The 69,239-nt window shown below is 43.6% G+C and overlaps 5 protein-coding genes across 5 annotated transcripts; all 5 read left to right on the top strand.

The window, feature by feature from the left end:
• The first annotated feature begins 608 nt into the window (after nucleotides 1-608).
• On the top strand, nucleotides 609-2,243 carry LOC307135819 (zona pellucida sperm-binding protein 3-like). Its single transcript, XM_079832496.1, has 4 exons — nucleotides 609-1,124; nucleotides 1,198-1,301; nucleotides 1,374-1,918; nucleotides 1,990-2,243. The coding sequence occupies exons 1-3, from the start codon at nucleotides 1,006-1,008 to the stop codon at nucleotides 1,553-1,555; spliced, it is 405 nt and encodes a 134-aa protein (XP_079688622.1). The 5' UTR covers nucleotides 609-1,005; the 3' UTR covers nucleotides 1,556-1,918; nucleotides 1,990-2,243.
• A 6,572-nt stretch (nucleotides 2,244-8,815) lies between these two features.
• Nucleotides 8,816-10,450, top strand: LOC307135845 (zona pellucida sperm-binding protein 3-like). The gene is made up of 4 exons (XM_079832532.1): nucleotides 8,816-9,331; nucleotides 9,405-9,508; nucleotides 9,581-10,125; nucleotides 10,197-10,450. Exons 1-3 carry the CDS (start codon nucleotides 9,213-9,215, stop codon nucleotides 9,760-9,762), a joined length of 405 nt encoding a protein of 134 aa, XP_079688658.1. The 5' UTR covers nucleotides 8,816-9,212; the 3' UTR covers nucleotides 9,763-10,125; nucleotides 10,197-10,450.
• Nucleotides 10,451-25,230: 14,780 nt separating this feature from the next.
• LOC307135882 (zona pellucida sperm-binding protein 3-like) lies at nucleotides 25,231-26,865 on the top strand. Its single transcript, XM_079832592.1, has 4 exons — nucleotides 25,231-25,746; nucleotides 25,820-25,923; nucleotides 25,996-26,540; nucleotides 26,612-26,865. Exons 1-3 carry the CDS (start codon nucleotides 25,628-25,630, stop codon nucleotides 26,175-26,177), a joined length of 405 nt encoding a protein of 134 aa, XP_079688718.1. The 5' UTR covers nucleotides 25,231-25,627; the 3' UTR covers nucleotides 26,178-26,540; nucleotides 26,612-26,865.
• Nucleotides 26,866-33,437: 6,572 nt separating this feature from the next.
• Nucleotides 33,438-35,072, top strand: LOC307135915 (zona pellucida sperm-binding protein 3-like). The gene is made up of 4 exons (XM_079832636.1): nucleotides 33,438-33,953; nucleotides 34,027-34,130; nucleotides 34,203-34,747; nucleotides 34,819-35,072. Exons 1-3 carry the CDS (start codon nucleotides 33,835-33,837, stop codon nucleotides 34,382-34,384), a joined length of 405 nt encoding a protein of 134 aa, XP_079688762.1. The 5' UTR covers nucleotides 33,438-33,834; the 3' UTR covers nucleotides 34,385-34,747; nucleotides 34,819-35,072.
• A 23,266-nt stretch (nucleotides 35,073-58,338) lies between these two features.
• Nucleotides 58,339-59,973, top strand: LOC307135952 (zona pellucida sperm-binding protein 3-like). Its single transcript, XM_079832682.1, has 4 exons — nucleotides 58,339-58,854; nucleotides 58,928-59,031; nucleotides 59,104-59,648; nucleotides 59,720-59,973. The coding sequence occupies exons 1-3, from the start codon at nucleotides 58,736-58,738 to the stop codon at nucleotides 59,283-59,285; spliced, it is 405 nt and encodes a 134-aa protein (XP_079688808.1). The 5' UTR covers nucleotides 58,339-58,735; the 3' UTR covers nucleotides 59,286-59,648; nucleotides 59,720-59,973.
• The last annotated feature ends 9,266 nt before the right edge of the window (nucleotides 59,974-69,239 follow it).

The following is a 69,239-nucleotide window of genomic DNA, read 5'->3' as shown; positions in this document are numbered from 1 at the left end:
CAGATCCCTGTGGGTCCCAGAGATGCATATAAACTCTACAGGTCCAGAGGAGAATCAAAGGCAATCAATTCAACTAAAAGGGGATGAGCCACCTTCATTCAAAGCTGTACAAAATGGCAAAGCCAAGCACTGGTGTGTGTTGTGGCATTTGTGTCCAAGTTTGCTAGGATGGGGCTTCTGAGAGGTGTGTTAGTGGTGGTTGTGATGGTTGTGTTTGATCTGCCTGATGCATGGGGAAGTTTGATGCACAGTCAAAGTCCAAGAAGCACGGGGCAAAAATCAGATCCAGATTTCAGAAGTCCTGCCTTTTCTGCTCCAGAGCTCTGGAATCCTTTGCAAGTGGCTTCTCCATTTCAGAGTCCTTTGGGTCCTGCCTCCAGAGGCCTTGCACAGGAGCCTTTTGGCCTTCAGGAGAAGCAGCTGTTGCAGGGTCCAGTGAAGCCTTTGGATTGGAGGTATCCCGTCGTTCCCGAGGTGCAGAGCGAGTTGGCGGTGGACTTCCAGTTGAGGCAACCCGTGACTCCCAGCAGCGTAGCGGTTCAATGCGGAGAGAACCGGGTTCTTGTAGAAGTCCAGCAGGACTTGTTTAGCAATGGTCAGTTGATCCAGCCAACTGGTCTGTCTTTAGGTGGATGTCCTGTTGCTGGTCAGGACTCTGAGTCTAGGGTGCTCCTCTTTGAGTATGAATTACAGGACTGCAACAGCGTGCAGATGGTAAGAACTCCTAAATCTTAATCGGTTGTTTGTTCAAATTGAGGATATCCAAAGTCCTCTTCAAGGACCGTCAGTTCACACTGCTGTTGTATGTTGTATTTGCAATGCCAGGGCAGCTGGCATATGCATTGGTATGAACGGGCCTTAAGAAATGTTTGTTTTAAGCTCTGCAGTTGTTTTCTCCTGCTTGAAGTGTTTGTCCACTGTATTGCACAATGCACTTTCTCTCATTCATAATAATGATTACACCTTCATGAGGAACTGTCTTGTTTTAACTACAATCTCTTACAGATGAATGAGGATGAGCTTGTCTACACCTTCTCTCTTACCTACACCCCTGAGGCTCTTGCAGGTACTCCGATTACCCGGGCCGATGGTGCAATTGTTGGCGTTCAATGCCACTATCAAAGGTAAGTGGCCTCTGTGACTTTCACTGCTTGTGCAACTGGGAGACCATTTAATGGGTACTTTCATGAACCACAGGCTACACAATGTAAGCAGTGATGCCTTGAGGCCAACATGGGTCCCTTATGCCTCAACCAAGGTTGGTGAAGAAGTCTTGATGTTCTCCCTGAAGCTCATGCTGGGTAAGTGCACTTTCTTTGGACCTTCGACCTTGCAAATGTGGCTCTTCCTAGGGTGTTCCTTCTCTTTTGTAGACGATTGGTCCTACCAGAGGCCTTCATACTCCTATTTCCTGGGTGGCGTTATTAACATCGAGGCATCTGTGAAGCAGTACAATCATGTGCCTCTGCGTGTGTTTGTGGACAGCTGTGTGGCCACTCAAGTGCCTGACGTGAACTCCCTTCCGAGATATTCCTTCATTGAGAATCATGGGTAAGGTCATGGCTCTTGATGCTATAGGACTGTTTTGTTTGCTCTTTTTAAACCTTCATGAGTTGCTCTTTGTGGTGACTTTGTCGTCAGGTGCTTTGTGGATGCCAAGGCTACAGCTTCCAGCTCCCGCTTCATGCCTCGGTCCCAGGTTGACAAGATCCAGTTCCAGCTGGAGGCATTCATGTTCCAGGAGAGCACCAGTCCTTCTGTATGTACCACAAGAGTTAATTCGACTTCTCTTCCCATCTGCTTTGGTTTTCTGACTTGTCTGTCATCCCTTGTAGATCTACATAACATGTGTTCTGAAGGCAACTATTGCTTCTGCACCCAGTGACGCTCAGCGCAAATCCTGTTCCTTTGCCAATGGGTACGTTGCACTTATTCTTTTTTTTAAAAAGCTGACTTTGCTCATGTTGAAAGTGCTTTGTCTTGTTGCAGGTGGTTTGCTGCTGATGGAAATGACCAAGTTTGTGGTTGCTGTGACTCAACATGTGGTCCTGATGGTGGAATTGCTGCTTCTCCCTATGGAGGTCGGTAGCTCTTGCTTTAAGGTTGCTTTTGATGTTTTAAGTGCTCCTAACTTTGCTCTTTTTCTTCTCTCTAGGTGTTCAGTGGGAAGGCAAGGCCACACTTGGTCCTGTAATTGTTCAAGGGCAAAAGAAAGTTTCTCAATAAAACTGACATCAATCCTTGCTTGTATCTGACTTGTCACTTTGCTTTTGACCTGGAAAGAGTGCCTTATTCTGCAAATGTGGTGGAACTGACTGTACCTTCGCAAGTCCCATTTAGTCTGAAACCCTATGGCTGCATGCTATGTGACTTGCAGAGGTACAGAAGTTATTCTTTTTCTCCGTCTGGAATTTAAACGCGGGGCTAGTTGTAACAGGTTAACTTTCCACACATGCCGGGATGATGAAACCTAATGTATTTACTAGTTGCCATATCAACATTATTTAGAGAAACTGCACCAATTAATAATTCTTTGGACGCTCTCACTGAACATTTAACATAACAGACGTACATTTCTTAAGTTTATTGAAAATAAGACCAAGTTGAGAGTTCTTTTAATGCTGCTCTAACCAGCAGAAGACACTAGACGGGTTTAAATCCCAGTTGCACAGGTGGGGCATGTTGTAACTGTTACAATGTGCCCCTATTAGAACTATGCTATTCTATTGAGGAAAGAATGACAGTCAATGTTCAGAAGAAATTAGTATATTTTATTTGAAAGTTAATTTGTATTTTGTCTTGTTGTTTTATTTGATTGTATCTGATAACATCAAGCTGTCATGTTAATGTGCCCCACCTATGGGGCAGGTTGTCATATTTCACTTTCTTTCGGGGTAAATCGAAAGCATACACCGTATTCATGATTAGCAATCAAGGTTTACTGAGTTTTACACGATTCTTTTGTAGTGTGGTTTTTGGTGAAGTTTATTCAAATAAATATGGTCACCTGTGTAGCTACATTCTTCTCTCACTGCTGTTTCCTGATGGTTTATAGAACAATTTCTCCGAGTCGCCCTCTGTCGTTTCACAGAATAGTACAACGGCGAGTGCGTCAAGTATAAACGCCTCGTCCGTTTGGGGATTGACAAAGTGTGTGTGCGTGTTGGTTGAAAACCTTTGCTAGGGGAAAGAATTGTGTTTTGGTAGTTTTAGTGCATTTTGAATGTGAAATGATCTGCTGTGCCGAGCTGAAAGTTTGTTAGGAGAACTGTGTGAAGAGTTTTGAAAAAGTGACCTAAGTATTGAGAAATGGGTCCTAGCAATTGGATATAAAAAAAACACTGTAAATGGCAAGAGGCATCCTGCACAGGCAAAGCAACAAATTCATATTATTCAACATATCCTAGCTTTTTACAGAAAATATTCAGATGTAACCCCCTTTGTAATAATGAACATTTTCATAAGTAACTGATTACGGTTACATTTATTTTGTAATTAAAGTATATATGAGTAGACTGGTCCCCTCTGTCTAAGGAGTCGAAGGTCTGTCCACATAAACCTCTCTTGTCCACTTGTGGAACACTTCAAACTGGCGACAGGGATTGCCCCGAGGGGAAGTGCTTAGGGAGGTTTGTGAGTGTGTTGCTAAATTTGGAACTACAGACTACTCTTACTATTTCTGCCATATAAAGATATTGTAAAAGTAGTAATGCTAGTTAGCATTTCTGCATGTCTACAAGCAAAGCGGAATGCACCAAACATCTACCCAAAGTACTTTGGGCAAGCTCCAGTAGCAAACCTGAGCATGAACCTTTTTATTTGTCTTCAATATGACAAATCTGACTAATTGGAGTCAATATAGGCCTACATCACATGCGTATCATTTTGATGAGAATTTTCTGGTAGCATAAGCTCCCATTTGGGCAAGTCTGGAGAATCATGACTGTTCATGAAGAGGGAGGGATTATCGTTAATTAGCCAAAATCTGTAGAATACAAAAAGACCAAAGGGCATCATCTCAACAGTGTGACTAGCTGTTGAACAATGGCAGGAAGCTGGTGTGCTGTTCAATCGCTGGCACTTTGTGTGTGGTTTTGTGCTTTTTGTCATGCTGTTCCACAGTGGAGTAATCTGCCCCAGTTTCCTCTGAAGGTTCAACAGCTAGCTAGTCAACAGTTTCCTCTGAAGGTTCAACAACAAGCTAGTCAACAGTTTCCTCAGAAGGTTCAACAACATGCTAGTCAACAGTTTCCTCAGAAGGTTCAACAACATGCTAGTCAACAGTTTCCTCAGAAGGTTCAACAACAAGCTAGTCAACAGTTTCCTCTGAAGGTTCAACAACAAGCTAGTCAACAGTTTCCTCAGAAGGTTCAACAACAAGCTAGTCAACAGTTTCCTCTGAAGGTTCAACAACAAGCTAGTCAACAGTTTCCTCAGAAGGTTCAACAACATGCTAGTCAACAGTTTCCTCAGAAGGTTCAACAACATGCTAGTCAACAGTTTCCTCAGAAGGTTCAACAACAAGCTAGTCAACAGTATCCTCAGCAGGTTCAACAACAAGCTAGTCAACAGTTCCCTCAGCAGGTTCAACAACAAGCTAGTCAACAGTTCCCTCAGCAGGTTCAACAACAAGCTAGTCAACAGTTTCCTCAGCAGGTTCAACAACAAGCTAGTCAACAGTTTCCTCAGCAGGTTCGACAACAAGCTAGTCAACAGTTTCCTCAGCAGGTTCAACAACAAGCTAGTCAACAGTTTCATCAGCAGGTTCAGTCTAAGCAGCCAGTGGCGCAGGCAGAGCCCCTTGACAAATGTGCTGTAGCTGATTATGAGCAGATCCAATGTGGCCCACCTGGTATCAGTGGTGCTGAGTGTGACGCTATCAACTGCTGCTTTAACGGACAGCAGTGTTTCTATGGGAAGGCAGGTAAGAGTGAGTCAATGCAAAGGTGTTCATGTTAAACCACTCCTCAGTAATAACCTGCTCTTGTACCTTGTTCCAGTGACTGTCCAGTGTATAAGAGATGGTCAGTTTGTGGTAGTGGTGGCAAGAGATGTTACACTACCTCGCTTGAGCCTGGATTCAGTCCGTCTCCTGGGTGGAAACGACCCACCTTGCAGTCCTGTGGGATCCACACCTTCCTTTGCTATATACCAGTTCCCTGTCACTGCATGTGGCACAAGCATGATGGTGAGTAGCTGCTTGTGGTTCTGTTCTGCATGGCTTAGAATGGCCTGGATGCCAACAGTTACTATTTGCAGGAGGACGGTGGATATGTGGTGTATGAAAACCGAATGACCTCCTCGTATGAAGTGGGTGTCGGACCACTTGGTTCCATCACAAGGGACAGCCATTTTGAGTAGGGATTTTATTTTATTTAGAAAAAAAAATATGAATCCTTGACAAAGGCTACAAGCTCACTATTTGTTGTCTAGGCTTCTCTTCCAGTGTAGGTACTCTGCTACTTCTGTGGAAGCTCTGGTTGTGGAGGTCAACACTGTTCCTGCACCTCCACCAGTAGCGGCTTCTGGACCCCTCAGGGTGGAGCTTAGACTGGCAAATGGTCAATGTGTCACCAAAGGCTGTGCAGAAGGTAAGTGTCTGTCCAAGTATGCATAAGTATTTTCTAAAACTCCAGGTTGCAGCAGTTTCTGGTTAAACGCTGGTTTTCTTCCTCAGGGGATGAGGCATACACGTCCTACTACGGTGATGCTGATTATCCCGTCACAAAAGTCCTGCGGGAGCCTGTGTATGTTGAGGTGCGCATTTTGGAGAGGACCGACCCCAACATTGTCCTAATGCTGGGACGTTGCTGGGCGACATCAACCCCCAGTCCACTCAGTCTACCCCAGTGGGACCTTCTGGTCGATGGGTGAGTAAGGCCAGTCTTTATCCATCTAGTGTGCTGTAAGGCACTTCTGACTGCCTCTTTACCTTTCAGATGCCCTTACCAGGATGACCGTTACCTGACCTCATTGGTTCCGGTGGCTGGATCTTCTGGTCTTCAGTTCCCAACCCACTACAAGCGCTTTGTTGTGAAGATGTTCACATTTGTGGATCCAGCATCACTGGCTCCTCTACAGGAAACCGTATGCTCTGCAGCCTTGCCTGAATCCTTAATATTAGGTGTTTTTCTTTCTGTGGCTTATCCCTTTCCCCCCTCTGTTAGATCTTCATCCACTGTAGTACAGCAGTGTGCCATCCCTCTTCTGGCTCCTGTGAGCAAAGCTGCACTAGGAAAAGTGAGTGCTTGTTGTAAACTGACTTCAGGAACCATGAGAATTTGGTTTTTAAATGCCTCACGATTCTACCATTTCTTTTCCAGGAAGAGATGCTAACGTCAAGACCATCTCTAGTGGGCAAACTGTGGTGTCTAGTGGAGAAGTTAACCTGGTCATGTGACTTTAGTAGTTTTAATAAACTTCTCAACTCAACTGTCTCTTTGGTATTGATCTTTCATGACTGTTCTCAGTTTGATTTATTGGGCTACACTACTAAACCAGAGTTCCCTTTTTTGCTTCAAGGTTATGCTTGACTTGAACTAAACAAGCCAAGTTCCAGTTGCTAACCTGGGTCCCTGTTCTTAATGGAATCTGTTTTGGTCTCTACTTGTGGCTTTATGGCTGGACTAACATAACTGCTTGTACTGATATTCAAGCATGCCAAGTCCCTCTGTTTTTTGCTAATGCTATTTGAAAGCCCCCCGAAGTCATGCAAGTACAGCATTGCATCTGCAATGAAATCAGTATCAACCTGCATTGTCCTTTTTAATCCCAAACTGTGACCAGCCTTTTTTCTTTAGGCTAGCCCCAATGTTTATTGAAAAGTAGACTGGTGCTTTAATAAAAGCTGGTTTAGTCCCTTAACTGGTGTATCACACCTGAGTTGCTGTCTGAGGGCCTGTTTACACCTGGTACTAAAGCGTTTATCAGTCCAATCACAAGTGGACTATGCTAAATACAGGTGTAAATGCGGTCTAAAATGTTTTAAACTTTTTTGACTTTTAACCTTCACTCATGAAAGGGGTCTTTATAAACCGTTTCCAGAGTGTGACATTAACTGGTCTAAACCATGTCGCTTCTGTAGATTTGGACAATAAGCTACTTTGTTTAACTGTCTGTGCTTGTTGTTGCACCATTAAAAACAGAACGTGGAAGGCAATTTGACTAGTATCCATGCTGTCAAGGAAATGCATCCCATTTGAATTCTATTTAACTGGTTTGAAGAGCTAACTGTTGGTGTATTAGGTTTGTGAAATACACATTTCAAAATGGGGTCTACTATTATATTTGTCCATTTTAGTGTCCCATCATTAACTTAAGTCTTAGTCCTGTTAACTCTTCTTGCTCTTTGTGTCACACATTTTTCCTAGAGACATTTTGGCGGAAAATTTGAGAAAACGTAGGTCTGTGGCCAGTTGCATAAACTGCTGATGTTAAAGAATAAGAAGCTGAGGGCAAGTGGACAAAAATGAATGACTGTGTTTCAATTCACTTTTTCATGCCCTTCCCTCACTATCTTCCCTCTGTGTCGTTGATTTTGTACCAGGAGATTTTTTGTAGGTATTGGGCTGTGTACCGAATTTCATACCTGTACGTGAAACGTAGCGGGAGGGGCACTTCGTTGAAATGTTGTAGGTGGCGCTATCGAGCCATTTTGCCATGCCTAATTCTGAAACTCATATGTAGATGTCTTCAGGCCAGGACTCTTATCAAACATCTGAAGTTTGGGGCAGATCGGACATTGTATGCCCGACTTACAACAGCTTCCTGTGTCATGGCGAACCATCGAACTTTGTGAGGCCGCCACTGACACGACCTTCAGGGAAAACATCACCAAGGCCTTTAGATTAGACTGTGCAAATATGACGTTGATCTGATTAAATCTCTAGGAGAATCTCTGCAGAGAATCCAGTAGATGGCGATGACACTTTGCAAAGAAACACTACGTGCCTATAGACTAAACACGCAATATGCATGCGCATGATGTCACAGTTTTCACAAATTCATGTTTTTGTAGTTTACATGGAGACAATAATGGTCTCATTTTCAAAAACTTTGAAACCCTGTTTTTAAAAGTTTGCATTTTTAAGGCCCACAAAGCACTGTTGTTGTGTAAATGAACACAATGCATTTAAAGTTTCATTTGAAAATGGTGTCATGTAAATGTCCCCCTCGATTTGTCAGATAAGAGAGACATACAAATTGTGCAGATCCCTGTGGGTCCCAGAGATGCATATAAACTCTACAGGTCCAGAGGAGAATCAAAGGCAATCAATTCAACTAAAAGGGGATGAGCCACCTTCATTCAAAGCTGTACAAAATGGCAAAGCCAAGCACTGGTGTGTGTTGTGGCATTTGTGTCCAAGTTTGCTAGGATGGGGCTTCTGAGAGGTGTGTTAGTGGTGGTTGTGATGGTTGTGTTTGATCTGCCTGATGCATGGGGAAGTTTGATGCACAGTCAAAGTCCAAGAAGCACGGGGCAAAAATCAGATCCAGATTTCAGAAGTCCTGCCTTTTCTGCTCCAGAGCTCTGGAATCCTTTGCAAGTGGCTTCTCCATTTCAGAGTCCTTTGGGTCCTGCCTCCAGAGGCCTTGCACAGGAGCCTTTTGGCCTTCAGGAGAAGCAGCTGTTGCAGGGTCCAGTGAAGCCTTTGGATTGGAGGTATCCCGTCGTTCCCGAGGTGCAGAGCGAGTTGGCGGTGGACTTCCAGTTGAGGCAACCCGTGACTCCCAGCAGCGTAGCGGTTCAATGCGGAGAGAACCGGGTTCTTGTAGAAGTCCAGCAGGACTTGTTTAGCAATGGTCAGTTGATCCAGCCAACTGGTCTGTCTTTAGGTGGATGTCCTGTTGCTGGTCAGGACTCTGAGTCTAGGGTGCTCCTCTTTGAGTATGAATTACAGGACTGCAACAGCGTGCAGATGGTAAGAACTCCTAAATCTTAATCGGTTGTTTGTTCAAATTGAGGATATCCAAAGTCCTCTTCAAGGACCGTCAGTTCACACTGCTGTTGTATGTTGTATTTGCAATGCCAGGGCAGCTGGCATATGCATTGGTATGAACGGGCCTTAAGAAATGTTTGTTTTAAGCTCTGCAGTTGTTTTCTCCTGCTTGAAGTGTTTGTCCACTGTATTGCACAATGCACTTTCTCTCATTCATAATAATGATTACACCTTCATGAGGAACTGTCTTGTTTTAACTACAATCTCTTACAGATGAATGAGGATGAGCTTGTCTACACCTTCTCTCTTACCTACACCCCTGAGGCTCTTGCAGGTACTCCGATTACCCGGGCCGATGGTGCAATTGTTGGCGTTCAATGCCACTATCAAAGGTAAGTGGCCTCTGTGACTTTCACTGCTTGTGCAACTGGGAGACCATTTAATGGGTACTTTCATGAACCACAGGCTACACAATGTAAGCAGTGATGCCTTGAGGCCAACATGGGTCCCTTATGCCTCAACCAAGGTTGGTGAAGAAGTCTTGATGTTCTCCCTGAAGCTCATGCTGGGTAAGTGCACTTTCTTTGGACCTTCGACCTTGCAAATGTGGCTCTTCCTAGGGTGTTCCTTCTCTTTTGTAGACGATTGGTCCTACCAGAGGCCTTCATACTCCTATTTCCTGGGTGGCGTTATTAACATCGAGGCATCTGTGAAGCAGTACAATCATGTGCCTCTGCGTGTGTTTGTGGACAGCTGTGTGGCCACTCAAGTGCCTGACGTGAACTCCCTTCCGAGATATTCCTTCATTGAGAATCATGGGTAAGGTCATGGCTCTTGATGCTATAGGACTGTTTTGTTTGCTCTTTTTAAACCTTCATGAGTTGCTCTTTGTGGTGACTTTGTCGTCAGGTGCTTTGTGGATGCCAAGGCTACAGCTTCCAGCTCCCGCTTCATGCCTCGGTCCCAGGTTGACAAGATCCAGTTCCAGCTGGAGGCATTCATGTTCCAGGAGAGCACCAGTCCTTCTGTATGTACCACAAGAGTTAATTCGACTTCTCTTCCCATCTGCTTTGGTTTTCTGACTTGTCTGTCATCCCTTGTAGATCTACATAACATGTGTTCTGAAGGCAACTATTGCTTCTGCACCCAGTGACGCTCAGCGCAAATCCTGTTCCTTTGCCAATGGGTACGTTGCACTTATTCTTTTTTTTAAAAAGCTGACTTTGCTCATGTTGAAAGTGCTTTGTCTTGTTGCAGGTGGTTTGCTGCTGATGGAAATGACCAAGTTTGTGGTTGCTGTGACTCAACATGTGGTCCTGATGGTGGAATTGCTGCTTCTCCCTATGGAGGTCGGTAGCTCTTGCTTTAAGGTTGCTTTTGATGTTTTAAGTGCTCCTAACTTTGCTCTTTTTCTTCTCTCTAGGTGTTCAGTGGGAAGGCAAGGCCACACTTGGTCCTGTAATTGTTCAAGGGCAAAAGAAAGTTTCTCAATAAAACTGACATCAATCCTTGCTTGTATCTGACTTGTCACTTTGCTTTTGACCTGGAAAGAGTGCCTTATTCTGCAAATGTGGTGGAACTGACTGTACCTTCGCAAGTCCCATTTAGTCTGAAACCCTATGGCTGCATGCTATGTGACTTGCAGAGGTACAGAAGTTATTCTTTTTCTCCGTCTGGAATTTAAACGCGGGGCTAGTTGTAACAGGTTAACTTTCCACACATGCCGGGATGATGAAACCTAATGTATTTACTAGTTGCCATATCAACATTATTTAGAGAAACTGCACCAATTAATAATTCTTTGGACGCTCTCACTGAACATTTAACATAACAGACGTACATTTCTTAAGTTTATTGAAAATAAGACCAAGTTGAGAGTTCTTTTAATGCTGCTCTAACCAGCAGAAGACACTAGACGGGTTTAAATCCCAGTTGCACAGGTGGGGCATGTTGTAACTGTTACAATGTGCCCCTATTAGAACTATGCTATTCTATTGAGGAAAGAATGACAGTCAATGTTCAGAAGAAATTAGTATATTTTATTTGAAAGTTAATTTGTATTTTGTCTTGTTGTTTTATTTGATTGTATCTGATAACATCAAGCTGTCATGTTAATGTGCCCCACCTATGGGGCAGGTTGTCATATTTCACTTTCTTTCGGGGTAAATCGAAAGCATACACCGTATTCATGATTAGCAATCAAGGTTTACTGAGTTTTACACGATTCTTTTGTAGTGTGGTTTTTGGTGAAGTTTATTCAAATAAATATGGTCACCTGTGTAGCTACATTCTTCTCTCACTGCTGTTTCCTGATGGTTTATAGAACAATTTCTCCGAGTCGCCCTCTGTCGTTTCACAGAATAGTACAACGGCGAGTGCGTCAAGTATAAACGCCTCGTCCGTTTGGGGATTGACAAAGTGTGTGTGCGTGTTGGTTGAAAACCTTTGCTAGGGGAAAGAATTGTGTTTTGGTAGTTTTAGTGCATTTTGAATGTGAAATGATCTGCTGTGCCGAGCTGAAAGTTTGTTAGGAGAACTGTGTGAAGAGTTTTGAAAAAGTGACCTAAGTATTGAGAAATGGGTCCTAGCAATTGGATATAAAAAAAACACTGTAAATGGCAAGAGGCATCCTGCACAGGCAAAGCAACAAATTCATATTATTCAACATATCCTAGCTTTTTACAGAAAATATTCAGATGTAACCCCCTTTGTAATAATGAACATTTTCATAAGTAACTGATTACGGTTACATTTATTTTGTAATTAAAGTATATATGAGTAGACTGGTCCCCTCTGTCTAAGGAGTCGAAGGTCTGTCCACATAAACCTCTCTTGTCCACTTGTGGAACACTTCAAACTGGCGACAGGGATTGCCCCGAGGGGAAGTGCTTAGGGAGGTTTGTGAGTGTGTTGCTAAATTTGGAACTACAGACTACTCTTACTATTTCTGCCATATAAAGATATTGTAAAAGTAGTAATGCTAGTTAGCATTTCTGCATGTCTACAAGCAAAGCGGAATGCACCAAACATCTACCCAAAGTACTTTGGGCAAGCTCCAGTAGCAAACCTGAGCATGAACCTTTTTATTTGTCTTCAATATGACAAATCTGACTAATTGGAGTCAATATAGGCCTACATCACATGCGTATCATTTTGATGAGAATTTTCTGGTAGCATAAGCTCCCATTTGGGCAAGTCTGGAGAATCATGACTGTTCATGAAGAGGGAGGGATTATCGTTAATTAGCCAAAATCTGTAGAATACAAAAAGACCAAAGGGCATCATCTCAACAGTGTGACTAGCTGTTGAACAATGGCAGGAAGCTGGTGTGCTGTTCAATCGCTGGCACTTTGTGTGTGGTTTTGTGCTTTTTGTCATGCTGTTCCACAGTGGAGTAATCTGCCCCAGTTTCCTCTGAAGGTTCAACAGCTAGCTAGTCAACAGTTTCCTCTGAAGGTTCAACAACAAGCTAGTCAACAGTTTCCTCAGAAGGTTCAACGACATGCTAGTCAACAGTTTCCTCAGAAGGTTCAACAACAAGCTAGTCAACAGTTTCCTCTGAAGGTTCAACAGCTAGCTAGTCAACAGTTTCCTCTGAAGGTTCAACAACAAGCTAGTCAACAGTTTCCTCAGAAGGTTCAACAACATGCTAGTCAACAGTTTCCTCAGAAGGTTCAACAACAAGCTAGTCAACAGTTTCCTCTGAAGGTTCAACAACAAGCTAGTCAACAGTTTCCTCAGAAGGTTCAACAACAAGCTAGTCAACAGTTTCCTCTGAAGGTTCAACAACAAGCTAGTCAACAGTTTCCTCAGAAGGTTCAACAACATGCTAGTCAACAGTTTCCTCAGAAGGTTCAACAACATGCTAGTCAACAGTTTCCTCAGAAGGTTCAACAACAAGCTAGTCAACAGTTTCCTCTGAAGGTTCAACAACAAGCTAGTCAACAGTTTCCTCAGCAGGTTCGACAACAAGCTAGTCAACAGTTTCCTCAGCAGGTTCAACAACAAGCTAGTCAACAGTTTCATCAGCAGGTTCAGTCTAAGCAGCCAGTGGCGCAGGCAGAGCCCCTTGACAAATGTGCTGTAGCTGATTATGAGCAGATCCAATGTGGCCCACCTGGTATCAGTGGTGCTGAGTGTGACGCTATCAACTGCTGCTTTAACGGACAGCAGTGTTTCTATGGGAAGGCAGGTAAGAGTGAGTCAATGCAAAGGTGTTCATGTTAAACCACTCCTCAGTAATAACCTGCTCTTGTACCTTGTTCCAGTGACTGTCCAGTGTATAAGAGATGGTCAGTTTGTGGTAGTGGTGGCAAGAGATGTTACACTACCTCGCTTGAGCCTGGATTCAGTCCGTCTCCTGGGTGGAAACGACCCACCTTGCAGTCCTGTGGGATCCACACCTTCCTTTGCTATATACCAGTTCCCTGTCACTGCATGTGGCACAAGCATGATGGTGAGTAGCTGCTTGTGGTTCTGTTCTGCATGGCTTAGAATGGCCTGGATGCCAACAGTTACTATTTGCAGGAGGACGGTGGATATGTGGTGTATGAAAACCGAATGACCTCCTCGTATGAAGTGGGTGTCGGACCACTTGGTTCCATCACAAGGGACAGCCATTTTGAGTAGGCATTTTATTTTATTTAGAAAAAAAAATATGAATCCTTGACAAAGGCTACAAGCTCACTATTTGTTGTCTAGGCTTCTCTTCCAGTGTAGGTACTCTGCTACTTCTGTGGAAGCTCTGGTTGTGGAGGTCAACACTGTTCCTGCACCTCCACCAGTAGCGGCTTCTGGACCCCTCAGGGTGGAGCTTAGACTGGCAAATGGTCAATGTGTCACCAAAGGCTGTGCAGAAGGTAAGTGTCTGTCCAAGTATGCATAAGTATTTTCTAAAACTCCAGGTTGCAGCAGTTTCTGGTTAAACGCTGGTTTTCTTCCTCAGGGGATGAGGCATACACGTCCTACTACGGTGATGCTGATTATCCCGTCACAAAAGTCCTGCGGGAGCCTGTGTATGTTGAGGTGCGCATTTTGGAGAGGACCGACCCCAACATTGTCCTAATGCTGGGACGTTGCTGGGCGACATCAACCCCCAGTCCACTCAGTCTACCCCAGTGGGACCTTCTGGTCGATGGGTGAGTAAGGCCAGTCTTTATCCATCTAGTGTGCTGTAAGGCACTTCTGACTGCCTCTTTACCTTTCAGATGCCCTTACCAGGATGACCGTTACCTGACCTCATTGGTTCCGGTGGCTGGATCTTCTGGTCTTCAGTTCCCAACCCACTACAAGCGCTTTGTTGTGAAGATGTTCACATTTGTGGATCCAGCATCACTGGCTCCTCTACAGGAAACCGTATGCTCTGCAGCCTTGCCTGAATCCTTAATATTAGGTGTTTTTCTTTCTGTGGCTTATCCCTTTCCCCCCTCTGTTAGATCTTCATCCACTGTAGTACAGCAGTGTGCCATCCCTCTTCTGGCTCCTGTGAGCAAAGCTGCACTAGGAAAAGTGAGTGCTTGTTGTAAACTGACTTCAGGAACCATGAGAATTTGGTTTTTAAATGCCTCACGATTCTACCATTTCTTTTCCAGGAAGAGATGCTAACGTCAAGACCATCTCTAGTGGGCAAACTGTGGTGTCTAGTGGAGAAGTTAACCTGGTCATGTGACTTTAGTAGTTTTAATAAACTTCTCAACTCAACTGTCTCTTTGGTATTGATCTTTCATGACTGTTCTCAGTTTGATTTATTGGGCTACACTACTAAACCAGAGTTCCCTTTTTTGCTTCAAGGTTATGCTTGACTTGAACTAAACAAGCCAAGTTCCAGTTGCTAACCTGGGTCCCTGTTCTTAATGGAATCTGTTTTGGTCTCTACTTGTGGCTTTATGGCTGGACTAACATAACTGCTTGTACTGATATTCAAGCATGCCAAGTCCCTCTGTTTTTTGCTAATGCTATTTGAAAGCCCCCCGAAGTCATGCAAGTACAGCATTGCATCTGCAATGAAATCAGTATCAACCTGCATTGTCCTTTTTAATCCCAAACTGTGACCAGCCTTTTTTCTTTAGGCTAGCCCCAATGTTTATTGAAAAGTAGACTGGTGCTTTAATAAAAGCTGGTTTAGTCCCTTAACTGGTGTATCACACCTGAGTTGCTGTCTGAGGGCCTGTTTACACCTGGTACTAAAGCGTTTATCAGTCCAATCACAAGTGGACTATGCTAAATACAGGTGTAAATGCGGTCTAAAATGTTTTAAACTTTTTTGACTTTTAACCTTCACTCATGAAAGGGGTCTTTATAAACCGTTTCCAGAGTGTGACATTAACTGGTCTAAACCATGTCGCTTCTGTAGATTTGGACAATAAGCTACTTTGTTTAACTGTCTGTGCTTGTTGTTGCACCATTAAAAACAGAACGTGGAAGGCAATTTGACTAGTATCCATGCTGTCAAGGAAATGCATCCCATTTGAATTCTATTTAACTGGTTTGAAGAGCTAACTGTTGGTGTATTAGGTTTGTGAAATACACATTTCAAAATGGGGTCTACTATTATATTTGTCCATTTTAGTGTCCCATCATTAACTTAAGTCTTAGTCCTGTTAACTCTTCTTGCTCTTTGTGTCACACATTTTTCCTAGAGACATTTTGGCGGAAAATTTGAGAAAACGTAGGTCTGTGGCCAGTTGCATAAACTGCTGATGTTAAAGAATAAGAAGCTGAGGGCAAGTGGACAAAAATGAATGACTGTGTTTCAATTCACTTTTTCATGCCCTTCCCTCACTATCTTCCCTCTGTGTCGTTGATTTTGTACCAGGAGATTTTTTGTAGGTATTGGGCTGTGTACCGAATTTCATACCTGTACGTGAAACGTAGCGGGAGGGGCACTTCGTTGAAATGTTGTAGGTGGCGCTATCGAGCCATTTTGCCATGCCTAATTCTGAAACTCATATGTAGATGTCTTCAGGCCAGGACTCTTATCAAACATCTGAAGTTTGGGGCAGATCGGACATTGTATGCCCGACTTACAACAGCTTCCTGTGTCATGGCGAACCATCGAACTTTGTGAGGCCGCCACTGACACGACCTTCAGGGAAAACATCACCAAGGCCTTTAGATTAGACTGTGCAAATATGACGTTGATCTGATTAAATCTCTAGGAGAATCTCTGCAGAGAATCCAGTAGATGGCGATGACACTTTGCAAAGAAACACTACGTGCCTATAGACTAAACACGCAATATGCATGCGCATGATGTCACAGTTTTCACAAATTCATGTTTTTGTAGTTTACATGGAGACAATAATGGTCTCATTTTCAAAAACTTTGAAACCCTGTTTTTAAAAGTTTGCATTTTTAAGGCCCACAAAGCACTGTTGTTGTGTAAATGAACACAATGCATTTAAAGTTTCATTTGAAAATGGTGTCATGTAAATGTCCCCCTCGATTTGTCAGATAAGAGAGACATACAAATTGTGCAGATCCCTGTGGGTCCCAGAGATGCATATAAACTCTACAGGTCCAGAGGAGAATCAAAGGCAATCAATTCAACTAAAAGGGGATGAGCCACCTTCATTCAAAGCTGTACAAAATGGCAAAGCCAAGCACTGGTGTGTGTTGTGGCATTTGTGTCCAAGTTTGCTAGGATGGGGCTTCTGAGAGGTGTGTTAGTGGTGGTTGTGATGGTTGTGTTTGATCTGCCTGATGCATGGGGAAGTTTGATGCACAGTCAAAGTCCAAGAAGCACGGGGCAAAAATCAGATCCAGATTTCAGAAGTCCTGCCTTTTCTGCTCCAGAGCTCTGGAATCCTTTGCAAGTGGCTTCTCCATTTCAGAGTCCTTTGGGTCCTGCCTCCAGAGGCCTTGCACAGGAGCCTTTTGGCCTTCAGGAGAAGCAGCTGTTGCAGGGTCCAGTGAAGCCTTTGGATTGGAGGTATCCCGTCGTTCCCGAGGTGCAGAGCGAGTTGGCGGTGGACTTCCAGTTGAGGCAACCCGTGACTCCCAGCAGCGTAGCGGTTCAATGCGGAGAGAACCGGGTTCTTGTAGAAGTCCAGCAGGACTTGTTTAGCAATGGTCAGTTGATCCAGCCAACTGGTCTGTCTTTAGGTGGATGTCCTGTTGCTGGTCAGGACTCTGAGTCTAGGGTGCTCCTCTTTGAGTATGAATTACAGGACTGCAACAGCGTGCAGATGGTAAGAACTCCTAAATCTTAATCGGTTGTTTGTTCAAATTGAGGATATCCAAAGTCCTCTTCAAGGACCGTCAGTTCACACTGCTGTTGTATGTTGTATTTGCAATGCCAGGGCAGCTGGCATATGCATTGGTATGAACGGGCCTTAAGAAATGTTTGTTTTAAGCTCTGCAGTTGTTTTCTCCTGCTTGAAGTGTTTGTCCACTGTATTGCACAATGCACTTTCTCTCATTCATAATAATGATTACACATTTCATGAGGAACTGTCTTGTTTTAACTACAATCTCTTACAGATGAATGAGGATGAGCTTGTCTACACCTTCTCTCTTACCTACACCCCTGAGGCTCTTGCAGGTACTCCGATTACCCGGGCCGATGGTGCAATTGTTGGCGTTCAATGCCACTATCAAAGGTAAGTGGCCTCTGTGACTTTCACTGCTTGTGCAACTGGGAGACCATTTAATGGGTACTTTCATGAACCACAGGCTACACAATGTAAGCAGTGATGCCTTGAGGCCAACATGGGTCCCTTATGCCTCAACCAAGGTTGGTGAAGAAGTCTTGATGTTCTCCCTGAAGCTCATGCTGGGTAAGTGCACTTTCTTTGGACCTTCGACCTTGCAAATGTGGCTCTTCCTAGGGTGTTCCTTCTCTTTTGTAGACGATTGGTCCTACCAGAGGCCTTCATACTCCTATTTCCTGGGTGGCGTTATTAACATCGAGGCATCTGTGAAGCAGTACAATCATGTGCCTCTGCGTGTGTTTGTGGACAGCTGTGTGGCCACTCAAGTGCCTGACGTGAACTCCCTTCCGAGATATTCCTTCATTGAGAATCATGGGTAAGGTCATGGCTCTTGATGCTATAGGACTGTTTTGTTTGCTCTTTTTAAACCTTCATGAGTTGCTCTTTGTGGTGACTTTGTCGTCAGGTGCTTTGTGGATGCCAAGGCTACAGCTTCCAGCTCCCGCTTCATGCCTCGGTCCCAGGTTGACAAGATCCAGTTCCAGCTGGAGGCATTCATGTTCCAGGAGAGCACCAGTCCTTCTGTATGTACCACAAGAGTTAATTCGACTTCTCTTCCCATCTGCTTTGGTTTTCTGACTTGTCTGTCATCCCTTGTAGATCTACATAACATGTGTTCTGAAGGCAACTATTGCTTCTGCACCCAGTGACGCTCAGCGCAAATCCTGTTCCTTTGCCAATGGGTACGTTGCACTTATTCTTTTTTTTAAAAAGCTGACTTTGCTCATGTTGAAAGTGCTTTGTCTTGTTGCAGGTGGTTTGCTGCTGATGGAAATGACCAAGTTTGTGGTTGCTGTGACTCAACATGTGGTCCTGATGGTGGAATTGCTGCTTCTCCCTATGGAGGTCGGTAGCTCTTGCTTTAAGGTTGCTTTTGATGTTTTAAGTGCTCCTAACTTTGCTCTTTTTCTTCTCTCTAGGTGTTCAGTGGGAAGGCAAGGCCACACTTGGTCCTGTAATTGTTCAAGGGCAAAAGAAAGTTTCTCAATAAAACTGACATCAATCCTTGCTTGTATCTGACTTGTCACTTTGCTTTTGACCTGGAAAGAGTGCCTTATTCTGCAAATGTGGTGGAACTGACTGTACCTTCGCAAGTCCCATTTAGTCTGAAACCCTATGGCTGCATGCTATGTGACTTGCAGAGGTACAGAAGTTATTCTTTTTCTCCGTCTGGAATTTAAACGCGGGGCTAGTTGTAACAGGTTAACTTTCCACACATGCCGGGATGATGAAACCTAATGTATTTACTAGTTGCCATATCAACATTATTTAGAGAAACTGCACCAATTAATAATTCTTTGGACGCTCTCACTGAACATTTAACATAACAGACGTACATTTCTTAAGTTTATTGAAAATAAGACCAAGTTGAGAGTTCTTTTAATGCTGCTCTAACCAGCAGAAGACACTAGACGGGTTTAAATCCCAGTTGCACAGGTGGGGCATGTTGTAACTGTTACAATGTGCCCCTATTAGAACTATGCTATTCTATTGAGGAAAGAATGACAGTCAATGTTCAGAAGAAATTAGTATATTTTATTTGAAAGTTAATTTGTATTTTGTCTTGTTGTTTTATTTGATTGTATCTGATAACATCAAGCTGTCATGTTAATGTGCCCCACCTATGGGGCAGGTTGTCATATTTCACTTTCTTTCGGGGTAAATCGAAAGCATACACCGTATTCATGATTAGCAATCAAGGTTTACTGAGTTTTACACGATTCTTTTGTAGTGTGGTTTTTGGTGAAGTTTATTCAAATAAATATGGTCACCTGTGTAGCTACATTCTTCTCTCACTGCTGTTTCCTGATGGTTTATAGAACAATTTCTCCGAGTCGCCCTCTGTCGTTTCACAGAATAGTACAACGGCGAGTGCGTCAAGTATAAACGCCTCGTCCGTTTGGGGATTGACAAAGTGTGTGTGCGTGTTGGTTGAAAACCTTTGCTAGGGGAAAGAATTGTGTTTTGGTAGTTTTAGTGCATTTTGAATGTGAAATGATCTGCTGTGCCGAGCTGAAAGTTTGTTAGGAGAACTGTGTGAAGAGTTTTGAAAAAGTGACCTAAGTATTGAGAAATGGGTCCTAGCAATTGGATATAAAAAAAACACTGTAAATGGCAAGAGGCATCCTGCACAGGCAAAGCAACAAATTCATATTATTCAACATATCCTAGCTTTTTACAGAAAATATTCAGATGTAACCCCCTTTGTAATAATGAACATTTTCATAAGTAACTGATTACGGTTACATTTATTTTGTAATTAAAGTATATATGAGTAGACTGGTCCCCTCTGTCTAAGGAGTCGAAGGTCTGTCCACATAAACCTCTCTTGTCCACTTGTGGAACACTTCAAACTGGCGACAGGGATTGCCCCGAGGGGAAGTGCTTAGGGAGGTTTGTGAGTGTGTTGCTAAATTTGGAACTACAGACTACTCTTACTATTTCTGCCATATAAAGATATTGTAAAAGTAGTAATGCTAGTTAGCATTTCTGCATGTCTACAAGCAAAGCGGAATGCACCAAACATCTACCCAAAGTACTTTGGGCAAGCTCCAGTAGCAAACCTGAGCATGAACCTTTTTATTTGTCTTCAATATGACAAATCTGACTAATTGGAGTCAATATAGGCCTACATCACATGCGTATCATTTTGATGAGAATTTTCTGGTAGCATAAGCTCCCATTTGGGCAAGTCTGGAGAATCATGACTGTTCATGAAGAGGGAGGGATTATCGTTAATTAGCCAAAATCTGTAGAATACAAAAAGACCAAAGGGCATCATCTCAACAGTGTGACTAGCTGTTGAACAATGGCAGGAAGCTGGTGTGCTGTTCAATCGCTGGCACTTTGTGTGTGGTTTTGTGCTTTTTGTCATGCTGTTCCACAGTGGAGTAATCTGCCCCAGTTTCCTCTGAAGGTTCAACAGCTAGCTAGTCAACAGTTTCCTCTGAAGGTTCAACAACAAGCTAGTCAACAGTTTCCTCAGAAGGTTCAACAACATGCTAGTCAACAGTTTCCTCAGAAGGTTCAACAACAAGCTAGTCAACAGTTTCCTCTGAAGGTTCAACAACAAGCTAGTCAACAGTTTCCTCAGAAGGTTCAACAACAAGCTAGTCAACAGTTTCCTCTGAAGGTTCAACAACAAGCTAGTCAACAGTTTCCTCAGAAGGTTCAACAACATGCTAGTCAACAGTTTCCTCAGAAGGTTCAACAACATGCTAGTCAACAGTTTCCTCAGAAGGTTCAACAACAAGCTAGTCAACAGTTTCCTCTGAAGGTTCAACAACAAGCTAGTCAACAGTATCCTCAGCAGGTTCAACAACAAGCTAGTCAACAGTATCCTCAGCAGGTTCAACAACAAGCTAGTCAACAGTTCCCTCAGCAGGTTCAACAACAAGCTAGTCAACAGTTCCCTCAGCAGGTTCAACAACAAGCTAGTCAACAGTTTCCTCAGCAGGTTCGACAACAAGCTAGTCAACAGTTTCCTCAGCAGGTTCAACAACAAGCTAGTCAACAGTTTCATCAGCAGGTTCAGTCTAAGCAGCCAGTGGCGCAGGCAGAGCCCCTTGACAAATGTGCTGTAGCTGATTATGAGCAGATCCAATGTGGCCCACCTGGTATCAGTGGTGCTGAGTGTGACGCTATCAACTGCTGCTTTAACGGACAGCAGTGTTTCTATGGGAAGGCAGGTAAGAGTGAGTCAATGCAAAGGTGTTCATGTTAAACCACTCCTCAGTAATAACCTGCTCTTGTACCTTGTTCCAGTGACTGTCCAGTGTATAAGAGATGGTCAGTTTGTGGTAGTGGTGGCAAGAGATGTTACACTACCTCGCTTGAGCCTGGATTCAGTCCGTCTCCTGGGTGGAAACGACCCACCTTGCAGTCCTGTGGGATCCACACCTTCCTTTGCTATATACCAGTTCCCTGTCACTGCATGTGGCACAAGCATGATGGTGAGTAGCTGCTTGTGGTTCTGTTCTGCATGGCTTAGAATGGCCTGGATGCCAACAGTTACTATTTGCAGGAGGACGGTGGATATGTGGTGTATGAAAACCGAATGACCTCCTCGTATGAAGTGGGTGTCGGACCACTTGGTTCCATCACAAGGGACAGCCATTTTGAGTAGGGATTTTATTTTATTTAGAAAAAAAAATATGAATCCTTGACAAAGGCTACAAGCTCACTATTTGTTGTCTAGGCTTCTCTTCCAGTGTAGGTACTCTGCTACTTCTGTGGAAGCTCTGGTTGTGGAGGTCAACACTGTTCCTGCACCTCCACCAGTAGCGGCTTCTGGACCCCTCAGGGTGGAGCTTAGACTGGCAAATGGTCAATGTGTCACCAAAGGCTGTGCAGAAGGTAAGTGTCTGTCCAAGTATGCATAAGTATTTTCTAAAACTCCAGGTTGCAGCAGTTTCTGGTTAAACGCTGGTTTTCTTCCTCAGGGGATGAGGCATACACGTCCTACTACGGTGATGCTGATTATCCCGTCACAAAAGTCCTGCGGGAGCCTGTGTATGTTGAGGTGCGCATTTTGGAGAGGACCGACCCCAACATTGTCCTAATGCTGGGACGTTGCTGGGCGACATCAACCCCCAGTCCACTCAGTCTACCCCAGTGGGACCTTCTGGTCGATGGGTGAGTAAGGCCAGTCTTTATCCATCTAGTGTGCTGTAAGGCACTTCTGACTGCCTCTTTACCTTTCAGATGCCCTTACCAGGATGACCGTTACCTGACCTCATTGGTTCCGGTGGCTGGATCTTCTGGTCTTCAGTTCCCAACCCACTACAAGCGCTTTGTTGTGAAGATGTTCACATTTGTGGATCCAGCATCACTGGCTCCTCTACAGGAAACCGTATGCTCTGCAGCCTTGCCTGAATCCTTAATATTAGGTGTTTTTCTTTCTGTGGCTTATCCCTTTCCCCCCTCTGTTAGATCTTCATCCACTGTAGTACAGCAGTGTGCCATCCCTCTTCTGGCTCCTGTGAGCAAAGCTGCACTAGGAAAAGTGAGTGCTTGTTGTAAACTGACTTCAGGAACCATGAGAATTTGGTTTTTAAATGCCTCACGATTCTACCATTTCTTTTCCAGGAAGAGATGCTAACGTCAAGACCATCTCTAGTGGGCAAACTGTGGTGTCTAGTGGAGAAGTTAACCTGGTCATGTGACTTTAGTAGTTTTAATAAACTTCTCAACTCAACTGTCTCTTTGGTATTGATCTTTCATGACTGTTCTCAGTTTGATTTATTGGGCTACACTACTAAACCAGAGTTCCCTTTTTTGCTTCAAGGTTATGCTTGACTTGAACTAAACAAGCCAAGTTCCAGTTGCTAACCTGGGTCCCTGTTCTTAATGGAATCTGTTTTGGTCTCTACTTGTGGCTTTATGGCTGGACTAACATAACTGCTTGTACTGATATTCAAGCATGCCAAGTCCCTCTGTTTTTTGCTAATGCTATTTGAAAGCCCCCCGAAGTCATGCAAGTACAGCATTGCATCTGCAATGAAATCAGTATCAACCTGCATTGTCCTTTTTAATCCCAAACTGTGACCAGCCTTTTTTCTTTAGGCTAGCCCCAATGTTTATTGAAAAGTAGACTGGTGCTTTAATAAAAGCTGGTTTAGTCCCTTAACTGGTGTATCACACCTGAGTTGCTGTCTGAGGGCCTGTTTACACCTGGTACTAAAGCGTTTATCAGTCCAATCACAAGTGGACTATGCTAAATACAGGTGTAAATGCGGTCTAAAATGTTTTAAACTTTTTTGACTTTTAACCTTCACTCATGAAAGGGGTCTTTATAAACCGTTTCCAGAGTGTGACATTAACTGGTCTAAACCATGTCGCTTCTGTAGATTTGGACAATAAGCTACTTTGTTTAACTGTCTGTGCTTGTTGTTGCACCATTAAAAACAGAACGTGGAAGGCAATTTGACTAGTATCCATGCTGTCAAGGAAATGCATCCCATTTGAATTCTATTTAACTGGTTTGAAGAGCTAACTGTTGGTGTATTAGGTTTGTGAAATACACATTTCAAAATGGGGTCTACTATTATATTTGTCCATTTTAGTGTCCCATCATTAACTTAAGTCTTAGTCCTGTTAACTCTTCTTGCTCTTTGTGTCACACATTTTTCCTAGAGACATTTTGGCGGAAAATTTGAGAAAACGTAGGTCTGTGGCCAGTTGCATAAACTGCTGATGTTAAAGAATAAGAAGCTGAGGGCAAGTGGACAAAAATGAATGACTGTGTTTCAATTCACTTTTTCATGCCCTTCCCTCACTATCTTCCCTCTGTGTCGTTGATTTTGTACCAGGAGATTTTTTGTAGGTATTGGGCTGTGTACCGAATTTCATACCTGTACGTGAAACGTAGCGGGAGGGGCACTTCGTTGAAATGTTGTAGGTGGCGCTATCGAGCCATTTTGCCATGCCTAATTCTGAAACTCATATGTAGATGTCTTCAGGCCAGGACTCTTATCAAACATCTGAAGTTTGGGGCAGATCGGACATTGTATGCCCGACTTACAACAGCTTCCTGTGTCATGGCGAACCATCGAACTTTGTGAGGCCGCCACTGACACGACCTTCAGGGAAAACATCACCAAGGCCTTTAGATTAGACTGTGCAAATATGACGTTGATCTGATTAAATCTCTAGGAGAATCTCTGCAGAGAATCCAGTAGATGGCGATGACACTTTGCAAAGAAACACTACGTGCCTATAGACTAAACACGCAATATGCATGCGCATGATGTCACAGTTTTCACAAATTCATGTTTTTGTAGTTTACATGGAGACAATAATGGTCTCATTTTCAAAAACTTTGAAACCCTGTTTTTAAAAGTTTGCATTTTTAAGGCCCACAAAGCACTGTTGTTGTGTAAATGAACACAATGCATTTAAAGTTTCATTTGAAAATGGTGTCATGTAAATGTCCCCCTCGATTTGTCAGATAAGAGAGACATACAAATTGTGCAGATCCCTGTGGGTCCCAGAGATGCATATAAACTCTACAGGTCCAGAGGAGAATCAAAGGCAATCAATTCAACTAAAAGGGGATGAGCCACCTTCATTCAAAGCTGTACAAAATGGCAAAGCCAAGCACTGGTGTGTGTTGTGGCATTTGTGTCCAAGTTTGCTAGGATGGGGCTTCTGAGAGGTGTGTTAGTGGTGGTTGTGATGGTTGTGTTTGATCTGCCTGATGCATGGGGAAGTTTGATGCACAGTCAAAGTCCAAGAAGCACGGGGCAAAAATCAGATCCAGATTTCAGAAGTCCTGCCTTTTCTGCTCCAGAGCTCTGGAATCCTTTGCAAGTGGCTTCTCCATTTCAGAGTCCTTTGGGTCCTGCCTCCAGAGGCCTTGCACAGGAGCCTTTTGGCCTTCAGGAGAAGCAGCTGTTGCAGGGTCCAGTGAAGCCTTTGGATTGGAGGTATCCCGTCGTTCCCGAGGTGCAGAGCGAGTTGGCGGTGGACTTCCAGTTGAGGCAACCCGTGACTCCCAGCAGCGTAGCGGTTCAATGCGGAGAGAACCGGGTTCTTGTAGAAGTCCAGCAGGACTTGTTTAGCAATGGTCAGTTGATCCAGCCAACTGGTCTGTCTTTAGGTGGATGTCCTGTTGCTGGTCAGGACTCTGAGTCTAGGGTGCTCCTCTTTGAGTATGAATTACAGGACTGCAACAGCGTGCAGATGGTAAGAACTCCTAAATCTTAATCGGTTGTTTGTTCAAATTGAGGATATCCAAAGTCCTCTTCAAGGACCGTCAGTTCACACTGCTGTTGTATGTTGTATTTGCAATGCCAGGGCAGCTGGCATATGCATTGGTATGAACGGGCCTTAAGAAATGTTTGTTTTAAGCTCTGCAGTTGTTTTCTCCTGCTTGAAGTGTTTGTCCACTGTATTGCACAATGCACTTTCTCTCATTCATAATAATGATTACACCTTCATGAGGAACTGTCTTGTTTTAACTACAATCTCTTACAGATGAATGAGGATGAGCTTGTCTACACCTTCTCTCTTACCTACACCCCTGAGGCTCTTGCAGGTACTCCGATTACCCGGGCCGATGGTGCAATTGTTGGCGTTCAATGCCACTATCAAAGGTAAGTGGCCTCTGTGACTTTCACTGCTTGTGCAACTGGGAGACCATTTAATGGGTACTTTCATGAACCACAGGCTACACAATGTAAGCAGTGATGCCTTGAGGCCAACATGGGTCCCTTATGCCTCAACCAAGGTTGGTGAAGAAGTCTTGATGTTCTCCCTGAAGCTCATGCTGGGTAAGTGCACTTTCTTTGGACCTTCGACCTTGCAAATGTGGCTCTTCCTAGGGTGTTCCTTCTCTTTTGTAGACGATTGGTCCTACCAGAGGCCTTCATACTCCTATTTCCTGGGTGGCGTTATTAACATCGAGGCATCTGTGAAGCAGTACAATCATGTGCCTCTGCGTGTGTTTGTGGACAGCTGTGTGGCCACTCAAGTGCCTGACGTGAACTCCCTTCCGAGATATTCCTTCATTGAGAATCATGGGTAAGGTCATGGCTCTTGATGCTATAGGACTGTTTTGTTTGCTCTTTTTAAACCTTCATGAGTTGCTCTTTGTGGTGACTTTGTCGTCAGGTGCTTTGTGGATGCCAAGGCTACAGCTTCCAGCTCCCGCTTCATGCCTCGGTCCCAGGTTGACAAGATCCAGTTCCAGCTGGAGGCATTCATGTTCCAGGAGAGCACCAGTCCTTCTGTATGTACCACAAGAGTTAATTCGACTTCTCTTCCCATCTGCTTTGGTTTTCTGACTTGTCTGTCATCCCTTGTAGATCTACATAACATGTGTTCTGAAGGCAACTATTGCTTCTGCACCCAGTGACGCTCAGCGCAAATCCTGTTCCTTTGCCAATGGGTACGTTGCACTTATTCTTTTTTTTAAAAAGCTGACTTTGCTCATGTTGAAAGTGCTTTGTCTTGTTGCAGGTGGTTTGCTGCTGATGGAAATGACCAAGTTTGTGGTTGCTGTGACTCAACATGTGGTCCTGATGGTGGAATTGCTGCTTCTCCCTATGGAGGTCGGTAGCTCTTGCTTTAAGGTTGCTTTTGATGTTTTAAGTGCTCCTAACTTTGCTCTTTTTCTTCTCTCTAGGTGTTCAGTGGGAAGGCAAGGCCACACTTGGTCCTGTAATTGTTCAAGGGCAAAAGAAAGTTTCTCAATAAAACTGACATCAATCCTTGCTTGTATCTGACTTGTCACTTTGCTTTTGACCTGGAAAGAGTGCCTTATTCTGCAAATGTGGTGGAACTGACTGTACCTTCGCAAGTCCCATTTAGTCTGAAACCCTATGGCTGCATGCTATGTGACTTGCAGAGGTACAGAAGTTATTCTTTTTCTCCGTCTGGAATTTAAACGCGGGGCTAGTTGTAACAGGTTAACTTTCCACACATGCCGGGATGATGAAACCTAATGTATTTACTAGTTGCCATATCAACATTATTTAGAGAAACTGCACCAATTAATAATTCTTTGGACGCTCTCACTGAACATTTAACATAACAGACGTACATTTCTTAAGTTTATTGAAAATAAGACCAAGTTGAGAGTTCTTTTAATGCTGCTCTAACCAGCAGAAGACACTAGACGGGTTTAAATCCCAGTTGCACAGGTGGGGCATGTTGTAACTGTTACAATGTGCCCCTATTAGAACTATGCTATTCTATTGAGGAAAGAATGACAGTCAATGTTCAGAAGAAATTAGTATATTTTATTTGAAAGTTAATTTGTATTTTGTCTTGTTGTTTTATTTGATTGTATCTGATAACATCAAGCTGTCATGTTAATGTGCCCCACCTATGGGGCAGGTTGTCATATTTCACTTTCTTTCGGGGTAAATCGAAAGCATACACCGTATTCATGATTAGCAATCAAGGTTTACTGAGTTTTACACGATTCTTTTGTAGTGTGGTTTTTGGTGAAGTTTATTCAAATAAATATGGTCACCTGTGTAGCTACATTCTTCTCTCACTGCTGTTTCCTGATGGTTTATAGAACAATTTCTCCGAGTCGCCCTCTGTCGTTTCACAGAATAGTACAACGGCGAGTGCGTCAAGTATAAACGCCTCGTCCGTTTGGGGATTGACAAAGTGTGTGTGCGTGTTGGTTGAAAACCTTTGCTAGGGGAAAGAATTGTGTTTTGGTAGTTTTAGTGCATTTTGAATGTGAAATGATCTGCTGTGCCGAGCTGAAAGTTTGTTAGGAGAACTGTGTGAAGAGTTTTGAAAAAGTGACCTAAGTATTGAGAAATGGGTCCTAGCAATTGGATATAAAAAAAACACTGTAAATGGCAAGAGGCATCCTGCACAGGCAAAGCAACAAATTCATATTATTCAACATATCCTAGCTTTTTACAGAAAATATTCAGATGTAACCCCCTTTGTAATAATGAACATTTTCATAAGTAACTGATTACGGTTACATTTATTTTGTAATTAAAGTATATATGAGTAGACTGGTCCCCTCTGTCTAAGGAGTCGAAGGTCTGTCCACATAAACCTCTCTTGTCCACTTGTGGAACACTTCAAACTGGCGACAGGGATTGCCCCGAGGGGAAGTGCTTAGGGAGGTTTGTGAGTGTGTTGCTAAATTTGGAACTACAGACTACTCTTACTATTTCTGCCATATAAAGATATTGTAAAAGTAGTAATGCTAGTTAGCATTTCTGCATGTCTACAAGCAAAGCGGAATGCACCAAACATCTACCCAAAGTACTTTGGGCAAGCTCCAGTAGCAAACCTGAGCATGAACCTTTTTATTTGTCTTCAATATGACAAATCTGACTAATTGGAGTCAATATAGGCCTACATCACATGCGTATCATTTTGATGAGAATTTTCTGGTAGCATAAGCTCCCATTTGGGCAAGTCTGGAGAATCATGACTGTTCATGAAGAGGGAGGGATTATCGTTAATTAGCCAAAATCTGTAGAATACAAAAAGACCAAAGGGCATCATCTCAACAGTGTGACTAGCTGTTGAACAATGGCAGGAAGCTGGTGTGCTGTTCAATCGCTGGCACTTTGTGTGTGGTTTTGTGCTTTTTGTCATGCTGTTCCACAGTGGAGTAATCTGCCCCAGTTTCCTCTGAAGGTTCAACAGCTAGCTAGTCAACAGTTTCCTCTGAAGGTTCAACAACAAGCTAGTCAACAGTTTCCTCAGAAGGTTCAACAACATGCTAGTCAACAGTTTCCTCAGAAGGTTCAACAACAAGCTAGTCAACAGTTTCCTCTGAAGGTTCAACAACAAGCTAGTCAACAGTTTCCTCAGAAGGTTCAACAACAAGCTAGTCAACAGTTTCCTCTGAAGGTTCAACAACAAGCTAGTCAACAGTTTCCTCAGAAGGTTCAACAACATGCTAGTCAACAGTTTCCTCAGAAGGTTCAACAACATGCTAGTCAACAGTTTCCTCAGAAGGTTCAACAACAAGCTAGTCAACAGTTTCCTCTGAAGGTTCAACAACAAGCTAGTCAACAGTATCCTCAGCAGGTTCAACAACAAGCTAGTCAACAGTATCCTCAGCAGGTTCAACAACAAGCTAGTCAACAGTTCCCTCAGCAGGTTCAACAACAAGCTAGTCAACAGTTCCCTCAGCAGGTTCAACAACAAGCTAGTCAACAGTTTCCTCAGCAGGTTCGACAACAAGCTAGTCAACAGTTTCCTCAGCAGGTTCAACAACAAGCTAGTCAACAGTTTCATCAGCAGGTTCAGTCTAAGCAGCCAGTGGCGCAGGCAGAGCCCCTTGACAAATGTGCTGTAGCTGATTATGAGCAGATCCAATGTGGCCCACCTGGTATCAGTGGTGCTGAGTGTGACGCTATCAACTGCTGCTTTAACGGACAGCAGTGTTTCTATGGGAAGGCAGGTAAGAGTGAGTCAATGCAAAGGTGTTCATGTTAAACCACTCCTCAGTAATAACCTGCTCTTGTACCTTGTTCCAGTGACTGTCCAGTGTATAAGAGATGGTCAGTTTGTGGTAGTGGTGGCAAGAGATGTTACACTACCTCGCTTGAGCCTGGATTCAGTCCGTCTCCTGGGTGGAAACGACCCACCTTGCAGTCCTGTGGGATCCACACCTTCCTTTGCTATATACCAGTTCCCTGTCACTGCATGTGGCACAAGCATGATGGTGAGTAGCTGCTTGTGGTTCTGTTCTGCATGGCTTAGAATGGCCTGGATGCCAACAGTTACTATTTGCAGGAGGACGGTGGATATGTGGTGTATGAAAACCGAATGACCTCCTCGTATGAAGTGGGTGTCGGACCACTTGGTTCCATCACAAGGGACAGCCATTTTGAGTAGGGATTTTATTTTATTTAGAAAAAAAAATATGAATCCTTGACAAAGGCTACAAGCTCACTATTTGTTGTCTAGGCTTCTCTTCCAGTGTAGGTACTCTGCTACTTCTGTGGAAGCTCTGGTTGTGGAGGTCAACACTGTTCCTGCACCTCCACCAGTAGCGGCTTCTGGACCCCTCAGGGTGGAGCTTAGACTGGCAAATGGTCAATGTGTCACCAAAGGCTGTGCAGAAGGTAAGTGTCTGTCCAAGTATGCATAAGTATTTTCTAAAACTCCAGGTTGCAGCAGTTTCTGGTTAAACGCTGGTTTTCTTCCTCAGGGGATGAGGCATACACGTCCTACTACGGTGATGCTGATTATCCCGTCACAAAAGTCCTGCGGGAGCCTGTGTATGTTGAGGTGCGCATTTTGGAGAGGACCGACCCCAACATTGTCCTAATGCTGGGACGTTGCTGGGCGACATCAACCCCCAGTCCACTCAGTCTACCCCAGTGGGACCTTCTGGTCGATGGGTGAGTAAGGCCAGTCTTTATCCATCTAGTGTGCTGTAAGGCACTTCTGACTGCCTCTTTACCTTTCAGATGCCCTTACCAGGATGACCGTTACCTGACCTCATTGGTTCCGGTGGCTGGATCTTCTGGTCTTCAGTTCCCAACCCACTACAAGCGCTTTGTTGTGAAGATGTTCACATTTGTGGATCCAGCATCACTGGCTCCTCTACAGGAAACCGTATGCTCTGCAGCCTTGCCTGAATCCTTAATATTAGGTGTTTTTCTTTCTGTGGCTTATCCCTTTCCCCCCTCTGTTAGATCTTCATCCACTGTAGTACAGCAGTGTGCCATCCCTCTTCTGGCTCCTGTGAGCAAAGCTGCACTAGGAAAAGTGAGTGCTTGTTGTAAACTGACTTCAGGAACCATGAGAATTTGGTTTTTAAATGCCTCACGATTCTACCATTTCTTTTCCAGGAAGAGATGCTAACGTCAAGACCATCTCTAGTGGGCAAACTGTGGTGTCTAGTGGAGAAGTTAACCTGGTCATGTGACTTTAGTAGTTTTAATAAACTTCTCAACTCAACTGTCTCTTTGGTATTGATCTTTCATGACTGTTCTCAGTTTGATTTATTGGGCTACACTACTAAACCAGAGTTCCCTTTTTTGCTTCAAGGTTATGCTTGACTTGAACTAAACAAGCCAAGTTCCAGTTGCTAACCTGGGTCCCTGTTCTTAATGGAATCTGTTTTGGTCTCTACTTGTGGCTTTATGGCTGGACTAACATAACTGCTTGTACTGATATTCAAGCATGCCAAGTCCCTCTGTTTTTTGCTAATGCTATTTGAAAGCCCCCCGAAGTCATGCAAGTACAGCATTGCATCTGCAATGAAATCAGTATCAACCTGCATTGTCCTTTTTAATCCCAAACTGTGACCAGCCTTTTTTCTTTAGGCTAGCCCCAATGTTTATTGAAAAGTAGACTGGTGCTTTAATAAAAGCTGGTTTAGTCCCTTAACTGGTGTATCACACCTGAGTTGCTGTCTGAGGGCCTGTTTACACCTGGTACTAAAGCGTTTATCAGTCCAATCACAAGTGGACTATGCTAAATACAGGTGTAAATGCGGTCTAAAATGTTTTAAACTTTTTTGACTTTTAACCTTCACTCATGAAAGGGGTCTTTATAAACCGTTTCCAGAGTGTGACATTAACTGGTCTAAACCATGTCGCTTCTGTAGATTTGGACAATAAGCTACTTTGTTTAACTGTCTGTGCTTGTTGTTGCACCATTAAAAACAGAACGTGGAAGGCAATTTGACTAGTATCCATGCTGTCAAGGAAATGCATCCCATTTGAATTCTATTTAACTGGTTTGAAGAGCTAACTGTTGGTGTATTAGGTTTGTGAAATACACATTTCAAAATGGGGTCTACTATTATATTTGTCCATTTTAGTGTCCCATCATTAACTTAAGTCTTAGTCCTGTTAACTCTTCTTGCTCTTTGTGTCACACATTTTTCCTAGAGACATTTTGGCGGAAAATTTGAGAAAACGTAGGTCTGTGGCCAGTTGCATAAACTGCTGATGTTAAAGAATAAGAAGCTGAGGGCAAGTGGACAAAAATGAATGACTGTGTTTCAATTCACTTTTTCATGCCCTTCCCTCACTATCTTCCCTCTGTGTCGTTGATTTTGTACCAGGAGATTTTTTGTAGGTATTGGGCTGTGTACCGAATTTCATACCTGTACGTGAAACGTAGCGGGAGGGGCACTTCGTTGAAATGTTGTAGGTGGCGCTATCGAGCCATTTTGCCATGCCTAATTCTGAAACTCATATGTAGATGTCTTCAGGCCAGGACTCTTATCAAACATCTGAAGTTTGGGGCAGATCGGACATTGTATGCCCGACTTACAACAGCTTCCTGTGTCATGGCGAACCATCGAACTTTGTGAGGCCGCCACTGACACGACCTTCAGGGAAAACATCACCAAGGCCTTTAGATTAGACTGTGCAAATATGACGTTGATCTGATTAAATCTCTAGGAGAATCTCTGCAGAGAATCCAGTAGATGGCGATGACACTTTGCAAAGAAACACTACGTGCCTATAGACTAAACACGCAATATGCATGCGCATGATGTCACAGTTTTCACAAATTCATGTTTTTGTAGTTTACATGGAGACAATAATGGTCTCATTTTCAAAAACTTTGAAACCCTGTTTTTAAAAGTTTGCATTTTTAAGGCCCACAAAGCACTGTTGTTGTGTAAATGAACACAATGCATTTAAAGTTTCATTTGAAAATGGTGTCATGTAAATGTCCCCCTCGATTTGTCAGATAAGAGAGACATACAAATTGTGCAGATCCCTGTGGGTCCCAGAGATGCATATAAACTCTACAGGTCCAGAGGAGAATCAAAGGCAATCAATTCAACTAAAAGGGGATGAGCCACCTTCATTCAAAGCTGTACAAAATGGCAAAGCCAAGCACTGGTGTGTGTTGTGGCATTTGTGTCCAAGTTTGCTAGGATGGGGCTTCTGAGAGGTGTGTTAGTGGTGGTTGTGATGGTTGTGTTTGATCTGCCTGATGCATGGGGAAGTTTGATGCACAGTCAAAGTCCAAGAAGCACGGGGCAAAAATCAGATCCAGATTTCAGAAGTCCTGCCTTTTCTGCTCCAGAGCTCTGGAATCCTTTGCAAGTGGCTTCTCCATTTCAGAGTCCTTTGGGTCCTGCCTCCAGAGGCCTTGCACAGGAGCCTTTTGGCCTTCAGGAGAAGCAGCTGTTGCAGGGTCCAGTGAAGCCTTTGGATTGGAGGTATCCCGTCGTTCCCGAGGTGCAGAGCGAGTTGGCGGTGGACTTCCAGTTGAGGCAACCCGTGACTCCCAGCAGCGTAGCGGTTCAATGCGGAGAGAACCGGGTTCTTGTAGAAGTCCAGCAGGACTTGTTTAGCAATGGTCAGTTGATCCAGCCAACTGGTCTGTCTTTAGGTGGATGTCCTGTTGCTGGTCAGGACTCTGAGTCTAGGGTGCTCCTCTTTGAGTATGAATTACAGGACTGCAACAGCGTGCAGATGGTAAGAACTCCTAAATCTTAATCGGTTGTTTGTTCAAATTGAGGATATCCAAAGTCCTCTTCAAGGACCGTCAGTTCACACTGCTGTTGTATGTTGTATTTGCAATGCCAGGGCAGCTGGCATATGCATTGGTATGAACGGGCCTTAAGAAATGTTTGTTTTAAGCTCTGCAGTTGTTTTCTCCTGCTTGAAGTGTTTGTCCACTGTATTGCACAATGCACTTTCTCTCATTCATAATAATGATTACACCTTCATGAGGAACTGTCTTGTTTTAACTACAATCTCTTACAGATGAATGAGGATGAGCTTGTCTACACCTTCTCTCTTACCTACACCCCTGAGGCTCTTGCAGGTACTCCGATTACCCGGGCCGATGGTGCAATTGTTGGCGTTCAATGCCACTATCAAAGGTAAGTGGCCTCTGTGACTTTCACTGCTTGTGCAACTGGGAGACCATTTAATGGGTACTTTCATGAACCACAGGCTACACAATGTAAGCAGTGATGCCTTGAGGCCAACATGGGTCCCTTATGCCTCAACCAAGGTTGGTGAAGAAGTCTTGATGTTCTCCCTGAAGCTCATGCTGGGTAAGTGCACTTTCTTTGGACCTTCGACCTTGCAAATGTGGCTCTTCCTAGGGTGTTCCTTCTCTTTTGTAGACGATTGGTCCTACCAGAGGCCTTCATACTCCTATTTCCTGGGTGGCGTTATTAACATCGAGGCATCTGTGAAGCAGTACAATCATGTGCCTCTGCGTGTGTTTGTGGACAGCTGTGTGGCCACTCAAGTGCCTGACGTGAACTCCCTTCCGAGATATTCCTTCATTGAGAATCATGGGTAAGGTCATGGCTCTTGATGCTATAGGACTGTTTTGTTTGCTCTTTTTAAACCTTCATGAGTTGCTCTTTGTGGTGACTTTGTCGTCAGGTGCTTTGTGGATGCCAAGGCTACAGCTTCCAGCTCCCGCTTCATGCCTCGGTCCCAGGTTGACAAGATCCAGTTCCAGCTGGAGGCATTCATGTTCCAGGAGAGCACCAGTCCTTCTGTATGTACCACAAGAGTTAATTCGACTTCTCTTCCCATCTGCTTTGGTTTTCTGACTTGTCTGTCATCCCTTGTAGATCTACATAACATGTGTTCTGAAGGCAACTATTGCTTCTGCACCCAGTGACGCTCAGCGCAAATCCTGTTCCTTTGCCAATGGGTACGTTGCACTTATTCTTTTTTTTAAAAAGCTGACTTTGCTCATGTTGAAAGTGCTTTGTCTTGTTGCAGGTGGTTTGCTGCTGATGGAAATGACCAAGTTTGTGGTTGCTGTGACTCAACATGTGGTCCTGATGGTGGAATTGCTGCTTCTCCCTATGGAGGTCGGTAGCTCTTGCTTTAAGGTTGCTTTTGATGTTTTAAGTGCTCCTAACTTTGCTCTTTTTCTTCTCTCTAGGTGTTCAGTGGGAAGGCAAGGCCACACTTGGTCCTGTAATTGTTCAAGGGCAAAAGAAAGTTTCTCAATAAAACTGACATCAATCCTTGCTTGTATCTGACTTGTCACTTTGCTTTTGACCTGGAAAGAGTGCCTTATTCTGCAAATGTGGTGGAACTGACTGTACCTTCGCAAGTCCCATTTAGTCTGAAACCCTATGGCTGCATGCTATGTGACTTGCAGAGGTACAGAAGTTATTCTTTTTCTCCGTCTGGAATTTAAACGCGGGGCTAGTTGTAACAGGTTAACTTTCCACACATGCCGGGATGATGAAACCTAATGTATTTACTAGTTGCCATATCAACATTATTTAGAGAAACTGCACCAATTAATAATTCTTTGGACGCTCTCACTGAACATTTAACATAACAGACGTACATTTCTTAAGTTTATTGAAAATAAGACCAAGTTGAGAGTTCTTTTAATGCTGCTCTAACCAGCAGAAGACACTAGACGGGTTTAAATCCCAGTTGCACAGGTGGGGCATGTTGTAACTGTTACAATGTGCCCCTATTAGAACTATGCTATTCTATTGAGGAAAGAATGACAGTCAATGTTCAGAAGAAATTAGTATATTTTATTTGAAAGTTAATTTGTATTTTGTCTTGTTGTTTTATTTGATTGTATCTGATAACATCAAGCTGTCATGTTAATGTGCCCCACCTATGGGGCAGGTTGTCATATTTCACTTTCTTTCGGGGTACTGAGTTTTACACGATTCTTTTGTAGTGTGGTTTTTGGTGAAGTTTATTCAAATAAATATGGTCACCTGTGTAGCTACATTCTTCTCTCACTGCTGTTTCCTGATGGTTTATAGAACAATTTCTCCGAGTCGCCCTCTGTCGTTTCACAGAATAGTACAACGGCGAGTGCGTCAAGTATAAACGCCTCGTCCGTTTGGGGATTGACAAAGTGTGTGTGCGTGTTGGTTGAAAACCTTTGCTAGGGGAAAGAATTGTGTTTTGGTAGTTTTAGTGCATTTTGAATGTGAAATGATCTGCTGTGCCGAGCTGAAAGTTTGTTAGGAGAACTGTGTGAAGAGTTTTGAAAAAGTGACCTAAGTATTGAGAAATGGGTCCTAGCAATTGGATATAAAAAAAACACTGTAAATGGCAAGAGGCATCCTGCACAGGCAAAGCAACAAATTCATATTATTCAACATATCCTAGCTTTTTACAGAAAATATTCAGATGTAACCCCCTTTGTAATAATGAACATTTTCATAAGTAACTGATTACGGTTACATTTATTTTGTAATTAAAGTATATATGAGTAGACTGGTCCCCTCTGTCTAAGGAGTCGAAGGTCTGTCCACATAAACCTCTCTTGTCCACTTGTGGAACACTTCAAACTGGCGACAGGGATTGCCCCGAGGGGAAGTGCTTAGGGAGGTTTGTGAGTGTGTTGCTAAATTTGGAACTACAGACTACTCTTACTATTTCTGCCATATAAAGATATTGTAAAAGTAGTAATGCTAGTTAGCATTTCTGCATGTCTACAAGCAAAGCGGAATGCACCAAACATCTACCCAAAGTACTTTGGGCAAGCTCCAGTAGCAAACCTGAGCATGAACCTTTTTATTTGTCTTCAATATGACAAATCTGACTAATTGGAGTCAATATAGGCCTACATCACATGCGTATCATTTTGATGAGAATTTTCTGGTAGCATAAGCTCCCATTTGGGCAAGTCTGGAGAATCATGACTGTTCATGAAGAGGGAGGGATTATCGTTAATTAGCCAAAATCTGTAGAATACAAAAAGACCAAAGGGCATCATCTCAACAGTGTGACTAGCTGTTGAACAATGGCAGGAAGCTGGTGTGCTGTTCAATCGCTGGCACTTTGTGTGTGGTTTTGTGCTTTTTGTCATGCTGTTCCACAGTGGAGTAATCTGCCCCAGTTTCCTCTGAAGGTTCAACAGCTAGCTAGTCAACAGTTTCCTCTGAAGGTTCAACAACAAGCTAGTCAACAGTTTCCTCAGAAGGTTCAACAACATGCTAGTCAACAGTTTCCTCAGAAGGTTCAACAACAAGCTAGTCAACAGTTTCCTCTGAAGGTTCAACAACAAGCTAGTCAACAGTTTCCTCAGAAGGTTCAACAACAAGCTAGTCAACAGTTTCCTCTGAAGGTTCAACAACAAGCTAGTCAACAGTTTCCTCAGAAGGTTCAACAACATGCTAGTCAACAGTTTCCTCAGAAGGTTCAACAACATGCTAGTCAACAGTTTCCTCAGAAGGTTCAACAACAAGCTAGTCAACAGTTTCCTCTGAAGGTTCAACAACAAGCTAGTCAACAGTATCCTCAGCAGGTTCAACAACAAGCTAGTCAACAGTATCCTCAGCAGGTTCAACAACAAGCTAGTCAACAGTTCCCTCAGCAGGTTCAACAACAAGCTAGTCAACAGTTCCCTCAGCAGGTTCAACAACAAGCTAGTCAACAGTTTCCTCAGCAGGTTCGACAACAAGCTAGTCAACAGTTTCCTCAGCAGGTTCAACAACAAGCTAGTCAACAGTTTCATCAGCAGGTTCAGTCTAAGCAGCCAGTGGCGCAGGCAGAGCCCCTTGACAAATGTGCTGTAGCTGATTATGAGCAGATCCAATGTGGCCCACCTGGTATCAGTGGTGCTGAGTGTGACGCTATCAACTGCTGCTTTAACGGACAGCAGTGTTTCTATGGGAAGGCAGGTAAGAGTGAGTCAATGCAAAGGTGTTCATGTTAAACCACTCCTCAGTAATAACCTGCTCTTGTACCTTGTTCCAGTGACTGTCCAGTGTATAAGAGATGGTCAGTTTGTGGTAGTGGTGGCAAGAGATGTTACACTACCTCGCTTGAGCCTGGATTCAGTCCGTCTCCTGGGTGGAAACGACCCACCTTGCAGTCCTGTGGGATCCACACCTTCCTTTGCTATATACCAGTTCCCTGTCACTGCATGTGGCACAAGCATGATGGTGAGTAGCTGCTTGTGGTTCTGTTCTGCATGGCTTAGAATGGCCTGGATGCCAACAGTTACTATTTGCAGGAGGACGGTGGATATGTGGTGTATGAAAACCGAATGACCTCCTCGTATGAAGTGGGTGTCGGACCACTTGGTTCCATCACAAGGGACAGCCATTTTGAGTAGGGATTTTATTTTATTTAGAAAAAAAAATATGAATCCTTGACAAAGGCTACAAGCTCACTATTTGTTGTCTAGGCTTCTCTTCCAGTGTAGGTACTCTGCTACTTCTGTGGAAGCTCTGGTTGTGGAGGTCAACACTGTTCCTGCACCTCCACCAGTAGCGGCTTCTGGACCCCTCAGGGTGGAGCTTAGACTGGCAAATGGTCAATGTGTCACCAAAGGCTGTGCAGAAGGTAAGTGTCTGTCCAAGTATGCATAAGTATTTTCTAAAACTCCAGGTTGCAGCAGTTTCTGGTTAAACGCTGGTTTTCTTCCTCAGGGGATGAGGCATACACGTCCTACTACGGTGATGCTGATTATCCCGTCACAAAAGTCCTGCGGGAGCCTGTGTATGTTGAGGTGCGCATTTTGGAGAGGACCGACCCCAACATTGTCCTAATGCTGGGACGTTGCTGGGCGACATCAACCCCCAGTCCACTCAGTCTACCCCAGTGGGACCTTCTGGTCGATGGGTGAGTAAGGCCAGTCTTTATCCATCTAGTGTGCTGTAAGGCACTTCTGACTGCCTCTTTACCTTTCAGATGCCCTTACCAGGATGACCGTTACCTGACCTCATTGGTTCCGGTGGCTGGATCTTCTGGTCTTCAGTTCCCAACCCACTACAAGCGCTTTGTTGTGAAGATGTTCACATTTGTGGATCCAGCATCACTGGCTCCTCTACAGGAAACCGTATGCTCTGCAGCCTTGCCTGAATCCTTAATATTAGGTGTTTTTCTTTCTGTGGCTTATCCCTTTCCCCCCTCTGTTAGATCTTCATCCACTGTAGTACAGCAGTGTGCCATCCCTCTTCTGGCTCCTGTGAGCAAAGCTGCACTAGGAAAAGTGAGTGCTTGTTGTAAACTGACTTCAGGAACCATGAGAATTTGGTTTTTAAATGCCTCACGATTCTACCATTTCTTTTCCAGGAAGAGATGCTAACGTCAAGACCATCTCTAGTGGGCAAACTGTGGTGTCTAGTGGAGAAGTTAACCTGGTCATGTGACTTTAGTAGTTTTAATAAACTTCTCAACTCAACTGTCTCTTTGGTATTGATCTTTCATGACTGTTCTCAGTTTGATTTATTGGGCTACACTACTAAACCAGAGTTCCCTTTTTTGCTTCAAGGTTATGCTTGACTTGAACTAAACAAGCCAAGTTCCAGTTGCTAACCTGGGTCCCTGTTCTTAATGGAATCTGTTTTGGTCTCTACTTGTGGCTTTATGGCTGGACTAACATAACTGCTTGTACTGATATTCAAGCATGCCAAGTCCCTCTGTTTTTTGCTAATGCTATTTGAAAGCCCCCCGAAGTCATGCAAGTACAGCATTGCATCTGCAATGAAATCAGTATCAACCTGCATTGTCCTTTTTAATCCCAAACTGTGACCAGCCTTTTTTCTTTAGGCTAGCCCCAATGTTTATTGAAAAGTAGACTGGTGCTTTAATAAAAGCTGGTTTAGTCCCTTAACTGGTGTATCACACCTGAGTTGCTGTCTGAGGGCCTGTTTACACCTGGTACTAAAGCGTTTATCAGTCCAATCACAAGTGGACTATGCTAAATACAGGTGTAAATGCGGTCTAAAATGTTTTAAACTTTTTTGACTTTTAACCTTCACTCATGAAAGGGGTCTTTATAAACCGTTTCCAGAGTGTGACATTAACTGGTCTAAACCATGTCGCTTCTGTAGATTTGGACAATAAGCTACTTTGTTTAACTGTCTGTGCTTGTTGTTGCACCATTAAAAACAGAACGTGGAAGGCAATTTGACTAGTATCCATGCTGTCAAGGAAATGCATCCCATTTGAATTCTATTTAACTGGTTTGAAGAGCTAACTGTTGGTGTATTAGGTTTGTGAAATACACATTTCAAAATGGGGTCTACTATTATATTTGTCCATTTTAGTGTCCCATCATTAACTTAAGTCTTAGTCCTGTTAACTCTTCTTGCTCTTTGTGTCACACATTTTTCCTAGAGACATTTTGGCGGAAAATTTGAGAAAACGTAGGTCTGTGGCCAGTTGCATAAACTGCTGATGTTAAAGAATAAGAAGCTGAGGGCAAGTGGACAAAAATGAATGACTGTGTTTCAATTCACTTTTTCATGCCCTTCCCTCACTATCTTCCCTCTGTGTCGTTGATTTTGTACCAGGAGATTTTTTGTAGGTATTGGGCTGTGTACCGAATTTCATACCTGTACGTGAAACGTAGCGGGAGGGGCACTTCGTTGAAATGTTGTAGGTGGCGCTATCGAGCCATTTTGCCATGCCTAATTCTGAAACTCATATGTAGATGTCTTCAGGCCAGGACTCTTATCAAACATCTGAAGTTTGGGGCAGATCGGACATTGTATGCCCGACTTACAACAGCTTCCTGTGTCATGGCGAACCATCGAACTTTGTGAGGCCGCCACTGACACGACCTTCAGGGAAAACATCACCAAGGCCTTTAGATTAGACTGTGCAAATATGACGTTGATCTGATTAAATCTCTAGGAGAATCTCTGCAGAGAATCCAGTAGATGGCGATGACACTTTGCAAAGAAACACTACGTGCCTATAGACTAAACACGCAATATGCATGCGCATGATGTCACAGTTTTCACAAATTCATGTTTTTGTAGTTTACATGGAGACAATAATGGTCTCATTTTCAAAAACTTTGAAACCCTGTTTTTAAAAGTTTGCATTTTTAAGGCCCACAAAGCACTGTTGTTGTGTAAATGAACACAATGCATTTAAAGTTTCATTTGAAAATGGTGTCATGTAAATGTCCCCCTCGATTTGTCAGATAAGAGAGACATACAAATTGTGCAGATCCCTGTGGGTCCCAGAGATGCATATAAACTCTACAGGTCCAGAGGAGAATCAAAGGCAATCAATTCAACTAAAAGGGGATGAGCCACCTTCATTCAAAGCTGTACAAAATGGCAAAGCCAAGCACTGGTGTGTGTTGTGGCATTTGTGTCCAAGTTTGCTAGGATGGGGCTTCTGAGAGGTGTGTTAGTGGTGGTTGTGATGGTTGTGTTTGATCTGCCTGATGCATGGGGAAGTTTGATGCACAGTCAAAGTCCAAGAAGCACGGGGCAAAAATCAGATCCAGATTTCAGAAGTCCTGCCTTTTCTGCTCCAGAGCTCTGGAATCCTTTGCAAGTGGCTTCTCCATTTCAGAGTCCTTTGGGTCCTGCCTCCAGAGGCCTTGCACAGGAGCCTTTTGGCCTTCAGGAGAAGCAGCTGTTGCAGGGTCCAGTGAAGCCTTTGGATTGGAGGTATCCCGTCGTTCCCGAGGTGCAGAGCGAGTTGGCGGTGGACTTCCAGTTGAGGCAACCCGTGACTCCCAGCAGCGTAGCGGTTCAATGCGGAGAGAACCGGGTTCTTGTAGAAGTCCAGCAGGACTTGTTTAGCAATGGTCAGTTGATCCAGCCAACTGGTCTGTCTTTAGGTGGATGTCCTGTTGCTGGTCAGGACTCTGAGTCTAGGGTGCTCCTCTTTGAGTATGAATTACAGGACTGCAACAGCGTGCAGATGGTAAGAACTCCTAAATCTTAATCGGTTGTTTGTTCAAATTGAGGATATCCAAAGTCCTCTTCAAGGACCGTCAGTTCACACTGCTGTTGTATGTTGTATTTGCAATGCCAGGGCAGCTGGCATATGCATTGGTATGAACGGGCCTTAAGAAATGTTTGTTTTAAGCTCTGCAGTTGTTTTCTCCTGCTTGAAGTGTTTGTCCACTGTATTGCACAATGCACTTTCTCTCATTCATAATAATGATTACACATTTCATGAGGAACTGTCTTGTTTTAACTACAATCTCTTACAGATGAATGAGGATGAGCTTGTCTACACCTTCTCTCTTACCTACACCCCTGAGGCTCTTGCAGGTACTCCGATTACCCGGGCCGATGGTGCAATTGTTGGCGTTCAATGCCACTATCAAAGGTAAGTGGCCTCTGTGACTTTCACTGCTTGTGCAACTGGGAGACCATTTAATGGGTACTTTCATGAACCACAGGCTACACAATGTAAGCAGTGATGCCTTGAGGCCAACATGGGTCCCTTATGCCTCAACCAAGGTTGGTGAAGAAGTCTTGATGTTCTCCCTGAAGCTCATGCTGGGTAAGTGCACTTTCTTTGGACCTTCGACCTTGCAAATGTGGCTCTTCCTAGGGTGTTCCTTCTCTTTTGTAGACGATTGGTCCTACCAGAGGCCTTCATACTCCTATTTCCTGGGTGGCGTTATTAACATCGAGGCATCTGTGAAGCAGTACAATCATGTGCCTCTGCGTGTGTTTGTGGACAGCTGTGTGGCCACTCAAGTGCCTGACGTGAACTCCCTTCCGAGATATTCCTTCATTGAGAATCATGGGTAAGGTCATGGCTCTTGATGCTATAGGACTGTTTTGTTTGCTCTTTTTAAACCTTCATGAGTTGCTCTTTGTGGTGACTTTGTCGTCAGGTGCTTTGTGGATGCCAAGGCTACAGCTTCCAGCTCCCGCTTCATGCCTCGGTCCCAGGTTGACAAGATCCAGTTCCAGCTGGAGGCATTCATGTTCCAGGAGAGCACCAGTCCTTCTGTATGTACCACAAGAGTTAATTCGACTTCTCTTCCCATCTGCTTTGGTTTTCTGACTTGTCTGTCATCCCTTGTAGATCTACATAACATGTGTTCTGAAGGCAACTATTGCTTCTGCACCCAGTGACGCTCAGCGCAAATCCTGTTCCTTTGCCAATGGGTACGTTGCACTTATTCTTTTTTTTAAAAAGCTGACTTTGCTCATGTTGAAAGTGCTTTGTCTTGTTGCAGGTGGTTTGCTGCTGATGGAAATGACCAAGTTTGTGGTTGCTGTGACTCAACATGTGGTCCTGATGGTGGAATTGCTGCTTCTCCCTATGGAGGTCGGTAGCTCTTGCTTTAAGGTTGCTTTTGATGTTTTAAGTGCTCCTAACTTTGCTCTTTTTCTTCTCTCTAGGTGTTCAGTGGGAAGGCAAGGCCACACTTGGTCCTGTAATTGTTCAAGGGCAAAAGAAAGTTTCTCAATAAAACTGACATCAATCCTTGCTTGTATCTGACTTGTCACTTTGCTTTTGACCTGGAAAGAGTGCCTTATTCTGCAAATGTGGTGGAACTGACTGTACCTTCGCAAGTCCCATTTAGTCTGAAACCCTATGGCTGCATGCTATGTGACTTGCAGAGGTACAGAAGTTATTCTTTTTCTCCGTCTGGAATTTAAACGCGGGGCTAGTTGTAACAGGTTAACTTTCCACACATGCCGGGATGATGAAACCTAATGTATTTACTAGTTGCCATATCAACATTATTTAGAGAAACTGCACCAATTAATAATTCTTTGGACGCTCTCACTGAACATTTAACATAACAGACGTACATTTCTTAAGTTTATTGAAAATAAGACCAAGTTGAGAGTTCTTTTAATGCTGCTCTAACCAGCAGAAGACACTAGACGGGTTTAAATCCCAGTTGCACAGGTGGGGCATGTTGTAACTGTTACAATGTGCCCCTATTAGAACTATGCTATTCTATTGAGGAAAGAATGACAGTCAATGTTCAGAAGAAATTAGTATATTTTATTTGAAAGTTAATTTGTATTTTGTCTTGTTGTTTTATTTGATTGTATCTGATAACATCAAGCTGTCATGTTAATGTGCCCCACCTATGGGGCAGGTTGTCATATTTCACTTTCTTTCGGGGTAAATCGAAAGCATACACCGTATTCATGATTAGCAATCAAGGTTTACTGAGTTTTACACGATTCTTTTGTAGTGTGGTTTTTGGTGAAGTTTATTCAAATAAATATGGTCACCTGTGTAGCTACATTCTTCTCTCACTGCTGTTTCCTGATGGTTTATAGAACAATTTCTCCGAGTCGCCCTCTGTCGTTTCACAGAATAGTACAACGGCGAGTGCGTCAAGTATAAACGCCTCGTCCGTTTGGGGATTGACAAAGTGTGTGTGCGTGTTGGTTGAAAACCTTTGCTAGGGGAAAGAATTGTGTTTTGGTAGTTTTAGTGCATTTTGAATGTGAAATGATCTGCTGTGCCGAGCTGAAAGTTTGTTAGGAGAACTGTGTGAAGAGTTTTGAAAAAGTGACCTAAGTATTGAGAAATGGGTCCTAGCAATTGGATATAAAAAAAACACTGTAAATGGCAAGAGGCATCCTGCACAGGCAAAGCAACAAATTCATATTATTCAACATATCCTAGCTTTTTACAGAAAATATTCAGATGTAACCCCCTTTGTAATAATGAACATTTTCATAAGTAACTGATTACGGTTACATTTATTTTGTAATTAAAGTATATATGAGTAGACTGGTCCCCTCTGTCTAAGGAGTCGAAGGTCTGTCCACATAAACCTCTCTTGTCCACTTGTGGAACACTTCAAACTGGCGACAGGGATTGCCCCGAGGGGAAGTGCTTAGGGAGGTTTGTGAGTGTGTTGCTAAATTTGGAACTACAGACTACTCTTACTATTTCTGCCATATAAAGATATTGTAAAAGTAGTAATGCTAGTTAGCATTTCTGCATGTCTACAAGCAAAGCGGAATGCACCAAACATCTACCCAAAGTACTTTGGGCAAGCTCCAGTAGCAAACCTGAGCATGAACCTTTTTATTTGTCTTCAATATGACAAATCTGACTAATTGGAGTCAATATAGGCCTACATCACATGCGTATCATTTTGATGAGAATTTTCTGGTAGCATAAGCTCCCATTTGGGCAAGTCTGGAGAATCATGACTGTTCATGAAGAGGGAGGGATTATCGTTAATTAGCCAAAATCTGTAGAATACAAAAAGACCAAAGGGCATCATCTCAACAGTGTGACTAGCTGTTGAACAATGGCAGGAAGCTGGTGTGCTGTTCAATCGCTGGCACTTTGTGTGTGGTTTTGTGCTTTTTGTCATGCTGTTCCACAGTGGAGTAATCTGCCCCAGTTTCCTCTGAAGGTTCAACAGCTAGCTAGTCAACAGTTTCCTCTGAAGGTTCAACAACAAGCTAGTCAACAGTTTCCTCAGAAGGTTCAACAACATGCTAGTCAACAGTTTCCTCAGAAGGTTCAACAACAAGCTAGTCAACAGTTTCCTCTGAAGGTTCAACAGCTAGCTAGTCAACAGTTTCCTCTGAAGGTTCAACAACAAGCTAGTCAACAGTTTCCTCAGAAGGTTCAACAACATGCTAGTCAACAGTTTCCTCAGAAGGTTCAACAACAAGCTAGTCAACAGTTTCCTCTGAAGGTTCAACAACAAGCTAGTCAACAGTTTCCTCAGAAGGTTCAACAACAAGCTAGTCAACAGTTTCCTCTGAAGGTTCAACAACAAGCTAGTCAACAGTTTCCTCAGAAGGTTCAACAACATGCTAGTCAACAGTTTCCTCAGAAGGTTCAACAACAAGCTAGTCAACAGTTTCCTCTGAAGGTTCAACAACAAGCTAGTCAACAGTATCCTCAGCAGGTTCAACAACAAGCTAGTCAACAGTATCCTCAGCAGGTTCAACAACAAGCTAGTCAACAGTTCCCTCAGCAGGTTCAACAACAAGCTAGTCAACAGTTCCCTCAGCAGGTTCAACAACAAGCTAGTCAACAGTTTCCTCAGCAGGTTCAACAACAAGCTAGTCAACAGTTTCCTCAGCAGGTTCGACAACAAGCTAGTCAACAGTTTCCTCAGCAGGTTCAACAACAAGCTAGTCAACAGTTTCATCAGCAGGTTCAGTCTAAGCAGCCAGTGGCGCAGGCAGAGCCCCTTGACAAATGTGCTGTAGCTGATTATGAGCAGATCCAATGTGGCCCACCTGGTATCAGTGGTGCTGAGTGTGACGCTATCAACTGCTGCTTTAACGGACAGCAGTGTTTCTATGGGAAGGCAGGTAAGAGTGAGTCAATGCAAAGGTGTTCATGTTAAACCACTCCTCAGTAATAACCTGCTCTTGTACCTTGTTCCAGTGACTGTCCAGTGTATAAGAGATGGTCAGTTTGTGGTAGTGGTGGCAAGAGATGTTACACTACCTCGCTTGAGCCTGGATTCAGTCCGTCTCCTGGGTGGAAACGACCCACCTTGCAGTCCTGTGGGATCCACACCTTCCTTTGCTATATACCAGTTCCCTGTCACTGCATGTGGCACAAGCATGATGGTGAGTAGCTGCTTGTGGTTCTGTTCTGCATGGCTTAGAATGGCCTGGATGCCAACAGTTACTATTTGCAGGAGGACGGTGGATATGTGGTGTATGAAAACCGAATGACCTCCTCGTATGAAGTGGGTGTCGGACCACTTGGTTCCATCACAAGGGACAGCCATTTTGAGTAGGCATTTTATTTTATTTAGAAAAAAAAATATGAATCCTTGACAAAGGCTACAAGCTCACTATTTGTTGTCTAGGCTTCTCTTCCAGTGTAGGTACTCTGCTACTTCTGTGGAAGCTCTGGTTGTGGAGGTCAACACTGTTCCTGCACCTCCACCAGTAGCGGCTTCTGGACCCCTCAGGGTGGAGCTTAGACTGGCAAATGGTCAATGTGTCACCAAAGGCTGTGCAGAAGGTAAGTGTCTGTCCAAGTATGCATAAGTATTTTCTAAAACTCCAGGTTGCAGCAGTTTCTGGTTAAACGCTGGTTTTCTTCCTCAGGGGATGAGGCATACACGTCCTACTACGGTGATGCTGATTATCCCGTCACAAAAGTCCTGCGGGAGCCTGTGTATGTTGAGGTGCGCATTTTGGAGAGGACCGACCCCAACATTGTCCTAATGCTGGGACGTTGCTGGGCGACATCAACCCCCAGTCCACTCAGTCTACCCCAGTGGGACCTTCTGGTCGATGGGTGAGTAAGGCCAGTCTTTATCCATCTAGTGTGCTGTAAGGCACTTCTGACTGCCTCTTTACCTTTCAGATGCCCTTACCAGGATGACCGTTACCTGACCTCATTGGTTCCGGTGGCTGGATCTTCTGGTCTTCAGTTCCCAACCCACTACAAGCGCTTTGTTGTGAAGATGTTCACATTTGTGGATCCAGCATCACTGGCTCCTCTACAGGAAACCGTATGCTCTGCAGCCTTGCCTGAATCCTTAATATTAGGTGTTTTTCTTTCTGTGGCTTATCCCTTTCCCCCCTCTGTTAGATCTTCATCCACTGTAGTACAGCAGTGTGCCATCCCTCTTCTGGCTCCTGTGAGCAAAGCTGCACTAGGAAAAGTGAGTGCTTGTTGTAAACTGACTTCAGGAACCATGAGAATTTGGTTTTTAAATGCCTCACGATTCTACCATTTCTTTTCCAGGAAGAGATGCTAACGTCAAGACCATCTCTAGTGGGCAAACTGTGGTGTCTAGTGGAGAAGTTAACCTGGTCATGTGACTTTAGTAGTTTTAATAAACTTCTCAACTCAACTGTCTCTTTGGTATTGATCTTTCATGACTGTTCTCAGTTTGATTTATTGGGCTACACTACTAAACCAGAGTTCCCTTTTTTGCTTCAAGGTTATGCTTGACTTGAACTAAACAAGCCAAGTTCCAGTTGCTAACCTGGGTCCCTGTTCTTAATGGAATCTGTTTTGGTCTCTACTTGTGGCTTTATGGCTGGACTAACATAACTGCTTGTACTGATATTCAAGCATGCCAAGTCCCTCTGTTTTTTGCTAATGCTATTTGAAAGCCCCCCGAAGTCATGCAAGTACAGCATTGCATCTGCAATGAAATCAGTATCAACCTGCATTGTCCTTTTTAATCCCAAACTGTGACCAGCCTTTTTTCTTTAGGCTAGCCCCAATGTTTATTGAAAAGTAGACTGGTGCTTTAATAAAAGCTGGTTTAGTCCCTTAACTGGTGTATCACACCTGAGTTGCTGTCTGAGGGCCTGTTTACACCTGGTACTAAAGCGTTTATCAGTCCAATCACAAGTGGACTATGCTAAATACAGGTGTAAATGCGGTCTAAAATGTTTTAAACTTTTTTGACTTTTAACCTTCACTCATGAAAGGGGTCTTTATAAACCGTTTCCAGAGTGTGACATTAACTGGTCTAAACCATGTCGCTTCTGTAGATTTGGACAATAAGCTACTTTGTTTAACTGTCTGTGCTTGTTGTTGCACCATTAAAAACAGAACGTGGAAGGCAATTTGACTAGTATCCATGCTGTCAAGGAAATGCATCCCATTTGAATTCTATTTAACTGGTTTGAAGAGCTAACTGTTGGTGTATTAGGTTTGTGAAATACACATTTCAAAATGGGGTCTACTATTATATTTGTCCATTTTAGTGTCCCATCATTAACTTAAGTCTTAGTCCTGTTAACTCTTCTTGCTCTTTGTGTCACACATTTTTCCTAGAGACATTTTGGCGGAAAATTTGAGAAAACGTAGGTCTGTGGCCAGTTGCATAAACTGCTGATGTTAAAGAATAAGAAGCTGAGGGCAAGTGGACAAAAATGAATGACTGTGTTTCAATTCACTTTTTCATGCCCTTCCCTCACTATCTTCCCTCTGTGTCGTTGATTTTGTACCAGGAGATTTTTTGTAGGTATTGGGCTGTGTACCGAATTTCATACCTGTACGTGAAACGTAGCGGGAGGGGCACTTCGTTGAAATGTTGTAGGTGGCGCTATCGAGCCATTTTGCCATGCCTAATTCTGAAACTCATATGTAGATGTCTTCAGGCCAGGACTCTTATCAAACATCTGAAGTTTGGGGCAGATCGGACATTGTATGCCCGACTTACAACAGCTTCCTGTGTCATGGCGAACCATCGAACTTTGTGAGGCCGCCACTGACACGACCTTCAGGGAAAACATCACCAAGGCCTTTAGATTAGACTGTGCAAATATGACGTTGATCTGATTAAATCTCTAGGAGAATCTCTGCAGAGAATCCAGTAGATGGCGATGACACTTTGCAAAGAAACACTACGTGCCTATAGACTAAACACGCAATATGCATGCGCATGATGTCACAGTTTTCACAAATTCATGTTTTTGTAGTTTACATGGAGACAATAATGGTCTCATTTTCAAAAACTTTGAAACCCTGTTTTTAAAAGTTTGCATTTTTAAGGCCCACAAAGCACTGTTGTTGTGTAAATGAACACAATGCATTTAAAGTTTCATTTGAAAATGGTGTCATGTAAATGTCCCCCTCGATTTGTCAGATAAGAGAGACATACAAATTGTGCAGATCCCTGTGGGTCCCAGAGATGCATATAAACTCTACAGGTCCAGAGGAGAATCAAAGGCAATCAATTCAACTAAAAGGGGATGAGCCACCTTCATTCAAAGCTGTACAAAATGGCAAAGCCAAGCACTGGTGTGTGTTGTGGCATTTGTGTCCAAGTTTGCTAGGATGGGGCTTCTGAGAGGTGTGTTAGTGGTGGTTGTGATGGTTGTGTTTGATCTGCCTGATGCATGGGGAAGTTTGATGCACAGTCAAAGTCCAAGAAGCACGGGGCAAAAATCAGATCCAGATTTCAGAAGTCCTGCCTTTTCTGCTCCAGAGCTCTGGAATCCTTTGCAAGTGGCTTCTCCATTTCAGAGTCCTTTGGGTCCTGCCTCCAGAGGCCTTGCACAGGAGCCTTTTGGCCTTCAGGAGAAGCAGCTGTTGCAGGGTCCAGTGAAGCCTTTGGATTGGAGGTATCCCGTCGTTCCCGAGGTGCAGAGCGAGTTGGCGGTGGACTTCCAGTTGAGGCAACCCGTGACTCCCAGCAGCGTAGCGGTTCAATGCGGAGAGAACCGGGTTCTTGTAGAAGTCCAGCAGGACTTGTTTAGCAATGGTCAGTTGATCCAGCCAACTGGTCTGTCTTTAGGTGGATGTCCTGTTGCTGGTCAGGACTCTGAGTCTAGGGTGCTCCTCTTTGAGTATGAATTACAGGACTGCAACAGCGTGCAGATGGTAAGAACTCCTAAATCTTAATCGGTTGTTTGTTCAAATTGAGGATATCCAAAGTCCTCTTCAAGGACCGTCAGTTCACACTGCTGTTGTATGTTGTATTTGCAATGCCAGGGCAGCTGGCATATGCATTGGTATGAACGGGCCTTAAGAAATGTTTGTTTTAAGCTCTGCAGTTGTTTTCTCCTGCTTGAAGTGTTTGTCCACTGTATTGCACAATGCACTTTCTCTCATTCATAATAATGATTACACATTTCATGAGGAACTGTCTTGTTTTAACTACAATCTCTTACAGATGAATGAGGATGAGCTTGTCTACACCTTCTCTCTTACCTACACCCCTGAGGCTCTTGCAGGTACTCCGATTACCCGGGCCGATGGTGCAATTGTTGGCGTTCAATGCCACTATCAAAGGTAAGTGGCCTCTGTGACTTTCACTGCTTGTGCAACTGGGAGACCATTTAATGGGTACTTTCATGAACCACAGGCTACACAATGTAAGCAGTGATGCCTTGAGGCCAACATGGGTCCCTTATGCCTCAACCAAGGTTGGTGAAGAAGTCTTGATGTTCTCCCTGAAGCTCATGCTGGGTAAGTGCACTTTCTTTGGACCTTCGACCTTGCAAATGTGGCTCTTCCTAGGGTGTTCCTTCTCTTTTGTAGACGATTGGTCCTACCAGAGGCCTTCATACTCCTATTTCCTGGGTGGCGTTATTAACATCGAGGCATCTGTGAAGCAGTACAATCATGTGCCTCTGCGTGTGTTTGTGGACAGCTGTGTGGCCACTCAAGTGCCTGACGTGAACTCCCTTCCGAGATATTCCTTCATTGAGAATCATGGGTAAGGTCATGGCTCTTGATGCTATAGGACTGTTTTGTTTGCTCTTTTTAAACCTTCATGAGTTGCTCTTTGTGGTGACTTTGTCGTCAGGTGCTTTGTGGATGCCAAGGCTACAGCTTCCAGCTCCCGCTTCATGCCTCGGTCCCAGGTTGACAAGATCCAGTTCCAGCTGGAGGCATTCATGTTCCAGGAGAGCACCAGTCCTTCTGTATGTACCACAAGAGTTAATTCGACTTCTCTTCCCATCTGCTTTGGTTTTCTGACTTGTCTGTCATCCCTTGTAGATCTACATAACATGTGTTCTGAAGGCAACTATTGCTTCTGCACCCAGTGACGCTCAGCGCAAATCCTGTTCCTTTGCCAATGGGTACGTTGCACTTATTCTTTTTTTTAAAAAGCTGACTTTGCTCATGTTGAAAGTGCTTTGTCTTGTTGCAGGTGGTTTGCTGCTGATGGAAATGACCAAGTTTGTGGTTGCTGTGACTCAACATGTGGTCCTGATGGTGGAATTGCTGCTTCTCCCTATGGAGGTCGGTAGCTCTTGCTTTAAGGTTGCTTTTGATGTTTTAAGTGCTCCTAACTTTGCTCTTTTTCTTCTCTCTAGGTGTTCAGTGGGAAGGCAAGGCCACACTTGGTCCTGTAATTGTTCAAGGGCAAAAGAAAGTTTCTCAATAAAACTGACATCAATCCTTGCTTGTATCTGACTTGTCACTTTGCTTTTGACCTGGAAAGAGTGCCTTATTCTGCAAATGTGGTGGAACTGACTGTACCTTCGCAAGTCCCATTTAGTCTGAAACCCTATGGCTGCATGCTATGTGACTTGCAGAGGTACAGAAGTTATTCTTTTTCTCCGTCTGGAATTTAAACGCGGGGCTAGTTGTAACAGGTTAACTTTCCACACATGCCGGGATGATGAAACCTAATGTATTTACTAGTTGCCATATCAACATTATTTAGAGAAACTGCACCAATTAATAATTCTTTGGACGCTCTCACTGAACATTTAACATAACAGACGTACATTTCTTAAGTTTATTGAAAATAAGACCAAGTTGAGAGTTCTTTTAATGCTGCTCTAACCAGCAGAAGACACTAGACGGGTTTAAATCCCAGTTGCACAGGTGGGGCATGTTGTAACTGTTACAATGTGCCCCTATTAGAACTATGCTATTCTATTGAGGAAAGAATGACAGTCAATGTTCAGAAGAAATTAGTATATTTTATTTGAAAGTTAATTTGTATTTTGTCTTGTTGTTTTATTTGATTGTATCTGATAACATCAAGCTGTCATGTTAATGTGCCCCACCTATGGGGCAGGTTGTCATATTTCACTTTCTTTCGGGGTAAATCGAAAGCATACACCGTATTCATGATTAGCAATCAAGGTTTACTGAGTTTTACACGATTCTTTTGTAGTGTGGTTTTTGGTGAAGTTTATTCAAATAAATATGGTCACCTGTGTAGCTACATTCTTCTCTCACTGCTGTTTCCTGATGGTTTATAGAACAATTTCTCCGAGTCGCCCTCTGTCGTTTCACAGAATAGTACAACGGCGAGTGCGTCAAGTATAAACGCCTCGTCCGTTTGGGGATTGACAAAGTGTGTGCGTGTTGGTTGAAAACCTTTGCTAGGGGAAAGAATTGTGTTTTGGTAGTTTTAGTGCATTTTGAATGTGAAATGATCTGCTGTGCCGAGCTGAAAGTTTGTTAGGAGAACTGTGTGAAGAGTTTTGAAAAAGTGACCTAAGTATTGAGAAATGGGTCCTAGCAATTGGATATAAAAAAAACACTGTAAATGGCAAGAGGCATCCTGCACAGGCAAAGCAACAAATTCATATTATTCAACATATCCTAGCTTTTTACAGAAAATATTCAGATGTAACCCCCTTTGTAATAATGAACATTTTCATAAGTAACTGATTACGGTTACATTTATTTTGTAATTAAAGTATATATGAGTAGACTGGTCCCCTCTGTCTAAGGAGTCGAAGGTCTGTCCACATAAACCTCTCTTGTCCACTTGTGGAACACTTCAAACTGGCGACAGGGATTGCCCCGAGGGGAAGTGCTTAGGGAGGTTTGTGAGTGTGTTGCTAAATTTGGAACTACAGACTACTCTTACTATTTCTGCCATATAAAGATATTGTAAAAGTAGTAATGCTAGTTAGCATTTCTGCATGTCTACAAGCAAAGCGGAATGCACCAAACATCTACCCAAAGTACTTTGGGCAAGCTCCAGTAGCAAACCTGAGCATGAACCTTTTTATTTGTCTTCAATATGACAAATCTGACTAATTGGAGTCAATATAGGCCTACATCACATGCGTATCATTTTGATGAGAATTTTCTGGTAGCATAAGCTCCCATTTGGGCAAGTCTGGAGAATCATGACTGTTCATGAAGAGGGAGGGATTATCGTTAATTAGCCAAAATCTGTAGAATACAAAAAGACCAAAGGGCATCATCTCAACAGTGTGACTAGCTGTTGAACAATGGCAGGAAGCTGGTGTGCTGTTCAATCGCTGGCACTTTGTGTGTGGTTTTGTGCTTTTTGTCATGCTGTTCCACAGTGGAGTAATCTGCCCCAGTTTCCTCTGAAGGTTCAACAGCTAGCTAGTCAACAGTTTCCTCTGAAGGTTCAACAACAAGCTAGTCAACAGTTTCCTCAGAAGGTTCAACAACATGCTAGTCAACAGTTTCCTCAGAAGGTTCAACAACAAGCTAGTCAACAGTTTCCTCTGAAGGTTCAACAGCTAGCTAGTCAACAGTTTCCTCTGAAGGTTCAACAACAAGCTAGTCAACAGTTTCCTCAGAAGGTTCAACAACATGCTAGTCAACAGTTTCCTCAGAAGGTTCAACAACAAGCTAGTCAACAGTTTCCTCTGAAGGTTCAACAACAAGCTAGTCAACAGTTTCCTCAGAAGGTTCAACAACAAGCTAGTCAACAGTTTCCTCTGAAGGTTCAACAACAAGCTAGTCAACAGTTTCCTCAGAAGGTTCAACAACATGCTAGTCAACAGTTTCCTCAGAAGGTTCAACAACATGCTAGTCAACAGTTTCCTCAGAAGGTTCAACAACAAGCTAGTCAACAGTTTCCTCTGAAGGTTCAACAACAAGCTAGTCAACAGTATCCTCAGCAGGTTCAACAACAAGCTAGTCAACAGTATCCTCAGCAGGTTCAACAACAAGCTAGTCAACAGTTCCCTCAGCAGGTTCAACAACAAGCTAGTCAACAGTTCCCTCAGCAGGTTCAACAACAAGCTAGTCAACAGTTTCCTCAGCAGGTTCAACAACAAGCTAGTCAACAGTTTCCTCAGCAGGTTCGACAACAAGCTAGTCAACAGTTTCCTCAGCAGGTTCAACAACAAGCTAGTCAACAGTTTCATCAGCAGGTTCAGTCTAAGCAGCCAGTGGCGCAGGCAGAGCCCCTTGACAAATGTGCTGTAGCTGATTATGAGCAGATCCAATGTGGCCCACCTGGTATCAGTGGTGCTGAGTGTGACGCTATCAACTGCTGCTTTAACGGACAGCAGTGTTTCTATGGGAAGGCAGGTAAGAGTGAGTCAATGCAAAGGTGTTCATGTTAAACCACTCCTCAGTAATAACCTGCTCTTGTACCTTGTTCCAGTGACTGTCCAGTGTATAAGAGATGGTCAGTTTGTGGTAGTGGTGGCAAGAGATGTTACACTACCTCGCTTGAGCCTGGATTCAGTCCGTCTCCTGGGTGGAAACGACCCACCTTGCAGTCCTGTGGGATCCACACCTTCCTTTGCTATATACCAGTTCCCTGTCACTGCATGTGGCACAAGCATGATGGTGAGTAGCTGCTTGTGGTTCTGTTCTGCATGGCTTAGAATGGCCTGGATGCCAACAGTTACTATTTGCAGGAGGACGGTGGATATGTGGTGTATGAAAACCGAATGACCTCCTCGTATGAAGTGGGTGTCGGACCACTTGGTTCCATCACAAGGGACAGCCATTTTGAGTAGGGATTTTATTTTATTTAGAAAAAAAAATATGAATCCTTGACAAAGGCTACAAGCTCACTATTTGTTGTCTAGGCTTCTCTTCCAGTGTAGGTACTCTGCTACTTCTGTGGAAGCTCTGGTTGTGGAGGTCAACACTGTTCCTGCACCTCCACCAGTAGCGGCTTCTGGACCCCTCAGGGTGGAGCTTAGACTGGCAAATGGTCAATGTGTCACCAAAGGCTGTGCAGAAGGTAAGTGTCTGTCCAAGTATGCATAAGTATTTTCTAAAACTCCAGGTTGCAGCAGTTTCTGGTTAAACGCTGGTTTTCTTCCTCAGGGGATGAGGCATACACGTCCTACTACGGTGATGCTGATTATCCCGTCACAAAAGTCCTGCGGGAGCCTGTGTATGTTGAGGTGCGCATTTTGGAGAGGACCGACCCCAACATTGTCCTAATGCTGGGACGTTGCTGGGCGACATCAACCCCCAGTCCACTCAGTCTACCCCAGTGGGACCTTCTGGTCGATGGGTGAGTAAGGCCAGTCTTTATCCATCTAGTGTGCTGTAAGGCACTTCTGACTGCCTCTTTACCTTTCAGATGCCCTTACCAGGATGACCGTTACCTGACCTCATTGGTTCCGGTGGCTGGATCTTCTGGTCTTCAGTTCCCAACCCACTACAAGCGCTTTGTTGTGAAGATGTTCACATTTGTGGATCCAGCATCACTGGCTCCTCTACAGGAAACCGTATGCTCTGCAGCCTTGCCTGAATCCTTAATATTAGGTGTTTTTCTTTCTGTGGCTTATCCCTTTCCCCCCTCTGTTAGATCTTCATCCACTGTAGTACAGCAGTGTGCCATCCCTCTTCTGGCTCCTGTGAGCAAAGCTGCACTAGGAAAAGTGAGTGCTTGTTGTAAACTGACTTCAGGAACCATGAGAATTTGGTTTTTAAATGCCTCACGATTCTACCATTTCTTTTCCAGGAAGAGATGCTAACGTCAAGACCATCTCTAGTGGGCAAACTGTGGTGTCTAGTGGAGAAGTTAACCTGGTCATGTGACTTTAGTAGTTTTAATAAACTTCTCAACTCAACTGTCTCTTTGGTATTGATCTTTCATGACTGTTCTCAGTTTGATTTATTGGGCTACACTACTAAACCAGAGTTCCCTTTTTTGCTTCAAGGTTATGCTTGACTTGAACTAAACAAGCCAAGTTCCAGTTGCTAACCTGGGTCCCTGTTCTTAATGGAATCTGTTTTGGTCTCTACTTGTGGCTTTATGGCTGGACTAACATAACTGCTTGTACTGATATTCAAGCATGCCAAGTCCCTCTGTTTTTTGCTAATGCTATTTGAAAGCCCCCCGAAGTCATGCAAGTACAGCATTGCATCTGCAATGAAATCAGTATCAACCTGCATTGTCCTTTTTAATCCCAAACTGTGACCAGCCTTTTTTCTTTAGGCTAGCCCCAATGTTTATTGAAAAGTAGACTGGTGCTTTAATAAAAGCTGGTTTAGTCCCTTAACTGGTGTATCACACCTGAGTTGCTGTCTGAGGGCCTGTTTACACCTGGTACTAAAGCGTTTATCAGTCCAATCACAAGTGGACTATGCTAAATACAGGTGTAAATGCGGTCTAAAATGTTTTAAACTTTTTTGACTTTTAACCTTCACTCATGAAAGGGGTCTTTATAAACCGTTTCCAGAGTGTGACATTAACTGGTCTAAACCATGTCGCTTCTGTAGATTTGGACAATAAGCTACTTTGTTTAACTGTCTGTGCTTGTTGTTGCACCATTAAAAACAGAACGTGGAAGGCAATTTGACTAGTATCCATGCTGTCAAGGAAATGCATCCCATTTGAATTCTATTTAACTGGTTTGAAGAGCTAACTGTTGGTGTATTAGGTTTGTGAAATACACATTTCAAAATGGGGTCTACTATTATATTTGTCCATTTTAGTGTCCCATCATTAACTTAAGTCTTAGTCCTGTTAACTCTTCTTGCTCTTTGTGTCACACATTTTTCCTAGAGACATTTTGGCGGAAAATTTGAGAAAACGTAGGTCTGTGGCCAGTTGCATAAACTGCTGATGTTAAAGAATAAGAAGCTGAGGGCAAGTGGACAAAAATGAATGACTGTGTTTCAATTCACTTTTTCATGCCCTTCCCTCACTATCTTCCCTCTGTGTCGTTGATTTTGTACCAGGAGATTTTTTGTAGGTATTGGGCTGTGTACCGAATTTCATACCTGTACGTGAAACGTAGCGGGAGGGGCACTTCGTTGAAATGTTGTAGGTGGCGCTATCGAGCCATTTTGCCATGCCTAATTCTGAAACTCATATGTAGATGTCTTCAGGCCAGGACTCTTATCAAACATCTGAAGTTTGGGGCAGATCGGACATTGTATGCCCGACTTACAACAGCTTCCTGTGTCATGGCGAACCATCGAACTTTGTGAGGCCGCCACTGACACGACCTTCAGGGAAAACATCACCAAGGCCTTTAGATTAGACTGTGCAAATATGACGTTGATCTGATTAAATCTCTAGGAGAATCTCTGCAGAGAATCCAGTAGATGGCGATGACACTTTGCAAAGAAACACTACGTGCCTATAGACTAAACACGCAATATGCATGCGCATGATGTCACAGTTTTCACAAATTCATGTTTTTGTAGTTTACATGGAGACAATAATGGTCTCATTTTCAAAAACTTTGAAACCCTGTTTTTAAAAGTTTGCATTTTTAAGGCCCACAAAGCACTGTTGTTGTGTAAATGAACACAATGCATTTAAAGTTTCATTTGAAAATGGTGTCATGTAAATGTCCCCCTCGATTTGTCAGATAAGAGAGACATACAAATTGTGCAGATCCCTGTGGGTCCCAGAGATGCATATAAACTCTACAGGTCCAGAGGAGAATCAAAGGCAATCAATTCAACTAAAAGGGGATGAGCCACCTTCATTCAAAGCTGTACAAAATGGCAAAGCCAAGCACTGGTGTGTGTTGTGGCATTTGTGTCCAAGTTTGCTAGGATGGGGCTTCTGAGAGGTGTGTTAGTGGTGGTTGTGATGGTTGTGTTTGATCTGCCTGATGCATGGGGAAGTTTGATGCACAGTCAAAGTCCAAGAAGCACGGGGCAAAAATCAGATCCAGATTTCAGAAGTCCTGCCTTTTCTGCTCCAGAGCTCTGGAATCCTTTGCAAGTGGCTTCTCCATTTCAGAGTCCTTTGGGTCCTGCCTCCAGAGGCCTTGCACAGGAGCCTTTTGGCCTTCAGGAGAAGCAGCTGTTGCAGGGTCCAGTGAAGCCTTTGGATTGGAGGTATCCCGTCGTTCCCGAGGTGCAGAGCGAGTTGGCGGTGGACTTCCAGTTGAGGCAACCCGTGACTCCCAGCAGCGTAGCGGTTCAATGCGGAGAGAACCGGGTTCTTGTAGAAGTCCAGCAGGACTTGTTTAGCAATGGTCAGTTGATCCAGCCAACTGGTCTGTCTTTAGGTGGATGTCCTGTTGCTGGTCAGGACTCTGAGTCTAGGGTGCTCCTCTTTGAGTATGAATTACAGGACTGCAACAGCGTGCAGATGGTAAGAACTCCTAAATCTTAATCGGTTGTTTGTTCAAATTGAGGATATCCAAAGTCCTCTTCAAGGACCGTCAGTTCACACTGCTGTTGTATGTTGTATTTGCAATGCCAGGGCAGCTGGCATATGCATTGGTATGAACGGGCCTTAAGAAATGTTTGTTTTAAGCTCTGCAGTTGTTTTCTCCTGCTTGAAGTGTTTGTCCACTGTATTGCACAATGCACTTTCTCTCATTCATAATAATGATTACACCTTCATGAGGAACTGTCTTGTTTTAACTACAATCTCTTACAGATGAATGAGGATGAGCTTGTCTACACCTTCTCTCTTACCTACACCCCTGAGGCTCTTGCAGGTACTCCGATTACCCGGGCCGATGGTGCAATTGTTGGCGTTCAATGCCACTATCAAAGGTAAGTGGCCTCTGTGACTTTCACTGCTTGTGCAACTGGGAGACCATTTAATGGGTACTTTCATGAACCACAGGCTACACAATGTAAGCAGTGATGCCTTGAGGCCAACATGGGTCCCTTATGCCTCAACCAAGGTTGGTGAAGAAGTCTTGATGTTCTCCCTGAAGCTCATGCTGGGTAAGTGCACTTTCTTTGGACCTTCGACCTTGCAAATGTGGCTCTTCCTAGGGTGTTCCTTCTCTTTTGTAGACGATTGGTCCTACCAGAGGCCTTCATACTCCTATTTCCTGGGTGGCGTTATTAACATCGAGGCATCTGTGAAGCAGTACAATCATGTGCCTCTGCGTGTGTTTGTGGACAGCTGTGTGGCCACTCAAGTGCCTGACGTGAACTCCCTTCCGAGATATTCCTTCATTGAGAATCATGGGTAAGGTCATGGCTCTTGATGCTATAGGACTGTTTTGTTTGCTCTTTTTAAACCTTCATGAGTTGCTCTTTGTGGTGACTTTGTCGTCAGGTGCTTTGTGGATGCCAAGGCTACAGCTTCCAGCTCCCGCTTCATGCCTCGGTCCCAGGTTGACAAGATCCAGTTCCAGCTGGAGGCATTCATGTTCCAGGAGAGCACCAGTCCTTCTGTATGTACCACAAGAGTTAATTCGACTTCTCTTCCCATCTGCTTTGGTTTTCTGACTTGTCTGTCATCCCTTGTAGATCTACATAACATGTGTTCTGAAGGCAACTATTGCTTCTGCACCCAGTGACGCTCAGCGCAAATCCTGTTCCTTTGCCAATGGGTACGTTGCACTTATTCTTTTTTTTAAAAAGCTGACTTTGCTCATGTTGAAAGTGCTTTGTCTTGTTGCAGGTGGTTTGCTGCTGATGGAAATGACCAAGTTTGTGGTTGCTGTGACTCAACATGTGGTCCTGATGGTGGAATTGCTGCTTCTCCCTATGGAGGTCGGTAGCTCTTGCTTTAAGGTTGCTTTTGATGTTTTAAGTGCTCCTAACTTTGCTCTTTTTCTTCTCTCTAGGTGTTCAGTGGGAAGGCAAGGCCACACTTGGTCCTGTAATTGTTCAAGGGCAAAAGAAAGTTTCTCAATAAAACTGACATCAATCCTTGCTTGTATCTGACTTGTCACTTTGCTTTTGACCTGGAAAGAGTGCCTTATTCTGCAAATGTGGTGGAACTGACTGTACCTTCGCAAGTCCCATTTAGTCTGAAACCCTATGGCTGCATGCTATGTGACTTGCAGAGGTACAGAAGTTATTCTTTTTCTCCGTCTGGAATTTAAACGCGGGGCTAGTTGTAACAGGTTAACTTTCCACACATGCCGGGATGATGAAACCTAATGTATTTACTAGTTGCCATATCAACATTATTTAGAGAAACTGCACCAATTAATAATTCTTTGGACGCTCTCACTGAACATTTAACATAACAGACGTACATTTCTTAAGTTTATTGAAAATAAGACCAAGTTGAGAGTTCTTTTAATGCTGCTCTAACCAGCAGAAGACACTAGACGGGTTTAAATCCCAGTTGCACAGGTGGGGCATGTTGTAACTGTTACAATGTGCCCCTATTAGAACTATGCTATTCTATTGAGGAAAGAATGACAGTCAATGTTCAGAAGAAATTAGTATATTTTATTTGAAAGTTAATTTGTATTTTGTCTTGTTGTTTTATTTGATTGTATCTGATAACATCAAGCTGTCATGTTAATGTGCCCCACCTATGGGGCAGGTTGTCATATTTCACTTTCTTTCGGGGTAAATCGAAAGCATACACCGTATTCATGATTAGCAATCAAGGTTTACTGAGTTTTACACGATTCTTTTGTAGTGTGGTTTTTGGTGAAGTTTATTCAAATAAATATGGTCACCTGTGTAGCTACATTCTTCTCTCACTGCTGTTTCCTGATGGTTTATAGAACAATTTCTCCGAGTCGCCCTCTGTCGTTTCACAGAATAGTACAACGGCGAGTGCGTCAAGTATAAACGCCTCGTCCGTTTGGGGATTGACAAAGTGTGTGTGCGTGTTGGTTGAAAACCTTTGCTAGGGGAAAGAATTGTGTTTTGGTAGTTTTAGTGCATTTTGAATGTGAAATGATCTGCTGTGCCGAGCTGAAAGTTTGTTAGGAGAACTGTGTGAAGAGTTTTGAAAAAGTGACCTAAGTATTGAGAAATGGGTCCTAGCAATTGGATATAAAAAAAACACTGTAAATGGCAAGAGGCATCCTGCACAGGCAAAGCAACAAATTCATATTATTCAACATATCCTAGCTTTTTACAGAAAATATTCAGATGTAACCCCCTTTGTAATAATGAACATTTTCATAAGTAACTGATTACGGTTACATTTATTTTGTAATTAAAGTATATATGAGTAGACTGGTCCCCTCTGTCTAAGGAGTCGAAGGTCTGTCCACATAAACCTCTCTTGTCCACTTGTGGAACACTTCAAACTGGCGACAGGGATTGCCCCGAGGGGAAGTGCTTAGGGAGGTTTGTGAGTGTGTTGCTAAATTTGGAACTACAGACTACTCTTACTATTTCTGCCATATAAAGATATTGTAAAAGTAGTAATGCTAGTTAGCATTTCTGCATGTCTACAAGCAAAGCGGAATGCACCAAACATCTACCCAAAGTACTTTGGGCAAGCTCCAGTAGCAAACCTGAGCATGAACCTTTTTATTTGTCTTCAATATGACAAATCTGACTAATTGGAGTCAATATAGGCCTACATCACATGCGTATCATTTTGATGAGAATTTTCTGGTAGCATAAGCTCCCATTTGGGCAAGTCTGGAGAATCATGACTGTTCATGAAGAGGGAGGGATTATCGTTAATTAGCCAAAATCTGTAGAATACAAAAAGACCAAAGGGCATCATCTCAACAGTGTGACTAGCTGTTGAACAATGGCAGGAAGCTGGTGTGCTGTTCAATCGCTGGCACTTTGTGTGTGGTTTTGTGCTTTTTGTCATGCTGTTCCACAGTGGAGTAATCTGCCCCAGTTTCCTCTGAAGGTTCAACAGCTAGCTAGTCAACAGTTTCCTCTGAAGGTTCAACAACAAGCTAGTCAACAGTTTCCTCAGAAGGTTCAACAACATGCTAGTCAACAGTTTCCTCAGAAGGTTCAACAACATGCTAGTCAACAGTTTCCTCAGAAGGTTCAACAACAAGCTAGTCAACAGTTTCCTCTGAAGGTTCAACAACAAGCTAGTCAACAGTTTCCTCAGAAGGTTCAACAACAAGCTAGTCAACAGTTTCCTCTGAAGGTTCAACAACAAGCTAGTCAACAGTTTCCTCAGAAGGTTCAACAACATGCTAGTCAACAGTTTCCTCAGAAGGTTCAACAACATGCTAGTCAACAGTTTCCTCAGAAGGTTCAACAACAAGCTAGTCAACAGTTTCCTCTGAAGGTTCAACAACAAGCTAGTCAACAGTATCCTCAGCAGGTTCAACAACAAGCTAGTCAACAGTATCCTCAGCAGGTTCAACAACAAGCTAGTCAACAGTTCCCTCAGCAGGTTCAACAACAAGCTAGTCAACAGTTCCCTCAGCAGGTTCAACAACAAGCTAGTCAACAGTTTCCTCAGCAGGTTCAACAACAAGCTAGTCAACAGTTTCCTCAGCAGGTTCGACAACAAGCTAGTCAACAGTTTCCTCAGCAGGTTCAACAACAAGCTAGTCAACAGTTTCATCAGCAGGTTCAGTCTAAGCAGCCAGTGGCGCAGGCAGAGCCCCTTGACAAATGTGCTGTAGCTGATTATGAGCAGATCCAATGTGGCCCACCTGGTATCAGTGGTGCTGAGTGTGACGCTATCAACTGCTGCTTTAACGGACAGCAGTGTTTCTATGGGAAGGCAGGTAAGAGTGAGTCAATGCAAAGGTGTTCATGTTAAACCACTCCTCAGTAATAACCTGCTCTTGTACCTTGTTCCAGTGACTGTCCAGTGTATAAGAGATGGTCAGTTTGTGGTAGTGGTGGCAAGAGATGTTACACTACCTCGCTTGAGCCTGGATTCAGTCCGTCTCCTGGGTGGAAACGACCCACCTTGCAGTCCTGTGGGATCCACACCTTCCTTTGCTATATACCAGTTCCCTGTCACTGCATGTGGCACAAGCATGATGGTGAGTAGCTGCTTGTGGTTCTGTTCTGCATGGCTTAGAATGGCCTGGATGCCAACAGTTACTATTTGCAGGAGGACGGTGGATATGTGGTGTATGAAAACCGAATGACCTCCTCGTATGAAGTGGGTGTCGGACCACTTGGTTCCATCACAAGGGACAGCCATTTTGAGTAGGGATTTTATTTTATTTAGAAAAAAAAATATGAATCCTTGACAAAGGCTACAAGCTCACTATTTGTTGTCTAGGCTTCTCTTCCAGTGTAGGTACTCTGCTACTTCTGTGGAAGCTCTGGTTGTGGAGGTCAACACTGTTCCTGCACCTCCACCAGTAGCGGCTTCTGGACCCCTCAGGGTGGAGCTTAGACTGGCAAATGGTCAATGTGTCACCAAAGGCTGTGCAGAAGGTAAGTGTCTGTCCAAGTATGCATAAGTATTTTCTAAAACTCCAGGTTGCAGCAGTTTCTGGTTAAACGCTGGTTTTCTTCCTCAGGGGATGAGGCATACACGTCCTACTACGGTGATGCTGATTATCCCGTCACAAAAGTCCTGCGGGAGCCTGTGTATGTTGAGGTGCGCATTTTGGAGAGGACCGACCCCAACATTGTCCTAATGCTGGGACGTTGCTGGGCGACATCAACCCCCAGTCCACTCAGTCTACCCCAGTGGGACCTTCTGGTCGATGGGTGAGTAAGGCCAGTCTTTATCCATCTAGTGTGCTGTAAGGCACTTCTGACTGCCTCTTTACCTTTCAGATGCCCTTACCAGGATGACCGTTACCTGACCTCATTGGTTCCGGTGGCTGGATCTTCTGGTCTTCAGTTCCCAACCCACTACAAGCGCTTTGTTGTGAAGATGTTCACATTTGTGGATCCAGCATCACTGGCTCCTCTACAGGAAACCGTATGCTCTGCAGCCTTGCCTGAATCCTTAATATTAGGTGTTTTTCTTTCTGTGGCTTATCCCTTTCCCCCCTCTGTTAGATCTTCATCCACTGTAGTACAGCAGTGTGCCATCCCTCTTCTGGCTCCTGTGAGCAAAGCTGCACTAGGAAAAGTGAGTGCTTGTTGTAAACTGACTTCAGGAACCATGAGAATTTGGTTTTTAAATGCCTCACGATTCTACCATTTCTTTTCCAGGAAGAGATGCTAACGTCAAGACCATCTCTAGTGGGCAAACTGTGGTGTCTAGTGGAGAAGTTAACCTGGTCATGTGACTTTAGTAGTTTTAATAAACTTCTCAACTCAACTGTCTCTTTGGTATTGATCTTTCATGACTGTTCTCAGTTTGATTTATTGGGCTACACTACTAAACCAGAGTTCCCTTTTTTGCTTCAAGGTTATGCTTGACTTGAACTAAACAAGCCAAGTTCCAGTTGCTAACCTGGGTCCCTGTTCTTAATGGAATCTGTTTTGGTCTCTACTTGTGGCTTTATGGCTGGACTAACATAACTGCTTGTACTGATATTCAAGCATGCCAAGTCCCTCTGTTTTTTGCTAATGCTATTTGAAAGCCCCCCGAAGTCATGCAAGTACAGCATTGCATCTGCAATGAAATCAGTATCAACCTGCATTGTCCTTTTTAATCCCAAACTGTGACCAGCCTTTTTTCTTTAGGCTAGCCCCAATGTTTATTGAAAAGTAGACTGGTGCTTTAATAAAAGCTGGTTTAGTCCCTTAACTGGTGTATCACACCTGAGTTGCTGTCTGAGGGCCTGTTTACACCTGGTACTAAAGCGTTTATCAGTCCAATCACAAGTGGACTATGCTAAATACAGGTGTAAATGCGGTCTAAAATGTTTTAAACTTTTTTGACTTTTAACCTTCACTCATGAAAGGGGTCTTTATAAACCGTTTCCAGAGTGTGACATTAACTGGTCTAAACCATGTCGCTTCTGTAGATTTGGACAATAAGCTACTTTGTTTAACTGTCTGTGCTTGTTGTTGCACCATTAAAAACAGAACGTGGAAGGCAATTTGACTAGTATCCATGCTGTCAAGGAAATGCATCCCATTTGAATTCTATTTAACTGGTTTGAAGAGCTAACTGTTGGTGTATTAGGTTTGTGAAATACACATTTCAAAATGGGGTCTACTATTATATTTGTCCATTTTAGTGTCCCATCATTAACTTAAGTCTTAGTCCTGTTAACTCTTCTTGCTCTTTGTGTCACACATTTTTCCTAGAGACATTTTGGCGGAAAATTTGAGAAAACGTAGGTCTGTGGCCAGTTGCATAAACTGCTGATGTTAAAGAATAAGAAGCTGAGGGCAAGTGGACAAAAATGAATGACTGTGTTTCAATTCACTTTTTCATGCCCTTCCCTCACTATCTTCCCTCTGTGTCGTTGATTTTGTACCAGGAGATTTTTTGTAGGTATTGGGCTGTGTACCGAATTTCATACCTGTACGTGAAACGTAGCGGGAGGGGCACTTCGTTGAAATGTTGTAGGTGGCGCTATCGAGCCATTTTGCCATGCCTAATTCTGAAACTCATATGTAGATGTCTTCAGGCCAGGACTCTTATCAAACATCTGAAGTTTGGGGCAGATCGGACATTGTATGCCCGACTTACAACAGCTTCCTGTGTCATGGCGAACCATCGAACTTTGTGAGGCCGCCACTGACACGACCTTCAGGGAAAACATCACCAAGGCCTTTAGATTAGACTGTGCAAATATGACGTTGATCTGATTAAATCTCTAGGAGAATCTCTGCAGAGAATCCAGTAGATGGCGATGACACTTTGCAAAGAAACACTACGTGCCTATAGACTAAACACGCAATATGCATGCGCATGATGTCACAGTTTTCACAAATTCATGTTTTTGTAGTTTACATGGAGACAATAATGGTCTCATTTTCAAAAACTTTGAAACCCTGTTTTTAAAAGTTTGCATTTTTAAGGCCCACAAAGCACTGTTGTTGTGTAAATGAACACAATGCATTTAAAGTTTCATTTGAAAATGGTGTCATGTAAATGTCCCCCTCGATTTGTCAGATAAGAGAGACATACAAATTGTGCAGATCCCTGTGGGTCCCAGAGATGCATATAAACTCTACAGGTCCAGAGGAGAATCAAAGGCAATCAATTCAACTAAAAGGGGATGAGCCACCTTCATTCAAAGCTGTACAAAATGGCAAAGCCAAGCACTGGTGTGTGTTGTGGCATTTGTGTCCAAGTTTGCTAGGATGGGGCTTCTGAGAGGTGTGTTAGTGGTGGTTGTGATGGTTGTGTTTGATCTGCCTGATGCATGGGGAAGTTTGATGCACAGTCAAAGTCCAAGAAGCACGGGGCAAAAATCAGATCCAGATTTCAGAAGTCCTGCCTTTTCTGCTCCAGAGCTCTGGAATCCTTTGCAAGTGGCTTCTCCATTTCAGAGTCCTTTGGGTCCTGCCTCCAGAGGCCTTGCACAGGAGCCTTTTGGCCTTCAGGAGAAGCAGCTGTTGCAGGGTCCAGTGAAGCCTTTGGATTGGAGGTATCCCGTCGTTCCCGAGGTGCAGAGCGAGTTGGCGGTGGACTTCCAGTTGAGGCAACCCGTGACTCCCAGCAGCGTAGCGGTTCAATGCGGAGAGAACCGGGTTCTTGTAGAAGTCCAGCAGGACTTGTTTAGCAATGGTCAGTTGATCCAGCCAACTGGTCTGTCTTTAGGTGGATGTCCTGTTGCTGGTCAGGACTCTGAGTCTAGGGTGCTCCTCTTTGAGTATGAATTACAGGACTGCAACAGCGTGCAGATGGTAAGAACTCCTAAATCTTAATCGGTTGTTTGTTCAAATTGAGGATATCCAAAGTCCTCTTCAAGGACCGTCAGTTCACACTGCTGTTGTATGTTGTATTTGCAATGCCAGGGCAGCTGGCATATGCATTGGTATGAACGGGCCTTAAGAAATGTTTGTTTTAAGCTCTGCAGTTGTTTTCTCCTGCTTGAAGTGTTTGTCCACTGTATTGCACAATGCACTTTCTCTCATTCATAATAATGATTACACATTTCATGAGGAACTGTCTTGTTTTAACTACAATCTCTTACAGATGAATGAGGATGAGCTTGTCTACACCTTCTCTCTTACCTACACCCCTGAGGCTCTTGCAGGTACTCCGATTACCCGGGCCGATGGTGCAATTGTTGGCGTTCAATGCCACTATCAAAGGTAAGTGGCCTCTGTGACTTTCACTGCTTGTGCAACTGGGAGACCATTTAATGGGTACTTTCATGAACCACAGGCTACACAATGTAAGCAGTGATGCCTTGAGGCCAACATGGGTCCCTTATGCCTCAACCAAGGTTGGTGAAGAAGTCTTGATGTTCTCCCTGAAGCTCATGCTGGGTAAGTGCACTTTCTTTGGACCTTCGACCTTGCAAATGTGGCTCTTCCTAGGGTGTTCCTTCTCTTTTGTAGACGATTGGTCCTACCAGAGGCCTTCATACTCCTATTTCCTGGGTGGCGTTATTAACATCGAGGCATCTGTGAAGCAGTACAATCATGTGCCTCTGCGTGTGTTTGTGGACAGCTGTGTGGCCACTCAAGTGCCTGACGTGAACTCCCTTCCGAGATATTCCTTCATTGAGAATCATGGGTAAGGTCATGGCTCTTGATGCTATAGGACTGTTTTGTTTGCTCTTTTTAAACCTTCATGAGTTGCTCTTTGTGGTGACTTTGTCGTCAGGTGCTTTGTGGATGCCAAGGCTACAGCTTCCAGCTCCCGCTTCATGCCTCGGTCCCAGGTTGACAAGATCCAGTTCCAGCTGGAGGCATTCATGTTCCAGGAGAGCACCAGTCCTTCTGTATGTACCACAAGAGTTAATTCGACTTCTCTTCCCATCTGCTTTGGTTTTCTGACTTGTCTGTCATCCCTTGTAGATCTACATAACATGTGTTCTGAAGGCAACTATTGCTTCTGCACCCAGTGACGCTCAGCGCAAATCCTGTTCCTTTGCCAATGGGTACGTTGCACTTATTCTTTTTTTTAAAAAGCTGACTTTGCTCATGTTGAAAGTGCTTTGTCTTGTTGCAGGTGGTTTGCTGCTGATGGAAATGACCAAGTTTGTGGTTGCTGTGACTCAACATGTGGTCCTGATGGTGGAATTGCTGCTTCTCCCTATGGAGGTCGGTAGCTCTTGCTTTAAGGTTGCTTTTGATGTTTTAAGTGCTCCTAACTTTGCTCTTTTTCTTCTCTCTAGGTGTTCAGTGGGAAGGCAAGGCCACACTTGGTCCTGTAATTGTTCAAGGGCAAAAGAAAGTTTCTCAATAAAACTGACATCAATCCTTGCTTGTATCTGACTTGTCACTTTGCTTTTGACCTGGAAAGAGTGCCTTATTCTGCAAATGTGGTGGAACTGACTGTACCTTCGCAAGTCCCATTTAGTCTGAAACCCTATGGCTGCATGCTATGTGACTTGCAGAGGTACAGAAGTTATTCTTTTTCTCCGTCTGGAATTTAAACGCGGGGCTAGTTGTAACAGGTTAACTTTCCACACATGCCGGGATGATGAAACCTAATGTATTTACTAGTTGCCATATCAACATTATTTAGAGAAACTGCACCAATTAATAATTCTTTGGACGCTCTCACTGAACATTTAACATAACAGACGTACATTTCTTAAGTTTATTGAAAATAAGACCAAGTTGAGAGTTCTTTTAATGCTGCTCTAACCAGCAGAAGACACTAGACGGGTTTAAATCCCAGTTGCACAGGTGGGGCATGTTGTAACTGTTACAATGTGCCCCTATTAGAACTATGCTATTCTATTGAGGAAAGAATGACAGTCAATGTTCAGAAGAAATTAGTATATTTTATTTGAAAGTTAATTTGTATTTTGTCTTGTTGTTTTATTTGATTGTATCTGATAACATCAAGCTGTCATGTTAATGTGCCCCACCTATGGGGCAGGTTGTCATATTTCACTTTCTTTCGGGGTAAATCGAAAGCATACACCGTATTCATGATTAGCAATCAAGGTTTACTGAGTTTTACACGATTCTTTTGTAGTGTGGTTTTTGGTGAAGTTTATTCAAATAAATATGGTCACCTGTGTAGCTACATTCTTCTCTCACTGCTGTTTCCTGATGGTTTATAGAACAATTTCTCCGAGTCGCCCTCTGTCGTTTCACAGAATAGTACAACGGCGAGTGCGTCAAGTATAAACGCCTCGTCCGTTTGGGGATTGACAAAGTGTGTGTGCGTGTTGGTTGAAAACCTTTGCTAGGGGAAAGAATTGTGTTTTGGTAGTTTTAGTGCATTTTGAATGTGA

Source organism: Gobio gobio, assembly GCF_949357685.1.
Source record: "Gobio gobio genome assembly, chromosome: 13".
NCBI classification, from domain to species: domain Eukaryota; kingdom Metazoa; phylum Chordata; class Actinopteri; order Cypriniformes; family Gobionidae; genus Gobio; species Gobio gobio.
Note: the sequence above shows the minus strand (reverse complement) of the source record. Positions and strands in the feature narration are given on the sequence as shown.

Coding starts and splice junctions, on each gene's coding strand:
- LOC307135819 (XM_079832496.1), top strand. CDS start 1,006: ATGAATGAGGATGAGCTTGTCTACACCTTCTCTCTTACCTACACCCCT. Junction 1,125..1,197: donor GTTCAATGCCACTATCAAAG/GTAAGTGGCCTC, acceptor CATGAACCACAG/GCTACACAATGTAAGCAGTG. Junction 1,302..1,373: donor CTCCCTGAAGCTCATGCTGG/GTAAGTGCACTT, acceptor TCTCTTTTGTAG/ACGATTGGTCCTACCAGAGG.
- LOC307135845 (XM_079832532.1), top strand. CDS start 9,213: ATGAATGAGGATGAGCTTGTCTACACCTTCTCTCTTACCTACACCCCT. Junction 9,332..9,404: donor GTTCAATGCCACTATCAAAG/GTAAGTGGCCTC, acceptor CATGAACCACAG/GCTACACAATGTAAGCAGTG. Junction 9,509..9,580: donor CTCCCTGAAGCTCATGCTGG/GTAAGTGCACTT, acceptor TCTCTTTTGTAG/ACGATTGGTCCTACCAGAGG.
- LOC307135882 (XM_079832592.1), top strand. CDS start 25,628: ATGAATGAGGATGAGCTTGTCTACACCTTCTCTCTTACCTACACCCCT. Junction 25,747..25,819: donor GTTCAATGCCACTATCAAAG/GTAAGTGGCCTC, acceptor CATGAACCACAG/GCTACACAATGTAAGCAGTG. Junction 25,924..25,995: donor CTCCCTGAAGCTCATGCTGG/GTAAGTGCACTT, acceptor TCTCTTTTGTAG/ACGATTGGTCCTACCAGAGG.
- LOC307135915 (XM_079832636.1), top strand. CDS start 33,835: ATGAATGAGGATGAGCTTGTCTACACCTTCTCTCTTACCTACACCCCT. Junction 33,954..34,026: donor GTTCAATGCCACTATCAAAG/GTAAGTGGCCTC, acceptor CATGAACCACAG/GCTACACAATGTAAGCAGTG. Junction 34,131..34,202: donor CTCCCTGAAGCTCATGCTGG/GTAAGTGCACTT, acceptor TCTCTTTTGTAG/ACGATTGGTCCTACCAGAGG.
- LOC307135952 (XM_079832682.1), top strand. CDS start 58,736: ATGAATGAGGATGAGCTTGTCTACACCTTCTCTCTTACCTACACCCCT. Junction 58,855..58,927: donor GTTCAATGCCACTATCAAAG/GTAAGTGGCCTC, acceptor CATGAACCACAG/GCTACACAATGTAAGCAGTG. Junction 59,032..59,103: donor CTCCCTGAAGCTCATGCTGG/GTAAGTGCACTT, acceptor TCTCTTTTGTAG/ACGATTGGTCCTACCAGAGG.